This window comes from Furipterus horrens, unplaced genomic scaffold (genome assembly GCF_987537825.1).
Source record: "Furipterus horrens unplaced genomic scaffold, mFurHor1.1.pri manual_scaffold_17, whole genome shotgun sequence".
Lineage (NCBI taxonomy): Eukaryota > Metazoa > Chordata > Mammalia > Chiroptera > Furipteridae > Furipterus > Furipterus horrens.
In genome coordinates this window covers 47,379,836-47,451,924 of record NW_028327187.1, presented here as the reverse complement: position 1 = coordinate 47,451,924, position 72,089 = coordinate 47,379,836, and positions in this window count along the sequence as shown.

Sequence of the window (72,089 nt, the reverse complement as noted above, 5' to 3'; positions counted from 1 at the left end):
TCTCTCTCTTTTTTTCTTGATGAGCCTGGTTAAAAGCTTGTCAATTTTTTTTATCTTTTCAAAGAACCAGCTCCTAGTTTTGTTGATCTTTTCAATTGTTAGTTTAGACTCTATCTCATTTAATTCTGCCCTGATCTTGATGATTTCCTTTCTTCTATTTGATCTGGGCTTTGCTTGTTGTTCTTCCTCTAGTTCTTGTAGCTGTAGGGTTAAATTTTTTATTAGATATTCTTCTAGCTTTTTTAGGTAGGCTTGTATTGCTATGAACTTTCCTCTTAAGACTGCTTTCGCTGTATCCCATAGGTTTTGGGTTGTTGTGTGTTCATTATCATTAGTTTCCAGAAACTTTTTGATTTCTTCCTTGATGTCATTGTTAACCCATTCATTATTTAATAGCATGTTATTCATTCTCCATGAGTTTGAATGTTTTTGAGTTTTTTCTTTGAGGTTGATTTCCAATTTTAAGTCATTGTGATCTGAGAAGATGCTTGATATAATTTCAATTTTCTTGAAATTGTTAAGGCTTGTTTTGTGTCCTACCATGTGGTCTATCTTTGAAAATGTTCCATGTGCACTTGAGAAGTATGTATATTTTGCTTCTTTGGGATGGAAACTTCTATATATATCGACTAAGTCCATTTGATCTAGAGTGTTGTTCAGTGCCTCAATATCTTTGGTGTTTCCTTGCTTCGAAGATCTCTCCATTGTTGACAATGGGGTGTTAAAGTCCCCTACTATGAGTGTGTTGTTGTCTATATCTTTCTTGAAGTCTTTCAAAATTTTCCTTATATATTTGGGTGCTCCTAAGTTTGGTGCATATATATTTATAAGGGTTATATCTTCGTGATGGATTTTTCCCTTAAGTATTATGAAATGCCCTTCTTTGTCTCTTTTTATGGACTTTGCTGTGAAATCTGTTTTGTCTGATATAAGTATTGCTACCCCAGCTTTTTTTTCATGTCCATTTGCTTGAAATACTTTTTTCTATCCCTTTACTTTCAGTCTGTGTAGATCTTTTGTTCTAAGGTGGGTCTCTTGTAGACAGCATATATGTGGGTCATTCTTTCTAATCCATTCAGCTACCCTATGTCTTTTAATTGAAGTGTTTAATCCATTTACATTTAAGGTTATTACCGATAAGTACTTATTCATTGTCATTTTTCCCCTTTGTACTCATGTTCTTCTCTGTCTCTCTGTCTCTTTATCTTCTTAGAGCAGACCCTTTAGCATCTCTTGCATTGCTGGTTTGGTGGAGATGTATTCTTTTAGCCTTCTTTTGTCTTGGAAGCTCCTTATTTCACCCTCCATTTTGAATGAGAGCTTTGCTGCGTATAGTATCCTAGGTTGCAGGCCTTTGTTTTTCATTGCTTGGAATATTTTTTGCCATTCCCTTCTGGCTTGTAGTGTTTCTGCTGAGAAATCTGATGATAGCCTTATTGGAGCTCCCTTGTATGTTATTAGTTGTTTCTCTCTTGCTGCTTTTAGGATCCTCTCTTTGTCTTTGAATGTTGCCATTTTAATTATGATGTGTCTTTAGGTGGGCCTGTTGGGGTTCATCTTCATTGGGACCCTCTGTGCTTCCTGGACTTGCGTGACTCTTTCTCTCCTCATGTGAGGGAAGTTTTCTGTCATTAGTTTTTCAAAGAGTTTTTCTATCCCTTGCTCTTCTTCTTCTCCTTCTGGAATTCCTATGATACGGATATTATTACGTTTCATGTTGTCCTGTAGCTGTCTTAGAACCTCTTCAGTCTTGTTCAGTCTTTTTTCATTTTGTTGCATTGTCTGGGAGTTTTTATGTATGTTGTCCTCCAGCTCGCTGATCCGATCTTCTGTTTCCTCTAACCTGCTTTTAATTCCTTCTACTGTGTTCTCCAATTCAGAGATCGTATTGTTCATTTCCTCCTGGCTCTTATTGATAGCTTCCATGTCCTTTTTGATGGTGGTATAATTCTCAGTAAGTTCCTTATAGTTCTTCTGGAGTTCACTGTAGTTTTTCTGGAGTTCTTTGTAGTTTCCGCTGAGCTCATTGAGCTCCATAATCCATGTTTTGAATTCCATATCTGATAGTTCGCTCCCCTCTATTTCATTTAGCACTCTTTCTGGGGATTCTACCTTTCCTTTTGATGGGAGTTTGTTTCTCTGTCTCCCCATTTTTTTTGACTTCTATTTTTTGTTGGTGCTTCTTAGAATGATCTGCACTTCCTGGATCTGCCTCTGGTGGCGTCAGATCATGTACCAGTCTGGCCCTAGGCAGCGTGTTGAAGACTTCCAGGGATCTACTGCCTCTGTCTGGCTTCTTTAATTGTTAATCTATTCAATCTGTGATTAGCTGTCAGGCTTAAAGACTGTGGGTGTGGCAGCTTAATTCCTGTAGGCAGGGCTTTTGCTTCCCCTCAGGCTGATGCCACTTGGAGGGGAATGGTCTGCCTGCAGTACTGGGGATGAGTCAGCACTGGGACCCAGTCGGCTACTCCTCCAGTTCTCCCCTCAAAGCCACAGCGCCAAACTCTCCCCAAGTGTCTCCAGTCCTCTCTGCCTTCCCTCTGCTTGATCCCAGGGTAAGTGGTGGCCAAAATATTTTCGTATGTGATCCACTTAACAGTTATTTTTCTCCTGCTGTTTCTCTCCGGCTAGCAAGAAACCCTGTGGGTTTTCGCTTTTCACAGCTGATACTATTTTACTTTCCACTCTGTTGCTGTAGGCTGGGAAGCCCAGCTGGGGGTTTAGACCCTGCCTTTCTCAGGGGTAATCCCCGGCTGCTGAGCTGTTTCTCAGTCCCTTCAGCTGCCACCCGTGTGAGCCCAGCCAGCCCCTCCGCGTCTCTGCACTCCCTACCGTTCAAGGTGTGATGTAGTGGCCTTTTCTGTCTCTCCGTGGTTATAAGACTTCTTTCCAGCTAGTGTTCGGTTGGTTATTCCAGATGATTTCTCCAAAATTAAGTTGTAAATCCAGATTGGTCCTGGGAGGAGGTTAGTGTAGCTTTCACTTACTCCTCCGCCATCTTGGATCTCCCCGAATGAAGTCTTTTAACCCTTTTTGCCAAATGTGTTGCCCCCAGAACACAACAAGGATGCCAGGTTGTTAAATCAAGCACGCCGTTGACCAGAGACAGCCAACTGACCTGGAGTCTGCACGATCCTTCCCCATGTGGGAAGGCCACCCTCCCCTCCACACCCCCACTATTATTAGGGCTTTCTGTTCCAAGGGTAGGTAGGACGACGACCATGTCCATCTTGAAGCAGCTAGAGGAGTTTGAGACCGCCGCCCACTGTCCTTTACAAGATTACAAAGGGTCTTAATATCTGAGAGGGAGGGATAGTTATTTTTCACGAACCAGGCGTATGGACTTGGGGGAGGTATTGCTGGGGGAGGAAGATGTTGGGTGGAGTGGAGTAAAGGGGAGAAAATTGGAACTATTGTAACAATATAATCAATAAAATACATTTGAAAAAAAAAGTTTTCAATCAAAAAAACAAAAAAAAGAAGAAAGGAAATCATCAAGATCAAAGCAGAATTAAATGACATAGAGACCAAACAAACAATTCAAAAGATCAACAAAACTAGGAGCTGGTTCTTTGGAAAAATAAACAAAATCGACAATCCTCTAGCCAGGCTCATCAAGAAAAAAGAGAGAAGACCCAAATAAACAAAATCAGAAATGAAAAAGGAGAAATCACGACTGATACCACTGAAATACAAAAGATTGTAAGAAATTACTGCAAACAACTGTATGGCAAGCAATTTGACAACCTAGAAGAAATGTACAAATTTCTATAAACATATAACCTTCCAAAACTGAATCAGGAAGAAGTAGAAAGTATCAACAGACCAATAACAAAGAGTGAAATTGAAGCAGTACTCAAAAATCTCCCTGCACACAAAAGCCCTGGACCGGAAGGTTTCACAGGCAAATTTTACAAAACATTTAGGGAAGAACCAACACCTACCCTTCTCAAACTATCCCAAAAAATCCAAGAAGAGGGAAAAATCCCATACTCTTTGTATGAAGCTAGTATTACCCTAATTTCAAAACCAGGTCAAGACACAACAAAGAAAGAAAACTACATGCCAATATCACTGATGAACATAGATGCTAATATCCTCAAGAAAACATTGGCAAACAGGATCCAGCAACACATTAGAAAGTTCATACACCGCAATCAAATGGGATTCATCCCAGGGATGCAAGGATGGTTTAATATTCTCAAATCAATAAATGTAATACACCACCTGAACAAAATGAAAAATATAAATCACATGGTCATATTAATAGATGCAGAAAAAGCATTTGATATAGTACAACACCCATTTATGATGAAAACACTCAGCAAATGGAATAGAGGGAGCATACCTCAACATAATAAAGGCCATATACAAGAAACCTGAAGCCAACATCATACTCAATGGACAAAAACTGAGCATTACCCCTGAGATCAGGAACAAGACAAGGATGTCCACTCTCTCCACTCCCATTCAACAGAGTATTGGAAGTTCTAGCCACAGCAATCAGACAAGAAAGATAAATAAAAGGCATCCAAATTGGAACAGAAGAAGTAAAACTATCATTCTATGCAGATGACATGATAGTATACATAGAAAACCCTATAGACTCCACAAAAATCTACTCAACCTAATAAGTGAATTTGGCAAAATAGCAGGGTACAATGTCAATATTCATAAATGAAAGGCATTTATTTACACTAACAATAAAATATCAGAGGAAGAAACTTTAAGAAAATCCCATTTATCACAGGAACAAGAAAAATAAAATACCTAGGAATAAACTTAACCAAAGAAGTAAAAAACATATACTCAGAAAACTATATAACCCTATAGAAAGAAATTAGGGAAGATAAAAATAAATGGAAGGATATACCCTTTTCATGGATGGGAATAATCAATATCATTAAAATGTCCATACTACCCAAAGCAATTTACAGATTTAATGCAATCCCTATTAAAATATCAATGAGATATTTCACAAACTAAGGACAAATACTTCAAAAATTTATATGGAAGCAAAAAATAGCCTGAATACCCATAGCAATCTTGAGGAAGAAGAATACAGGAGGAGTAATCACAATACCTGATATCAAACTATACTACAAGGCCACGGTAATCAAAACAGCCTGGTACTGGAATAAAAACAGAGATATATATCAATGGAAAAGAATAGAGATCCCAGAAAGAAACCCAGGTTTATGTGGTCAACTAATATTTGACAAAGGAGGAAGGAACTTAAAATGGAGTGAAAAGGAACTCTTCAACAAATGGTGTTGGGAGAACTGGACAGGGACATGCAAAAAAATGAAACTAGACCACCAAGTTATGCCACACACCAGAATAAACTCAAAATGGATCAAAGACTTAAATGGAAGATGTGACACCATAAAAATCCTAGAGGAAAACATAGGCAGGAAAATTTCAGATATCCCAAGTAACAATATTTTCGCTGATACATCTAAGGCAAGAGAAATAAAGAAAAAAAATGAGTCAATTGGACTACATCAAACTAACGACTTTCTGCTCAGCAAAAGAAAACATCAGCATGATAAAAAGGGAGCCAACCATATGGGAAAGAATATTTGCTAATGATACATCAGATAAGGGATTGATCTCCAAAACATATAAAGAACTTACATATCTCAACACAAAGAAGTTGGACAGCCCAATTAAAAAATGGGCAAAGGTTCTGAACAAACACTTCTCCAAGGAGGATATACAGAGGGTCTATAGGCATATGAAGGAATGCTCTACATCACTAGTCATTTGAGAGATGCAAATAAAAACCACAATGAGATACTACTTTACATTAGTCAGAATGGCCATCATCAACAAATCAACAAACAAGTGCTGGCGAGGATGTGGCGGTACAGGAACCCTAGTGCACTGTTGGGAATGCAGACTGGTGCAGCCACTATGGAAAACAGTATGGAATTACCTCAAAAAACTAAAAATGGAACTACCTTTTGAACCAGTGATTCCACTGCTAGGATTATACCCCCAAAATCCTGAAACACCAATTTAAAAGAACCTATGCATCCCTATGTTCATAGCAGTGCTATCTACAATAGCCAAGTGCTGGAAACAGCCTATGTGCCCATCTATGGGTGAGTGGATTAAAAAACTGTGGTACATTTACACAATGGAATACTATGCAACAGAAAGAAAGAAGGAACTCCTGCCATTTGCGACAACATGGGTAGAACTATAGAGAATTATGCTTAGCGAAAGTAGCCAGGCAATTAAAGTACCATATGATATCACCTAATACAGGAGACTAATGAACAACACAAGCAAATGAACAAACTTGAACAAAGAACAGAGTAACAGTTATCCAGAGGGAGTGGGGAGGGATGGAAGGGGGTAAGTATGGGAAGGGTTTAGCAAAAGAACTAATATAAATAACACATGAACATGGACAATGGGATCGCGATGAACTCTGGGAGAAGGGATGGGCTGGTGGGGCTTAGCAATGAGGGAAAAAAATGGGACAATTGTAATAGAAAAACAGTAAAAGAAGGATGGCTAAAGTGGAAAATTCATGTACAATAGCACAGAAATGGGCTGGTTAGAAGAAGGTGATGTGTGTGCATGTGTGTTCATGTGCATGCATGCAAATGCATACATTTGGTGGGGTATTAATTTTGAGGACATTTTGGTTCCTTATCAGAGTATCACTCTGAGAACTTCCTAATTTTAGTGTAGTAACACTAATCTCTCCAAGAAATTTGCAGATCTTGAATCTCCCACAAAGGACTTCAAAGATCATCCTGCCCAATGAAGAAGTCCCCTCAACAATAACTTTGTTATGTGAAGGTTCAGTTAATGAGCATTTCCACTGATGATTGGAAACGTACCACTTTCTTATCTGCATGGTGAATACTGACTTTTAGCAAATGCTTCTCTAGGTTCAGCTGAAATCGCTTGTCTACAACTTCTGTTTCATGGCCCCAAGTCTGGTCTCTGGAATAGCACCAGGAAAAGCTCTCTTTTTTCCCACATGGCAACTCTTCAGATGTTTGATTTCAGCTCCCATGCCTCTCTCTGCCCTGAGTCTCCCCATCGCTAGAATGATGAGCATCATAGTAGTTCACATCTAGTTACACGATACTTTGTTTCTCTTAAAATAGGATGCTCAGAAATGATCCCAGTGCTATAGAATTTTCAGGCCAGCACAGATTATACTGTGGCTATTTTTTTCTTCTTTTATTCGTTTAGCAGTGCTTTGTTGAGGTCAAGATAACATAAAACACTGTTTCAGAATGCACTTTAAACTATGTTGCATAGTGGTGTGTTTGCAGTATTATGATTTTAATTTGTATAAATTTTATCAATTTATAAAAAAATAATAAATTAACATTAAGCACTTATCATGTGCCAGACATCTGTGTGCTAAAATCTTCACATACATTATTTAAATTATTCCCCACTTTTTGAAGACAGTTACCATTATTATCTCCCACTTCACAGATAAGGAACCTGAGGCACAGAGAAGTTAAGTAAATGGCTTAAGTTCACACAGCTAGCAAGTGCTGGAGATGAGTTGACAGCCAAGTTTCTGACTCCAGAGTCTACTTTCTTAAGTACTTCAATGAAGATAGATTCTTTTCTATGCTCCTTAATGCCTATAATAGTTCTAGGAACAGTAGATAGTTATGTTACAGTTGAATTAATACTTGTTATGCATCTACTATTTGTCAGGGCCAGAATACTTGGTAGTGGGGAATACAAATTTAAATGAGACATAGCCTTGGCCTTCAAGCAGCTCCACATCCAGAGGAAGATGCAAAAATAAAAATAAGTTAAATGTACTACTGTGTGATAAGAATTCTAATATATAGTAGGAACACAAAGGAGGAAGTGTTCAACTCTACCTGGGGAAGTAATAGAAGAGAATGTAATATTTGAGCTATGTATTGAAGGGTTGGTAGGAGTAGGGAACTTCAAACATCCATCTCTCCATGAATACAATGACTAACTTAGCGAACGTCATCAGAATCAACTTTTTCTGAACTCCAGCATCTAGTAAATATTTGCAACAACCAGAGTAGTGCTTAATTAAGAAAGAAGCTACTATATTTTGGTAAGAAGATTTTGTAGCACTTTTACTGAACTTTCAACCATCACCTACTCCTTAGCTTGGAGGCAGCCATGGAGACAGTGGTCTGCATTTCTCATGTGAGGGGAAATACAGATTTTGTTCTCAAAGAATTGTGATTGTATGTTTTGATTGGTCAGTACATATGTATTGAAATCCTGTATAAAAAAGAAGAATCAGCTGAGAGGATTGCCTTTTTTTAACCCCTCCTTGGAATTTTCCAAATTTGGAGCATCCTCCCCAGCAATATTTGCCAAATGCTGAACAGTAGATTTGAGCAGGTGTTAGAAAAAAGGTGAAGATATATGCATTGGAATAATCCAGTTTGAGGAGCAGAAAATAAAATGAGTGAAGAGAAGTAAATAGCACCAACAGATCCACAATAGGAGTTCCAGAAACAGAGGAGAAAGAGAAACTGGCAGAAAGTATATCTGAGAAAATAATGGCTAAAAACTTTCAAAGTTTTATGAAATACATGGATCTATTCAAAAAGGTCAACAAACTCAAAGAAGGCTAAACTCAAAGAGATTCCACACTGAAACACATTATAATCAAAATTAAAAAAACAAACAAACACAAAGAGACTTATGGCCACAATGGAGGTGTAGACAGACATGCTGCGTCTCCCTCCACAACTAAGAAGGAATACAACTACCTAAAAACTAGAAACAACCAGAAGTTCCGGAAAATCAAAGTGCATGGAAGTCCAGCAAACAAAGATATAAAGAAGAAATACTCATCCAGACAGGTAAGAGGAGCGGAGCCGAGGCGGAAAGGACTCAGTGTGGTGGCGGCAGCAGCAGGCCGGCAGAAAGCGTGGTCACATGTTTTAAAAAGTCAGGAGGGTCTCCTGGGGAGTGTTCCCAGCTCCTTGCTGGACCTCGAAACCCAAGGTCCAAGCACTGGGGAAAATCAAGTCTCATTGTCTCTGACTGTGTAAGCCAGTGGAGGTTGGGGTGGAGGCAGAAACTGCCGGTCTCAGCAGAGTCTGCTTGTTTAAAGGGTCCCCTTGGTCCTTAGAACGTCTGCAGAACCACCCACTTTGGGAACGATGGTCAGGGCAGCAGCTAGAGGGGTGCCAGTCTGGTGCACAAGTGGGAGAAGTTCCTGGAAAAGGGGCGAGTGATGGGAAGTTGGCATTGTTCCCTCTCGGACCTCTCCCCCAAATACAGTGCCACAACATGGTGAAAAAGGTCACCCTGTACTGACGAGTCCCTAAGGCTCTGCCCCTGACAACGTAACAGGAGTGACCGCTCTACCTGGGATGCAGAGGCAAACAAACACAGGAGCCTGTCAGAATGAGGGGACAGAGAAGTATGGCCCAAAGGGGGAATGGATCAAGGTTCCAGTGGGAGAACTAAGCTACGAGGAGATAGCCAACCTCACAGATGAGGAGATAGACAACCTAACAGATGCAGAATTCAAAACACTGGTGATAAAATGCTCACAGGCTTGACAGATATGGTTGAGTACTGCAAATGCATAGGAGAGGAAGTGAAGGCTATGCTAAGTGAAACGAAGGAAAATCCACACAAAACCAATGGTGAAGGGAAGGAAACCAGGGTTCAAATCAATGATTTGAAACATAAGGAAGAAAAAAGTCAACCAGTGCAGAATGAGGAAGAAAGAATTGAAAAAAATGAGGAAAACTTCCCAAATTTTGTGACAGAGATGGACATACAGGTCTGGGAAGCACGGAGGGTCCCGGGTGAGCTGGACCCAGAGGGGACCACACCAGGATGCATCATGACTGAGATGCCAAAGGTGAAAGATAAAGACAGAGTTCTGGAGTCAGCAAGAGAGAGGTGGAGAGTTGCCTACAGTGGAGTGCCTGTAGGACTATCAGCTGATTTCTCAGAGGACACTTTGCAGGCAGGAAGGGACTGACAAGAAGTATTCAATGTGATGAAAGGCAACCTGCAACCAGGATTACTCTATCCAGCAAGGCTATCATTTGGAATGGAAGGGCAGATGAAGTGCTTCTCAAAGTGAAGCTAAAGGAGTTCATCATCAATAAGCCATTATTATATAAAATGTCAAAGGGACTTATTAAGAAAAAGATCAAAATTATGAACACTAAAATAACAACAAACTCACAACTATCAAAAAGTGAATCTAAAAAAATAAAAACAAAATCCAACTAAGCAAACCAGAATAGGAACAGAATCATAGGTATGGGGATCATTTGGAAGGTTATCAGCTGGAAGGGTGGAGGGGGAGAAATGGGGAAATGGTGCAGGGACTAAGAAGCATAATCTGTTGGTACAAAATAGACAGGGGGATGTTAACAATAGTACAGGAAAGGTTGAAGCCAAAGAACTTATATGCAGGACCCATGGACATGAACTAAGTGGGGGGTGGGGTTGCTGAAGGGAAGGGGTGTACTGGACAGAGGGGAGCAAAGGGAAAAAAATTGTGACTACTGTAACAACATAATCAATAAAATATACTTAAAAAAAAAAAAAACAAAGACAAAGAGGGCATCTTGAAAGCAGCAAGATAAGTGCCTAGTCATATACAAGGGGTCCTCAATAAAATTGTTAGCCAATTTATCTTCAGAAACAATGGAGGCCACAATGCAGTCCACTGGTATATTTACAGTATTGAGGAAAGGAAAAATTATTTTAACCAAAATTTTATATCTTGCAAAACTATTCTTCAAAAAATGAAGGTAAAATAATAACACTCTGAGATAGACTAAAGTTGAGGGTGGAGGGAGAGGGCAGGGGGGAAAGGGAGGAAATAAGGGGAAGGGTTTAGTCAGAGAACTGTTACAAATGACCCATGGACATGGACAATGGGGTCGGGATTGACTGTGGGAGAAGTGGTGGGTGAGGTGGCGGGGAGCACTGGGGGAAAATGTAGGACATCTGTAATAGAAAAATAATAAATAAATTTTTAAAATGTTTAGGGAGTTCACTGCCCATAAACCTCCCCTACAAGAATGTCAATGGTGCATCTTCAGGCTAGTTAGGTATTAGTAACAAATTCTTTTTGTATTATTGAAGCTAAGTTATTAATTCTAACTAATTTGCTATAAATTAGAGATATTAATTGTAATTGTCATGGTGACCACTGAGACAATAACTAAAAGTGTATATAGAGTAGAAAATGAGAAGTGAATCAAAATAATAGACTACAATAATCAAATAAACACAAAAGAGGGCAATAATGAAATAATTGAGGAATAAAAATATTTAAGACATAAAGAAAACAAATAGCATAATAAGAAAAGTAAGTCCAGTAATTACAGTATGAAGGATTTGGGTGAGTGCAATATAAGATAATGATATCTCATTTGGATATGTTGTTTTTTGAGGGTTTTTGGAGACATTAGGAAGGAGAAATCCAGTTAGCATGTGGAGCACAGCATTGAGATCTGGTGATATAGAATTGGGAATCATCAGCATATTAATCAAAGCTTCTCAACCCTGGATGCACATTATAATAATCTGAGGAGCTTTTGTAAAATACCCATGCTTGGGTCACAGTACCGCCCCCATCCCCACCAGTCTTTTAGCAATGGCTTCCCAAGTTAATATAACATGCATCCAAGATTGAATGCCACCATTGGAAGTGGTAATTGGAGCTGTTGGGAGTGGATGTGATCATCAGGGAAAGTGCAAAGAGATCAGGGAAACTGGAGAGCAAATGTCTACTTAGAGTGGAGAACGGTCTACATCTCCACTATCCAGCACAGTAGCCACTAGCTACATGTGGCCATTTAAGTTTAAATGAATTAAAATGAAATAAAAACTTCAGTTCTGTATCTGCATCAGTCACATTTCAAACACTCAATAACCACAGGGGGCTTATGGCTACCATATTGGAGAGCACAGAGAACATTTTAATTATTACATAAAATTACATTGGATGGTGCTGGATGACCCAAATATCTCTTTTACCTCTCAACTGTCTATTATACAGAGGATTCTTCCAAATTTAGGGAAGAAATATACAGTATCTATGTTGAAATGTCGGTACTTTAATTTGCATAATGCATTTTCATGGCTATGGACATGTGGTATTTTAATTTTTGTAAGGTCTTACAGTCTTTATTCACTTCTCTTTGATGTCCAGAAAGGTTATGTAGAACTACTGGCAGCTAGATTAAATCAATGCTTTTCGATTTTCCTGGAGTACATAAATGAGTGAAAAATATACAGTATACCCTCACTTATTGTGGGTATTACGTTCTAGATCCCCCTGTGATAGGTGAAAATCCACGAAGTAGAAACCTTACATTTATTTTAGTATTTATATATATTTTAAGGCTTTATAAACCCTTCCCACACACTTATAAACCATTCCCAGTCCCTTATTAACCTTTTCCACTCCCTTTTTCTAAACTCTTATAAACACTACTTATGTTCTTAAACATATTCTACACTCTTAAACCTATGTAACTTTAACAACATATGTATACAGTACTGCAAAATTCTGCGATATAGCAAAAAATCAGCGATAAATAATTAAATATATTATTTTTAAAAATCCCGTGATACAGTGAGGCTGCGATAAATGAACCATGATATATAGAGAGACTACTTGTATATATTTGCCTCCCTCAAGTCACTCAGTTAGCTGCATGGAGTAGTTTAAATCTGTTGTTCAACACTCATCACTTTGTCTACATGATGTTTCTTGAAGTCATCAAGAGAAAGGCAGAATGAGATGACGCTAGTTACAACATATAGTAGGCAGTGTAACTGGTTAAGTCTTGCATGTGATTATTAGTCTTGGGACTGGCTTTCCTCTCAGATACCACAGTCCATGAGAAATGAGTGTCCGTCCCCTTTATGTTACCCCTTCACTTTAGAATCTAAAGTGGCAATGTTCATATAGGAGCTTATTGGATAAACCCTCCTTAAATGTAGGCAAAGATACTTTAAAAGTTTTTTAATGCCAAAAATGAGGTAATCTGGAAGAAGGGTACGTGGGAGTTCTTTATGATTTTCTTACAACTTTTCTGTGTCTGAAATTATTTTAAAATAAAAGTTACAAAAAGTTACTTAAACCAGCAAATCCTGCATTCTCATAAAAATAAAATGATGTGGCTTAAAATAAATATTTCCAGTCTTTCTCCCCATGTATTTTTATGAGTTCTTTTATATACATTTTCCTATTCAATTTTCTTCACTTAAAATTTTATAAAAAATTTCCTGCCATCTGTAATAACATTCTTTGAATCTCCTGCCTTGTCACCACCAATTTCTCCTGTGGGTAAGTGGCTCTTCTAGGTGAGATTTGAGAGAGCATGTTTCACACACCATAGGTTAAAACACCACATTAAAAGACTATATAATATTTTATTGGGTCAGATCAGGTTTACCATAATGTACTTAACTAGTCTCCAGTTGGGGGACATTTAGGGTCTATTACATTTATCTCCACTGTTGTAAATAAAGCTTTGAGAGATATTTTTATACATAAAGATTTTTATATAGTATATTCACATTATTTTCTCAGTATAACTTTCAAGAAGTCAAATTACTGGGTCAAAACTAGGACCATGGGACTTTTGCTATAAGAGAAAGGACTTAAATCTATAATGCTGGCAGTCAGAATGGAGAGGAAATAGAAGAATTTCAGAGTTATTTCAAAGGGAGAAAAAACAAGATTTTGTAAAGAACAAAAAACTAACAAACAGAAAAAAAATCCCAGAACTTGGTAATCAACAGACTATGGGGAATGAGGTATGGAGAGAACTCAAGGTGGTATCTAAGGTTTTAAATTATTTTATTATTTAAAATTTTATTATTTGTTAAAATATAACTGACATATATTAGTTTCAGCCGTACAGCAAAGTAATTTAGCATTTATATACCTTACAGTGTGACCACCACAGAGCCTAGTACCATCTGACACCACAAAAAGTTATGGAATTATTGACTTTTTTCTCTATGCTGCACATTGCATTTAAGCATGAGTAACTAGAAAGAAGGGTAGCAATGCTGCTCTCCATGTTATTGAGAAAGGTTCTTCACTAGGCTTGTTACTAAGGTCTTAAGAGTTTTAGTCAAACAGGCTCTATTTCTTCATGACTTCCATTTAACTTCAAAGATGCTATTTTCGCTTCTTCTTGGTCTTCCTTGGCAGTAGCTCTTAATATTTTGACTGTTTCTCTGTCCCTGTGAGTTCTGTCAAGTAATGAATGATCTTAAATGCTTAAATGCACTCAAGTTCTGCTGAGTATTCCTTTACAATGCAATCTCCTTCAGTGTGACTGTTTTGTAACCTTCTCATTTTGCATATTGGGATCTCTAAAACCAGGTCACTCTTTTATTCCTCAGAGTTTTATTTTTGTACAAAATATATTTCCTGCAAAGTTGGTTGGTTCTTCACCTCCCTGCCTGTTCTAACATTAAGATTAAGACTTGACTGACTTCCAGCCAAGATGGAGGCTTAGACTGACATGCTTGGTCTCCCTCCACAACTAAGTAGGAATACAACTACCTCAAAACAAAAGATAACCAGAAATTCCAGAAAATAAAACTACATGGAAGCCCAACATATGAAGTTATAAACCAGTGGTGCTCGTCCGGACGGGTAGGAGGGGCGAGAAACCGCGGTGCTGTTTGTGGTAGCAGTGGGGATAGCGGCAGGACTGAGAGAAATGCCAGGGGAGCAATTCCAGCTGCAGTCGAGACCCGGCAGCTCGCGATTCCAATGCTGGGGAAGGCAGACCCCCATTGCCTCAGAGAGTGAGGCCCAGAGGGGGGGGGATGGAGGAAGGGGATTCCAGTCTCTCAGCAGAGAGTAATGGCAGGAATCCATCTTGGACCCCTGCCCCCACACAAAGCGCCACAGTGCGGCGAAAAAGGTTGCCGATCGCTGCTGGTTGCTGGGTAGTGATGAGTACACAGGGCTCCGCTCCCTATAACCTACCCAGGAAGCAAAGCTAGACAGAAGACTGTCAAGATGAAGCAGACTACGATTGAAATCCCTGTGACACAGCTCACCAGGCAGCAGATATGGGACCTGACAGACGAACAAATAGGAAATCTTTCTGAGGCTGAGTTCAGAGCTATAGTCATAAGGTGGCTTACAGAATTAACAAAAAATTTGGAACAAGACAGGGAAGGAATGAAAGCTACTCATACTGAAATGAACGAAAACACATACGAGACAAGTGGTGAGGAAATAAAATCCAGAGATCAAATCAACAAATTGGAACATAGGGAAGGAACAGTCAACCAGTGCAGAAAGAGGAAACAAAAAGTAAGGAAAGTGACGAGAGGATCAGAAACCTCTGGGACAGCTGTAAGCGAATGAACATTCGAATAATAGGATTGCCAGAGGGTGAAGAAGAAGAACTAGAAATTGAAAACTTATGCAAAAAAATAATGAAGCAGAACTTCCTGAACTTGGGGTAGGAAATAGACTTATAGGTCCAGGAAGCACAGAGAGTTCCAGAAAAACTGGACCCAGGGAGAACCACTCCAAGACACATTATAATCAAATTGTCAAAAATTAAAGATAAAGAGAGAATCTTAAAAGCAGCAAGAGAGAAGAAAAGAATCATGTACAAAGGGGTCTCAATTAGACAATCAGCTGACTTCTCAAGGGAGACCCTGCAGGCAAGAATGAACTGGCAAGAAATATTCAAAGTAATGAAAATCCAAAACCTACAGCCACGAATAATCTATCCAGCAAAACTGTCATTCAGAATAGAAGGGCAGAGAAAGTCCTTCCAGGACAAAGAGAAACTGAAGGAGTTCATTAGATCCAAACCACTACTATATGAGATGTTAAAGGGACTGGTTTAGAAGAAGGAGGATCAAAACTATGAACATTAAAATGAAAACTGTATCACAAGAACCAACAACAGAAGCTAGGGAATCGAAACAAAGGCAAACTAAGTAGACAATGAGAGTCGAAAAAGAACTATGGGTATGGGGAATATATTGGGGGAAGGTCAGTGGGGAGGGGGAAGGGGGAAAGGGAGGGAGATGGTACAGGAATTAAGAAGCATAGTAGGAGGGAATGGAGTAGACAGGAAGAGGTTGAGAAGAACTATATACACAACCAATGGACATGGACTAAAAGTGGGGGATAACTGGAGGGAGGGGGGCCACCGGGTGGAGGGGAGCAGAGGGAAAAGAAATTGGGACAACTGTAACAGCATTATCAATAAAACATATTTTTTTTTAAAAAGATTAAGACTTGAGATATTACAATAGTACAGTTTTTTTTTTTTTTTTTTTTTTTTTTTTTTACAATAGTACAGTTTTAAAAGAAAAGATAAAAATTTGTCAGGGGACTTACTTAGAAATAATTGTACATATCTCTATGTGTAAAAATGGTGCAGTTTAAAGAATAATGTCCTGGGAATTACAAGACCTGGATTTTAGTCTCAACTCTACCATTAATTTGACATATGAACTTGAGCAAATCATATTACCTCTTTTTAAGTATCTGTTTTCTTTTCTATGAAATGAGGGGGATAAAAAGGTGATTGCTAAGTTCAATGCCAGCCCTAAAGTAAACTTTTTATTAAAAGCACAAATGCTTGTACAGGTTTAGCAACATTTATGATACTTAGAGTCCACTGGGTTAGATACAGTGTCAAGTTAGAGACACATTTATCAGTTAGCCATGTGTTTATTCCATAAAGACAGGCTAACAGGAATGATTCAGTTTGAAAAATAAAATTTGAGATTTACTTACTGGTTTGGGCTGTTTTTATAGGTGAAATAAACTAAATAATCCTCATCAAACCACCTTTCCCTTTGACACTGGGGCCAGTCCAATATTATATGCCTGTACTCCTAAAGTAGACTAGAACAGAACCCAAAGATGGAGTTGCTCTGATTTTCTGAGTCTAGTGTATACAGATTCTTGAGTGCCAATTCCCAGAAATAGCAGCCATACTGTTCAGAGCCATTTTAATGAATCCTAGTGATTTCCATCATAAGGGGAACCAGCCCAAGAGTTTTCCTCTAATAGAGACTCCAATGAGTATGTTGTTATAAGAGAGGTCTTTTTCTCCATTGTGCCCCTTCCAAGAATTAGGACTATTACCAGAGTATCTGTTGCCTGTTAATGATCCTCTATGGCTCTGTCATCCACGACTAAACTTTAATGCTTCTCAAATCTGGATAGCAGATCACCTAGAAGTCAGGATGCTATCCGTGGACCCCATAAAAAAATTGCTATAAATTTAATCCAAATTCTTTGAGCATTTGCATCCCTTACTTTAATATGTAATGAGTAATATGTAAATAGAGGGGCATACTAATACATACAAAAGCTCTACTCAGCAAAGTTTTCAACTCCTGAAGCAACTCAAACCCTGTTCTCTCATGTTGTCTATTCTCTCAGCTACGTATTCTATCCACATCTTGCCCTCCAGATTAAATGCTGATGTGAACTGTGTTCTTATTGGTCACAAACTTTGGCTTATTTTTAGAGTTTTATGCCTCCAAGACTGCCTCAGGTTACATTTGCCCTATTTTGCACATCTCCTGACCACCTCCTCCACCACCACCATTTTCCCTTGTAGGGAAGTGGCTTTTACAAATGATATTGAGATAGTATGTTTCTTTTCTTTTTCTTCTCCTTCTCCATCTTCTTCTTTTTGTAACCAGAGGATTGCGTTTGTTTTCTCTCTTATGACCCTCTTGGGACTGGGTAAGATCATTGTGTTTATTTCAACAAACATTCAGTGTTTTGGAAACTTTTCCAGGTATGATTTCAACTGTCCCTGATCAACAGATACAAACAAAAAGTGGGTGAACAAAATAAGTGATAGTGGGATAACAATTTTGCAAATTACTTCATCAATGGCAGTAAGTATGTTTTACATTTAAAATCAATGCAGACTTCTATCACTGCCACAAATTATAATTTAAAAATTTTTTCTTAAAGTTCTTTTTAGGCTGAAATATTTGGACTTGGTTTAAAATGAATATCTTTGAAGGAAATTAACAGGCATTATCTAAGAAGGTCATGAAAAAAAAGCACTTAAAGCTAAGCATATGGTTTGAGATTGAGGAGAGACAAAATTATTATCAGGGCACATAAATAAATACCAATTAAATTAAGGTTACCACCTTCTTAGTTTCTTTTTTTTTTTTAATCTTTTCTTTGAAGTTGTAAGAATGCATTTATTTATTTTAAAAATTATATTGAATTTATTGAGGTGACATTGGTTATAAATTTATATAGGTTTCAGGTGTACACTTCTATCATACATTACCTGTATATGGTATTGTGTGTTTACCACCCCAAGTCAAGTCTCCTTCCATCACCGTTTATCCCCCTTTTACCTTCTTCTACCTTCCCTCACCCCCTTTTCCTCTGGTAATTATCATACTGTTGTATGGTATGTTTTTCATACCATCATATGACTACAGGGAATTTTTACTAGCAGTTTATGTGCAGGCACAAGTATGTGTCCACAAATAAATAAAAGCCTGATATACTTTTATTTGGTGTTCTTTTGCCACAGGTTCATTTATTTGGCTGTGTGCCAATAGTCACTATGGGCTTTAAGAGGAATTTGTGACTGAAAACCATGAAATGAAGAAAATTCTCCTCACGGACTAAAAGTGTTTCTGCAATTCGAGAAATGACTGCCACAGATTGGTTTTGGTGGCAGAACACCTTAGTGCAACCTGAAGAACATCAATAATTTGTGGAACCATAATTTTATGAATGCTAGTTGACCAGAACGTTTTTTTTTTTAGTGTTATTTATACAATTAGTCATCCTGTACCACTGCTTATAGTAACCAGATCTAAAAGTTATGTTTACAATTTATTTAACCTCAAATTTCCTCCATACTAGTATGTTGGGATTTAGTACCTCCCATTAAAAATACCCTTCTTGGTTATTGTCTTTCCCAGGTGAAATGTATCTCAGGAGTCAGAAGGCTTCTAAGCTCTCTCTTTAGTTTAAATGTTTCTGATCTTTATCTAGAGCTTTATGATTGCAAAGTTCTTTTTCAAACACCATCCCACTTGCCTGCCTCAGAGAGTTGTTGTCATTTTCCTTTTTAATAGGTGAATATTTTCAGTATTACAGAAATTAATAATTTGTTCCCAAACCCAGGGACTAATAAACACCAGAATCAGGATTATAACCTTAGTCTTGTGACTTCTCCATGTTCTGAGCTTTCTTTACTTGTTGGTCCATTCAGTGTGAAATAGAAAAGTGAAGAAATACTCCATAAAATACATTTATTGAAGCAAAAGCCATTGTGTGAATTACTTCTGTAGCCTTCCCATGGCTGCCCTTCACATTATAGCTGAACTCTAGAGAGGATTCTGCCCTTGGGCCCTTTTCCAAGTTGGAGCATGCACAAAATCTTTTTAAGTGACAGAAACCTTCTCCATTGCTATAGACTGAATTGTCTTCCAAATTTGAATGTCGAAGCCCTGACCCCAAGTGTGACTGTATTTGGAGTAAGGAAATAATTAAGATTAAATAAAGTCATAATGGTGTGTGCCTTCTAGGATTAGTGCCCTTGTGAGAAGAGACCTCAGGGATCCCCCTCACTCTTTCTACCATGTCAGGACACAGAGAGAAGGTGCCACCTGCAAGCCAAAAAGAGAGTTCTAACTGAAAACCAAATCAATTGACACTTTGATCTTGGACTTCCTAGACTCCAGAACTGAGAAAAATACATTTCTGTTGTTTGAGCCACCCAGTCCCTAGTATTTTATTAGGGTAGCCCAGGTTAGCTCAGACATCCACTTTAGATTTCTTCTTACTTGGGAAAAGTTAAAAATCTGAAGAAGGTATCATTCACATTTCAACAGCTGCAAAGAATTCCACTATTTTTTCCTGGACTAACTCCTCAAATTACTAGACTCCACTCATCATAGGCAGTGAGAGGTTGCTTTGGGTCTGAGGTTAGGAGGAATTAGGGGCTTTACTAGGTGACTTGGGGGTGATACATGTTTTTGCGGGGCCAGGGTATCAGTAGTGTTTTGTCCCTTGAAATTTAGTGTAGCTGATTGGGAATTTACATTGTCTGTTTGGTGAATGGGCCTAACAGCTTTGTGCAGGAATTGCTGATTACACTTAGAGAGGTTTGCTGTGGCTCTTAATATTCTTCCTGAAAGCTGTTAAAAAGGTTGTATACATTCTGTATATTTATCAGTGGACTATTATTTATCACCTAGGTATAATTTCATTTTTAAATCCTGAGCAAAAATATTATTTTGAACTCAAGTAAAAAATGACAATTTCATGACAAACCTGGTTGTCTATATCAAATTCTTTTTTATTTTTCTCTGGTTTCTCATTTTAGTCTTCTCTTTCTCTTACATGAACTGCTGACCATTTCTAAGTTTTTATATTTTGGCATGGCCATTACCAAAAGGGTACTTTATTTTATTTTGTAAGGGTATTTTAATCCTTTGAAGTGTATGATATTATTGTTTTGTTCTTTTAATTTTTCCCCAATATAAAAATATTCTTAAGGGAATGGGCAAGATAGAATGGTAAGCAGCTCATGTGGTGTTTCCCTGCTAGTGGGTAGTCAGGCTAAAATGGAAGAAGATACTATTCATTTAGTATTTTAAAACCATGTCCCACATGTGGACATACTGGAACTGAACTTCTGAAAGACTATGAAAGAGTCAGTTTGGAGGCATATTTTTACTTTCCCATTTGATTGCTCTCCCACATCTACCACCACTGTCTCCACCAAACACAAAACCTATGGGCCAATGACACAAGGCCTTGTTCTTATTTAGCTGCCTAATATCCATAAAAGTATTAACCAATTAAAAAGCTGAAAATATTATTGCTCACAAGAAATGCCTTGCCATTTTAAAAAGGGATTCTTAGAAATCCAAGACTTCAAGATCTATAATAATAATTTTTAAAATCCTCATCTGAGGATAGTTTTTCATTGCTGTTCTTTTAGGGAGAGGAAGTGAGAAAGAAAAACATTGATGAGAGAGAAGCATCGGTCAGCTGCCTCCTGGACATGCCCACACCCAAATTGTACATGCCTGGCTCAGGGATCATACATGCCTAGACTGGGGATTGAACCAACAACCCAGGTATGTACCCTGAGTGGGAATTGAATTGCAACCTTTCAGTCATGGGAAGACACTACAATCAACTCAGCCATACTGGTCAGGGGTATAGTAATACATTTTTATGGTGGAGTTTTGAGGATAGCTTTCTGTTGTTCTGGAGAGAAAAAGGTAGTGAAATGCTTGCTTTGGGTACTTGATAACATCCTTAGTGAGCAAGGAACATGCACACATATCCCCAGGTGGATGAAATTTCTCCTTGTATACTGGTTTATAGTGATGCTTCCACAGTGATTCTAATCCCCAAACCTAGAGGAAGTAGTGTGCTAACAACAGCTCATACTATTTTATGTGAGCTGGTTATTAAAATTTCATGAATTTTGTAAGCTGGTTTTAAAATAGTTATTAAATAGAAATTATATCAACTTACAAGTTATGTTAAAAACAAAGTAATACTTAAAACATCACATCTTAATGATTTTACTACACTTTACTGTAATTTATGTTCTTGAGGTTATTTCCACCTATTGTATCCCTATAATGGAAATAATGCATATGTTGGTAGCTTGAAATTGGCCACAGTGGGAGTATTTACCCCACAAAAATTGGAAAAATGCTATAAACCAGGGCTGGATTCATTGTTTTGTTGATGGTCTAAATTTAAGAAAATAATGGAGAGTCAATAATATTTTTAAAAAAAAACACTGGACCCTGGTTGCTGTGGCTCAGTGGATTGAGCGTCGTCCTGTGAGCCAAGTATCACTGGTTCGATTTCTAGCCAGGGCACATGACTATGTTGCACGTCAGGTTCCCAGTTGAGGGCACGAGTGAGAGGCAACCACACAGTGATGTTTCTCTCCCTCTCTTTCTCCTTTCCCCTCTCTCTACAAATAAATAAATAAACAAACAAATAAAAAAAAAAAAACGCTGGAAAAAGGAAATAGTGGATAAAATGTTAATAACGCAGATTAAAGTTACAAGTATGTCACGTAAGGACTTCTGCTTCCAGCGAAAATGAAATAACAGAAACTTAATTTGACTTTCCAGTTGAAACAACTAAAAGTTGGGGCAAAACAAATCACAATTTCTTTCAAGACACTGGATACCAGCTAATGAAGGACAGTTTCTTCTGACAGATGGGAAACAAATAGGCAAATTCTCTGATTGTCCAAGCTTACTACTTTGAGGAAGTTTTCAGGCCATCGTATATAGGAAAAGAACTGAAGCAGACACTGGTGGACTTTTTGTGATAAGGAGATAGAGCTGAGTGTCCAAGGAAACCAGGCCAGCTAGAGGTGACAGGATAGAGTACTGGACAAGACAGAGTTCCACAGAGGGAACTCTAAATATCTTCATTAGTACATACATATGAGAAGGCAATACAAAGCTTGAGAAAGAACCACCTGCAGTGTTAGATGGAACATTATCTGGTTCTCACACAGAAGGGGAAATAGATTCTATTGCTACTAGCCAGACTGGAAATCTTTATGCATTATAGGACATTGGGGAGAAAGGTCTTACCTTGGTGGGGAGAAATGTCTTACTTTGGTTGTGAGAAATAATTAGCCCCAGATTAAACAAATTTCTAGTCCCATACAACAAGTTTTAAAAACAAGTCTGTAAAGAATCATTCTGTTTCCAAATATCTTACCTGTGTCTTTAACAAAGGTGGAGAATATTTATAGGAATGTAACAATATTCAGCATAGGATAGGAGCTCCTGGCATGGTGGAGTTAAGAATCTTTCATAAAATCAATGAGAACACTGGCAAAGAATTATTCAAAATGACATTTTCAGAGCTCTGGAAATTAAGGAAAGGCTTGCAACAGTCTGAGAATCATTTATTCCAGAAAACTAGTTAAATCTCAATAGAGAATTTTTACTTGCTCTAGTCTCACTGCCCACTCTCCAGGATTATAGTGGCCTTGAAAACCTGCAACCTCAGAACCACAGTAACTGAAAAAAAAGAAGTCATCAGCCTGGTAGCCATTGCAGATGACAGAATGGGTTTGGAATTTCCCAAAGGCCCATCCCCAGATAATTTTTACTATTTGAACTCTCTGGCAAACCTCTGGAAAAGCTCCATTTTCTGAGTTTGTCTTTATATAACCTTACCTCAGAGACTTCTTAGTGAGGAAAACCATATCCCCCAGGCTGTCCAAAAAATCAAATGAAAATTTTAACACAGTAGTTCCCTGAGGCAGTTCGGGCAAACAAGAGGCTGATCAAAAACTTAAAAGTAGAACACAGGGAATGAGATGTTCATAGAGTGCTTTGAAGAGCTCTGAAATTTTCCTCAGAATCAAAAGGCAAAGCACAAGTGCAGGACTGTGTGTATGACCAGAAAATAACTGAGAAGGGCCTTTATCTCATGTAAGACTAACCATGATACTCTGTACATTTAGTGATTGAGGTTAAGGAATAATTGTTAACTGTCTGACAGGGCATTGAGGACTTGCCCTAACACACAGAGAACCCCTTGGCAAAAGCTGGGAATATTAGCAGTTCAAGGAATTTAAGTAAATCTCTATCCAAGCTGATGGCTATTGGGGGTGGGAGCACTAATGGGGAGGAATTGAGCCAAAGGAAAAAAATAAAACAAAAAAAAGAAGAAGAAAAGAAAATAGAAATAAATAAATATATAAATATATTGAAACATGAAAAAAAAATACATCTCTGTCCAATCATTAACTGAACATTAAACTAGCTTGACAGAGACTTCAGTGGTTACATACAACATAGAACACAAACTTTATATATGTATTTCAGGAAATTCACTAAATAAATAAACAGCAGCACCTTGGTTGGTGTAGCTCAGTGGATTGAGAGCCAGTCTGCAAACCAAAGGGTTGCTGGTTCAATTCCCAATCAGGGTACATGCCTGGGTTGTGGGCCAGGTCCCCAGTTGGGGGGGTGCGTGAGAGGCAATCACACATTGATGTTTCTCTCCTTCTTTCTCCCTCTCTTCCCCTCACTCTAAAAATAAATAAATACATAAAATATTTTTAAAAAATATTTAAAAACAACAGTAATAAAACTGAAGAGGGAATGAATATGATTTCTATAGCTGCCATATCATATTATTTGAAATGTCCAGTTTTTATTTTAAAAATGTATTTATTGTATTTTTTTCTATTACAGTTGTCTCACTTTGAAATGTCTAGTTTTTAACAAAAATTTCTAGACACAAATAAACAAGATAGTATGACTTATACACAAGAAAAATAAACCAGTCAATAGAAAATATCTCAAAAGGCCTTGACCAGTGTGGTTCAGTTGGTTAGGTGTCATTCCACAGAGTGAAAGTTTTCAGGTATGATTCCCAGTCAGGGCGCGTGCCTGGGTTGTGGGTTTGGTCCTTGGCTGTTATGCCTATGAGAGGTAACCAATCAATGTTTCTCTCACATTGACGTATCTCTCCTTCTCTTTGTTCCTCCTTTCCCCTCTCTCTAAAAATAAATAAAATTAAAAAAAGAAACATATCCCAAAGGAAGCCCCAAAACTGAACTTGTAGACAAACTTTAAGTCAGCTATTATAAATATATTAAATGATCCTTTGAACCATGTCCAAAGGATCAGAAGTATGAGAACACTATCTTACCAAATAATATCAATAAAGACAAATTATTAAAAAACAACATATATTTTGAAGTTTGAGTGTACAATAACTAAAATAAAAAATACACTAGAGGGGTGTAACAGCAGATTTTGAGCTGACCAAAGAAATAGAAATAAATAAGAATGTGAAAAAGTGAACAGAGCCACAGAGACTTGTGGGACACAATCAAGTGCACCAACATACACATAATTGTAGTTTCAGAAAGAGAAGCAATAAAAAGGGGTAGAAAAATATTTAAAAGTAATGACCAAAACTTTTGCAGAAAATTTTACAGAAAATTTATCTGCATATAGAAGAAGCTCAGCAAATTTATATATAGTAAACTCAAAGAGATACACACTTAGACACACCATATTAAAAGTGTCACAGGTAAGAGAGAATTTTGAATGCTGCAAAAGAGAAACAATGCATTATGTAAAGTTTCCTCAATAAGCTTAACAACTCATTTTTCATCACATACAATTGAGGGCAGAAGGTGTTAGGAGACATATTCAGGCAGCTGAAAATAAAAGACTATCAATAAAGAATTCTATACCCAGCAAAGCTACTCTTCAAAAATAAAGGGGAATGAAGACATTCCCAGATAAACAAAATTTGATTAAACATGCCCTATAAGAAATTTTATAAAATGATTCCATTAGCCTGAAATAAAAGTGTACTACACAGTAATATCAATGTATATAAGAAAGAAAGAACACCAGTAAAGGAAATACATATATAAATTAAAATCATAGTATACACTGGTAATATCAGAGGAATGGTGGTATGAGGGATCCCCTTGGTCTCTCCCCTCAAAGTTTCAACAACTGGAACACCTATAACTAAACAAAGGATTTTCTACTCAATGCATAAACACATCTAAGAAATTCACGCACTGAAGCATAAATAGGTGGGCAAGAGGGAGTGAACCAGAGAGGTGAGGAGAAAGAAAGGCTGAGACAAGCCATGGATACAGCCTTACAGTTGGGACCTCATAGGGGGCCTTGGTCTGGAAAGAAGAAAAATCCTGTTGTGGCTGATGCTCCCTTCAGCAAGGAGGAGCAAAGAGATTTTGGTGGGGATATTTTGCAGGAGTGAGCAATATGAGCTGCAGCTAATCCCAGAGACCTGGGCAAGAACACATCATAGGGGTGTGACCACGATTGTTAGCTGTAGGGCAGTAAGCTTTCCAGTCTGAGAAACAAAGCCAAAGAGTACTGCAGCTTGTAGTCTCCCAGGCTTGCCTCCCTTTGCCCTTGGTTGCAAAACACAATATCTACAAACCCGAAAACTGGTATTACACAGTCACTTTTATTCCTGAGCAAGGGGGTCACTCTGTGACCAGTCCAAGGTTTAGGACAGAAGGGGGACCCCATAGAGGTCTGCGGTTGCCATTACCGGAACGGAGAACCAACAAAGAAGTTAGTTGGTTGCTCCAACCCGCTCCACCCCAACGCACTGCTGTTGTACTGATAGTGTCTTGCTGCAGAAGGCAGCACTGGGATTTCACAGAACAAAAAAACTTGTGATTCAGCGCCACCTACTGGAAAATAATAGAAAGACCTCTTGGTATTAATCTGCTAGAGAAGAGCCACTCATACATATAGATAGATGCCTAGACAGAAAAGAAACCCATCAAATATCATAAATAACCTCGGTAGAGAGTCAGCTCAGAAAAAAAATAAAAGAATGTTCAAAAAACAAACTCAAATACATGAAAATATGTTATATAAATGACGGAGAATTCAAGATTGCAGTACTGAAAATACCCAATGAGGTGTGAAAAATACAGATGGGCAATTTCGTATGCTCAAACAACAAATCAACAAAAAAAATGAGCAATTTCCCCAAAAGATTTAAATTTTAAAAAGAACCAAACCAAAATCCTGGAGGATAAGAATTTAATAGAGGATATCAAGAATGAGCTAATAAGCATAAGAAATAGAGCAGACCAGATGGAAGAAAGGATTAGTGATACTGAAGATAAAAATCTAGAAATCACAGAGGGAAGAAGAAAAACTTGAGCATTAAAAAAAATGAAAGAATTTAACGAGAAACATCTGACTCTATCAGAACCTACAATATAAGAATAATAGACATACCAGGAGAAAAGGAGAGCAGAAGAGAATGGAGAGCCTATTCAAACAAATAGTTTGTGAGAATTTCAAAAACCTATGGAAAGAGCTAGATCCTCAAATCCAAGAAGCAAACAGAACACCTAATTACCTCAATCCAAAGAAGCCTTCTCCAAAACTTTGTGTTAAAACTGTAAAAAATTAATGACAAAGAAAGAATTCTCAGAGTAACCAGGGAAAAGAAGAAAGTGACTTCTAAGAAAAGCTTATTAGGTTATCATAAGACTTCTCAGCAGACCCTCTACAAGCTAGAAGAGAGTGGAACCAAATATTCAAATTATTGAAAAGGAGAAATTACTAGCCAAGAATAATACATCCAGCAAAATTATTCTTTAACTATGAAGGAGAAATAGAGACTTTTCCAGACATACAGAGGCTGACAGAATTTATTACCAGAAGATCACCATTGCAAGAAACACTAAAGGGGGTTATTCTACTTGAAACAAAGCACAAAAAGTCACAATACTGTGAGTAAGATCACCAAAAACATTTTACAGCATAAACAAAGATAATTTGTCAAACAAAAACATAAAAGGGAAAGGGGTGAGGATCTGAATTTGCAAAGTAATATGAGGATTAGATGCATTCAAAAAGCAAGAGGACTACTGAATATATAAGACTTTCTTTCTCATAAAACTAATGGCAACTGCACGCACAAAAAAACTCAAAACTGAGACACATAGATTTAAAAAAGAAGAAACAAAAAAAAAAAGTAAAAAAACACCACCAAGCAAAAACGACAGAGAGAAATGCAAAGGAAAAGAACAAATGGGAGATCCAAGATGGCAGAGAAGTAAGTGGAAGCTACACTAACCTCCTCCCAGACCAGTCTAGATCTACAATTTAATTTTCGAGAAATCATCTGGATTAACCAACTGAACACTAGCTGGAGAGAAGTCTTATAACCACAGAGAGACAGAAAAGGCCACTACATCACAACGTGACCAGTAGGGAGTGCGGTGACACGAAATGGCTGGCTGGGCTCCCACGGGGGGCAGTTGAAGGGACTGAGAAACAACTCAGCAGCTGGGGGTTCCCCCTGAGAAGGGCAGGGTCTAAACCCCCAGCTGGGCTTCCCAGCCTACAGAAACAGAGTGGAAAGTAAAATAGTATCCAGCTGTGAAAAGTGAAAAGCCACAGGGTTTCTTGCTAGTTAGAGAGAAACAGTGGGAGAAAAAAAGCTCTAAAGCGGATCACGTACAAAAATATTTTGGCACCCACTTACACTGGGCTCAAGCAGAGGGAAGGCAGAGAGGACCAGAGACACTTGGGGAGAATTTGGTGCGGTGGCTTTGAGGGGAGAACTGGGGGAGCAGCCGACCAGCTCTCAGTGCTGACACATTCCCAATACTGCACGCAGATCATTCTCCTCTGAGTGGTGTCAGTATGAGGGAAAGCAAAAGCCCCAGCTACAGGAATTAAGCTGCCACACTCTCGGCCCTGAAGCCTGACGGCTAATCACAAATTGAATAGATTAACAACTAAAGGAGACAGACAAAGGCAGTAGATCTTTAGTAGTCCACAACAGACAGCCTAGGGCCAGATTGGTACACAATCTGATGACACCAGGGGCAGATCCAGGAAGTGCAGATTAATCTAATAAGCAGCAACAAACAATAAGAGTCACAAAAATGGGGAGACAGAGAAACAACCTCCCATCGAAAGAAAAGGAAGAATCCCCAGAAAGAGTGCTAAATGAAATAGAGGGAAGCAAACTATCAGGTATGCAATTCAAAACATGGATTATGGGTAAGATCAATGAGCCCTGTGAGCTCAAGGAAAACTACAAAGAATTCCAGGGAAACTACAAGGAACTCAAGGGAAACTACAAGGAACTTACTGAGAATTACACCAGCATGAAAAAAGACATAGAAACTATCAATAAGAGCCAGGAGGAAATGAAGAATACGATCTCTGAATTGAAGAACACAGTAGAAGGAATTAAAAGCAGGCTAGAGTAAGCAGAAGATAGGATCAGTGAACTGGAGGACAGCATAGATAAAAATCCCCAGACAGTGCAACAAAATGAAAAAAGACTAAACAAGAAAGAAGAGGTTTTAAGACAGCTGCAGGACAACATGAAACGTAATAATATCCATATCATAGAAATTCCAGAAGGAGAAGAAGAACAAGGGATAGAAAACCTGTTTGATAAACTAATGACAGAAAACTTCCCTAACATGACGAAAGAGTCACGTAAGTCCAGGAAGCACAGAGGGTAACAATGAAGATGAACCCCAACAGGCCCACTTCAAGACACATCATAATTAAAATGGCATCATTCAAAGACAAAGAGAGAATCCTAAAAGCAGCAAGAGAGAAACAACTAATAACATACAAAGGAGCTCCAATAAGGCTATCCTCAGATTTCTCAGCAGAAACACTACAAGCCAGAAGGGAATGGCAAAAAATATTCCAAGGAATGAAAAACAAAGACCTAAAACCAATAATACTCTACCCAGCAAGACTCCCATTCAAAATGGAAGGTGAGAGAGGAAGATGGCGGAGGAGTGAGGGGAGGCTGCGCTCTCAGGCTCCCGAGACCCATCTGTAGTTTGGACTTATTGCAGACAGATCATCTCAGTGAGCAGCTGGACACTGGCAGGAGTCGAGCCTTCGCATTGCTGGATTAGAGAAAAACCATCTGGGAAAAACCTGTTTAGTGAGGACAGCAGAAGAAAAAGGGACGAAACGGGATTCCTAACTGGGGTGGCTGCCTGGGCTGTGGCTGGAAGGTCACAAAGGCTTTTTGGCGACCATAGGCTTCCCTAGAGGGGAGTCAGGAGGAAAGCAGATCTCTGCCCGCTGGCAGAGACGGGACTTAACCAGGTGGCATTGACGCTGGAAGACGGGAGACAGCGTGCTGGTGTACAAGTGAAAATGTAATTTTTCCTTTGTATTTTTCTCTTGTGAACTGTGGAGAGGGGGGAAAAGTTGGGGGCTGATAGGACATTCTTAAGGAGTGCAGGCGCAGAAGTGTGCTTGCCCACTCCCCAACTCTCCCCTTGGGTCGCACCGGTGCGGATAGGGAAGGGCCCTCATTCACTGGCCCAGGTGCACAGGGCCACGGATTCAGGTGCCCCTTGGACACACCCCAACAGACATAAGATCAGTGCCCCAACGGGTGCAGGGAGGGCCCACTGGACACGCAGAAGACTGTGCACTGTTGCACCTGGCCAGCCTGGTGGGTGCCAGGCCGAAGTGCCAGGCCAGAGTGCAGAGCACTTGCTCAGGCTCTGCGTGTGCCCGCCCAGGCGGCGGCGTGGGAAAGGTGGACGGCTGTGGTGTGGGAACAGAAGGCAGCAGTGACTCACAAACACTCACTTGTACTGAGCACAAATGTTTGGGGCCCTGCCCTAAGAGGTGAGAGACCAACTCCAAGAACGCGGCGCTGCAGGCCTGAGGCTAGCTCCCCAGCCGCCTTGGGCGCGCACTGGCGCTCGAGCAAAAAAACACCTTGCCGGCTTCCCCGGAGCACGGCGCAGCCTACTTTCCCGGAGCACGGCGCGGCCTGCTTTCCCTGAGTGTGGCGCGGCAGGCCTGAGGTGGGCTCTCAGGCGCCTTGAATTTCACCGTGCCGGCCACCTTGCACACACCGCTGCTGCAAGGAATAGAAACCTCTGACCTGCCACATTAGACCAGCTGTGGATGCAGAAAAAGAAGATGACACACAAAGGCTGAACTGAGTAAAAACATTCCTTTTTTTTTTCTTTTTCTCTTTTTCCTTTTTCTTTTCTTCTTGAAAGAGGAGGGGAGGACGGAGGAGGGGAAGTAAGGGAAAAAAGAAAAAAAAACTATATCTCTAATTTGTTTTATATACTCTTTCCTTCTTAACCTTCTGCTTTAATTGTTTTTATTTGTTTGTGGGTCTAGTTTAGCCTCCCTTTCACTATAAATAAATAGAATATAACTACTATATAAATCCAATACTATACAATTCCACTTTCCTACTATATTCTGCACTCTTCCCTTTTTTTCTTCTATAATTATTAACATAAAATGTAAATATTACCTACTGTCTTGTGCAGTCTCAATTATTATTAATCTATTATACCTTCTCTCAAAAATCATTTTTTCTCCCCTAAAACAACTCTTATCTATTCTTCCTATAGTGTAAAAGCCCGAATCCTTCTACATTTATATTAATACTGGCTCATTGGCTGACGATAGCAGGATAGAGGGTGGGGGATATTTTTGAGGGTGCTGGTCTCCTGTCAGGGCTGTGTGTTTATGTTTTTAACAGCATCTCCACAAAAGAACTCAAGACAAAGTGGACAGAGTGACTCTCAATCAACTAGCCAGAAGGAAGATCCTACCGAAGAGCATCTGAAATATAACCGGACGGCATAAACAAACAACATAAAGGATAACCCAAGAACATCAGGCTCAGGAGATCAAAGAGACTGCACCACTGAAACCCCCAGATCTCCAATATAGAATCTCATACCACAAAGGTGGGAAGGCAGAGCAGATAAATTCAAATAACAAAAACAAACAAGAAGAATCCAACATGGTAAGATGCAGAAATAACCTCTCAATGAAAACAAAAGTGGAATCCGCAGAAAGAGAGGTAGATGGAATAGACATGGCCCAAATGTCAGACATGGACTTCAAAACAATGGTGGTGAAGAAGCTCAATATACTCGACAACTTTAAAAACAACTATGACAACCTACAAGGAAGCTACTAAAAGATCCAAGAAAATTACAGGGAACTTGTAGAGAACTACACCAGCATAATAAGAGACAAAGAAACTATCAACAAAAACCAGAAAGAAATAAAGAATGCAATTTCTGAACTGAACAATGCAGTAGAATCAGTCAAAAGCATACTAAACAAAGCAGAGGACCTGATTAGTGAGTTAGAAGATATTGTAGAAAAAAATTCTCAGATGATACAGCAAAATGAAAAAAGATTGAAAAAGTATGAAGAAGAGGTAAGGGAATTTCAGGATAGCATAAGGAAGAACAATATAAGAGTAACTGGAGTTAAAGAGGGATCAGAAGAACAAGGAATAGATAAACTGATAGGAGAAATAGTGACAGAAAATTTTCCCAACCTGATGAGAGAAAAAGTTATGCAAGTCCAGGAAGCACTGAGAGTTCCAATGAAGAGGAACCCCCAAAAACCCACTCCAAGGCACATCATAGTTAAAATGGCAACATTCCAAGTCAAAGAGAGAATCCTAAAAGCAGCAAGAGAAAAACAGCAAATAACTTACAAGGGAGCTCCAATAAGGCTATAGACCTATTTCTCAACAGAAACACTACAAGCAAGAAGGGAATGGTCAAACATATTTCAAGCAATGAAAAACAAAGGCCTACAACCAAGAATACTCTACCCAGCAAGGCTCTCATTCAGAATGGAAGGTGAAATAAGGAGTTTCTCAGACAAAGAAAGACTAAAAGAATACATCTCCACAAAACCAGCATTGCAAGAGATGCTAAAGGGAATATTCTAAGAAAAAGGAAGAGAAAAAAACAAACAAAAAAAAAAGAGTAGAGGAACAGAGATACAAAAGGGAAATGAATAAATACATGTCAATAATAACCTTAAATGTAAATGGATTAAATGCTCCAATTAAAAGACATAGGGTAATGGAATGGATAAGAAAACAGGACCCACATATTTGCTGTCTACAAGAAACATACCTCAAAACAAAAGACTAACATAGACTGAAAGTAAAAGGATATAAAAAAATACTCCAAGCAAACAGACATCAAAAAAAAGCTGGGGTAGCAGTCCTCATATCAGACAAAACGGATTTCAAAGCAAGGGCAATAAAAAGGGACAAAGAAGGACATTTCATAATACTTAAAGGAACAATCCATCAAGAAGATATAACACTGATAAACATTATACACCCAACATAGGAGCACCCAAATACATAAAGAAAATACTAGAAGACCACAAGAAGGATATCAACAACAACACACTCATAGTAGGGGACTTCAACACTCCATTATCAACAATAGACAGATCATCCAAGCAAACACCAAGGATATACAAGCATTGAATAACACATGAAACCACATGGACTTAACTGATATATATAAAACTTTTCACCCCAAAGAAGCAAAATATACATTTTTTCAAAGGCACATGGGACATTTTCAAAGATAGATCACATAATAGGACACAAAACAAGCCTCAACAAATTCAAAGAGATTGAAATGATATCAAACATCTTTTCAGACCACAATGCCTTGAAACTAAAAATCAATCTCACAGAAAAAAATCAAAGACACCCAAACTCATGGAGAATGAATAACACGCTTTTAAATAACGAATGGGTTAACAATGACATCAAAGAGGAAATCAAGAAATTTCTAGAAACGAATGACAATGAACACACTACAGCCCCAAACCTAGGGGACACAGCAAAAGCAGTCCTAAGAGGGAAGTTCATAGCAATACAGGAATATCTGAAAAGGAAAGAAGAAGCTCAAATAAAAAATCTAATCCTAAAGCTACAAGAACTAGAACAACAACAACAAACAAAGCCTAGGTCAAGAAGAAGAAAGGAAATAATCAAGATCAAAGGAGAATTTAACAACATAGAGACTAAACAAACAACTCAAAAGATCAACAAAAGTAGGAGCTGGTTCTTTGAGCAGACAAACGAAATTGAGAAGCCTTTAGCTAGGCTCATCAAGAAAAAGAGAGAGCGGACCCAAATAAATAAAATCAGAAATGAAAGAGGAGAAATCATAACAGATATCACAGAAATACAAAGAATTGTAAGAAATTATTATGAACAACTGTATGGCAAGAAATTTGACCACTTAGAGGAAATGGACAAATTTCTGGAAGCATATAATCTTCCAAAACTGAATGAATAAGAGGCTGAAAGCCTGGACAGAATAATAACAGCTAGTAAAACTGAAGCAGTAATAAAAAAACTCCGAGCACACAGAAGCTCTGGACAGGATGGCTTCACAAGTGAATTATACAAAATTTTAGAAAATAACTAACTTCTACCTTCTTCAGAATATTCCAAAAAATCCAAGAGGGAAGACTCCCAAACTCGTTCTATGAAGCCAGTATTACTCTAATTCCAAAACCAGGTCAAGACACAACAAAGAAAGAAAACTACAGGCCAATATTGCTGATGAACATAGATGCTAAAATCCTAAGCAAAAAATTGGCAAACCAGATTCAGCAACACATTAGAAAGATTATCCAGCGTGATCAAGTGAGATTCATCCCAGGAATAAAGGATGGTTCAATATACACTAATCAACAAATGTAATACACCATATAAACAAAAAGAAAGACAAAAACCACATGATTATATGAAAAAATGCATAAAAACATCTGATAAAGTACAACACCCGTTTATGATGAAAACTCTCAGCAAAATGAGAATAGAGGGGGCATACATCAACATAAGTCCCTGGCTGGTTTGGCTCAGTGGATTGAGCATCGGCCTGCGAGCTAAGTGTCGCTGGTTCGATCTTCCAGTCAGGGCACATCAGAGAAGGAAAACTCTGACTCCAAAAAACCTCCGCTGCCTTGCGGCATACCTCTTCAGGGGAAAGGCTAAGGAAGTAAACCCCGACAGAAAATCCGGAGCTGGAGTCCCTAAGGCGGTTTGACGTTGTAGTCAACACTGGCAACTCCTGCGGCGCACCTGAAGCCAAGCTGTATTGACTCCGTCTTTCCCTTGGATCCTTCAGCTGCGAAGAGAGGGGGGGTCTGCTGCATGGGCAACAGCAGACCCTCCATATCACCCTGCCCAGGCTCTGTAGCTTCAGCTTCACTGGAGAGGACACTCCAGCGTCATCGCAAGATGTCGATTCAACACGGGAGGAGACAGATACCGTGTCACTCCCGAGTCGGACTGCACAACCATTCTCGGCGGTGCAGATAGACTCTTAAGAAGCTACACCATCGTCTCTCGAGACGGACGGCTGCTGATACGATACATCAACATAAAAAGGCCATATACGGGAAACCTGAAGCCAACATCATACTCAATACGCAAAAACTGAGAGCATTCTCCCTGAGGTCAGGAACAAGACAAGGATGTCCACTCTCTCCACTCCTATTCAACATAGCCTTGGAATTTCTAGCCACAGAAACCAGACATAAAGAGAATTAAAAGGCATCCAAATTGGAAAAGAGGAAGTAAAACTGTCATTATTTGCTGGTGACATGATAGTGTACATAGAAAATCCTGTAGACACCACAAAAAACACTACTCAACCTAATGAGTGAATTCAGCAAAATAGCAGGGTACAAAGTCAACATTCACACATCTAAGGCCTTTCTGTACACCAGCAGCAAAATTTCAGAGATAGAAACTAAAAGAAAAATTACATGTACCACAGGAACAAGAAAAATAAAGTACCTAGGAATAAACTTAACCAAGGAGGTAAAAAACTTGTACTCAGAAAACTACATAACACTGAAGAAATGAATTAAGAAAGATACAAATAAATGGAAGCATATACCATGTTCATAGATGGGAAGAATCAACATCATTAAAATGTCCATACCACCCAAAGCAATTTATACGTTCAATGCAATCCCTATTAAAATAACAATGACATATCTCACAGACCTGGAACAAATACTTCAAAATTTTATATGGAAGCAAAAAAGAACTAGAATAGCCACAGCAATCTTGAGGAAGAAAAACACAGCAGGAGGAATCACAATACCTGATATTAAACTATACAAGGCCACAGTAATCAAAACAGCCTGGTACTGGCATAAAAACATATAGATCAATGGAAAAGAATAGAGATCCCAGAAATAAACCCAGGTCTATATGGTCAACTAATATTTGACAAAGGTGGAAGAAACTTAAAATGGAGTGAGAAGGGCCTCTTCAACAAATGGTGCTGGGAGAACTGGACAGGGTTGTACAAAAAGAATGAAACTAGACTACCAACTTACACCATACACCAGAATAAACTCAGGATGGATAAAAGATTCAAATGTAAGCCATGATACCATAAAAGTCCTAGAGGAAAACATAGGCAGGAAAATTTTAGATATCCCACATAGCAACATTTTCACTTATATATCTCCTAAGGCAAGGAAAATAAAGAAAAGAATAAACAAATGGGACTACATCAAACTAAAGAATCTGCTCAGCAAAAGAAAACACCAACAAGGTGAAAATGGAACCAACCATATGGGAAACTATATTTGCCAATGATACCTCAGACAAGGGATTGATCTCCAAAATATATAAAGAACTCATACGATTCAACACCACGAAGACAGGCAATCCAATTAAAAAATGGGCAAAGGACCTGAACAAACACTTCTCCAAAGAGGACATACATAGTGTCCATAGACATATGAAAGAATGTTCAAAATCACTAGCCATCAGAGAGATGCAAATAAAAACCATAATGAGATACCACCTCACACCAGTCAGAATTGCCGTCATCAACAAATCAATAAACAACTTGTGCTGGTGAGGATGCAGAGAAAAGGTCACCCTGGTGAACTGCTGCTGGGTACAGCCACTATGAAAAGCATTTTGGAATTTTTTCAAAAAACTAAAAATAGAACTGCCTTTTGAATCAGCAATTCCATTGCTAGGATTATATCTGAAAAATCCTGAAACACCAATTCAAAAGAACCTATTCACCCCTATATTCATAGCCGCACTATTTATGATAGCCAAGTGCTAGAAACAACCTAAGTCCCTGTCTGTAGATTAGTGCATGAAAATATTGTGGTACATTTACACAATGGAGTACTATGTAGCGGAAAGAAAGAAGGAACTTCTTCCATTTGCAACAACATGAATGAAACTAGAGAGAATTATGATTAGTGAAATAAGCCAGGCAACAAAAGAAAAATACCTTATGCTATCACCTATTACAGGAGGCTAATGAAGAACACAAACAAATGAGCAAAATTGAACCAGAGGTATGTAAACAAGTAATAGACTAACAGTAACAACGGGGGAGGGGAGAGGGAGAGAAGAGGGTGAGAATGGGAAGGGTCTAGTCAAAGAAAATGTATAAATGACCCATGGACATGGACAACTGAGTGAGGACTGACTGTGGGAGAAGGAATGAGCAGGGTGCGGGGAAGCAAGAGGGAAAAAAAGGTGGGACAACTGTAATGGAAAAATGAACAAAAAATTTTTACTGGGGGAAAAAAGAAAATATAAAGTATAAAAATGTAATTTTAGTGCATATTAGAAGGATAACGATTTTCCTTCACACTGTATATTTTTCTGCCTATCTGATCCCTCCAGAATTCGGCATTGTGAAGAAGTAAATAATGACATAAACTTGTTTGCATAAAACTAAAAAAACAGTTGTTAATAGAGGTTTTATTGACCAAGACTTTGACTGGAATGTCATACCTAAAGGAGACATGCTTGGGCGCTGGTTGTTATCAAAAAGCCCTGAGGGACTAGGATTGATTTTTGAAGGTAATAAAAGCCCACGAGAAAAAAGGCCTGGTACCTTGGTTGGTTGTGTGGTCCTCGGTAATCTTTCCAGGGAAGGAATGAAGGTTGTTTTCCTGAAAGATGGCTAGAAGGGACCTTAAGGCACAGTGAAAAACCTGAAGGAGTTGCAAAAGATAGGTGTTTACAGGCAAGGCTGAATGGCAGGTATGTGGTTCAGCTTCTGTGCCCTGAAGCACAAACTAAAGGTCACCCTAGAAGTTCCTTGTGTCAGATCCAGCGAAACAGAACCAAAGATCAAAAGTGAACATTTGCTGCTCTTGTTTTGTTCATGCAAATGAACAGGATAAAATAAAACTGGACATAATGCAGTCCCTTTAATGATAATGAGGGTAATATGAGGGAGAAAAATCATGATTCAAGGAAAATCACAATGCTCAGTGGTATACTATAAAGTAGTGCAGCTTACCATCTTTAAAGTTTCTTTTCATTTAAAATTTATTTTTATTTGAAAGTTGAACTATGTCTATGCTATCATCAAAGATGTTTAATTTACGGGCAAGAAGAATGTCAAATGCCTTGGAACTGGGTGTCTTTCCAATAAGACAGTCTTACAGATTTAGAAACTTGTTTGTGGGTTATGTTGCATAGATTAACACGTGTTTTCTATTTTCAAAGAACATAAGCCTATTATTTCATTACCTGAGTGATTGTCTGTACATATAGGCCTCACTTAATCCTATCTGCATTGCTGCCTTCTGAGACTCAATGGTTTGGTTGAACTAAGTGGCTGGGTTGGTGAAGAATGGGGTGGTCTGTGGGCTTCACTTTAAAACTGGTTTCTCTTTTCTATCCTAATGGCTTGGACAGAAAGGGCCCAGAGGTCTGAGAGGGGCGGAACCTAAAATATTTCCCTCATCCCAAACTAAATATAACGGGCAAAAGGGTTTTGGACAGGTGAGATGTGCCTGGCACACCTTCCTCCAAAGAAGCCCTTCTTTTCCCTAATGTGGGACATTGAAAAATTAATACCTGCCTTTTGTCATCTAGTGGTTATGTATTGAATGATGTTTTTTAACTCTGTTGCCAAATCTTTTGCCCCCAAAATACAACAAGGATGCCAGCCTGTTTAACCAAGCACACCATTGTCTGGGGACAGCTGACTGACCTGGAGTCTGCACGATCCTTCCTAAAGTGGGAAGGCCTCCCTCCCCTCCACACACCCACTCTTTTTACGGATTTCTGGACCCAAGGGTTACTAGGACGATGATCTTGTCCAGTTTGAAGTAGCTAAAGGAGCTTGAGACCTTCGCCCATTGTTGTTTATACAATTGTGGAGGGTCTTAAGTCTAAGAAGAAGGGATTGTTGTTTTTTATTGTTTAAAATAATAAATAATTAATTAATTATTTTTAAAAAAGTAATAATATAGGAAGGGGTGAAGCTCGAGGGCTTGTGTGTACTACCCGTGGGCATGGACTGGGGGTGTGGGATTGCTGGGGGAGGGTGGTGCAGAAAGGGAAAGATTGGAACTATTTTGACAATATCATCAATAAAATATACTTTAAAAAAAGAAAAAAGATCAAATGGAGGCACAGAGCTACCAGAAAACAAAAGATAAAATGACTATAGGAAATTCCCATACATCAGTAATTATTCTAACTGTAAATGAACTGCATTCACCAATAAAGAGGCACAGAGCCGCAGATTGGATCAAGAAACAAAACCCAACCATGTGCTGCATCCAGAAGACACATCTAAGCTGCAAAGAGGAAGTTAGACTCAAAGTGAAAGAGTGGAAAATTATTCTTCAAAAATTAACATCCACAGAAAAGCAAGTGTAGCCATATTTACATCTGACAAAAGAGATTTCAATATAACAAAGGTAACAAGAGACAAAAATGGACATTTTATAATGATAAAGGGGAAACTACATCAAGAAGACATAACACTGCTTAATAAATATACATCCAATCAGGGAGCACCAAAATATATAAATCAACTGCTAACAGAACAAAAGAGAGAAACAGACAAAAACACAATCATAGTTGAGGAGCATAATATTCCATTGACAGCTCTGGATAGAGCATCCAAATAGAAAATCAATAAAGAAATATTGATCTTACAGGACACATTAGACCAATGGACATAATTGACATTTATATAGTCTTTTATTCCAGAACATCAGATTATACATTCTTCTCCAGTGCATATGGAACATTCTTAAGGATAGATCATAGGTTGGGTTATAAAACTAGCCTCAACATAGATTAAGATTATACCAAGTATATTCTCTGATTTGAACTTAGAAATCAACAGTGAGAAGGAGGAAAAGAAATCCACAAGTATGTGGAGTTTAATACTATTACTAAAAAGAGAGGGGTCAAAAGATAAATAAATGACAATAAAACATAACAAAACTTCTGAGATGTAGCAAAAGCAGTAATAAGAGAGAAGTGCATATCATTATAAGTCTATCTCAAGAAATGAGAAATCTCAAATAAAAAACCTAACATTACATAAAAAAGAAAACAGAAAGAGAAGAACAAAAGTAACCCAAAGTCAACAGAAGAAACAAAATAGTAAAAATTATTGCAGAATTGAAAAGAGAAGAAAAGACTATAGAAAAATTAATACAACAAAGAGCTGGTTCTTTTAAAAAATGATTTAAAATTTATTTATAGAGAGAGGGGAAAGGAGGGAGAAAAAGAAGGAGAGAAACATTGATTGGTTTCCTTCCACATACCATCCCCCACTGGGGACCAAGCCCACAACCCAGGCATGTGCCCTAACCAGGAATCAAAATGGCAATCCCCTGGTTCATAAGCTGGCACTCAATCCTCTGAGCCACACCAGCTAGGGAAATAAAAGAGCTGGTTCTTCAAAAAAATTAATAAAATTGGCAAACCCCTGGCTATATTCACTAATAAAAAAGAGAAAGGCATATAAACAAAATCAGAAATGAAAGAAGAGAATTTACCAGAGACATTACATATACATGAAGGATCATACTAGAATACTATGAAAGACTATATGGCACCAAATTCAATAACCTAGAAGAAAAGAATAAGTTCCTCGAAATGTATAACCTTCCTATACTGAATCATGAAGAATTGGAAAATCTAATTAGACCAATAAACAGTGAAGAAATTGAAACAACCATCAAAAACTTGCCCCCAAATAAAATCCAGTACCAGATGGATTCATTAATGAGTTCTACCAAACATTCAAAAAATATTTGATATCTATATCTTTCTCAAAACCTTCCAAAAAATTAAAGAAGAGGCAATACTTCCTAATACATTTCATGAGGCAACATAAACCTGATATCAAAACCTGACAAGGATAACACACATGCAAAAAACTACAGACTAACATCTATGATGAATATGAATGCAAAAATCTTAACAAAATACTAGCAAATTGAATTCAATACATTAATAAAATAATGCAACATGACCAATTGAGTTTCATTACAGGGGCACAAGGATGGTTCAACATATACAAATTGATCAATGTAATACATCACATTAACAAAACAAAGGGTAAATTTATCAATAAGTGTATAAAAATATTTGATATGATACAACATCCATTTGTAATTAAAACACTCAATAAAATGGGTATAGAAGGAAAGTACCTCAATATAATAAAGGCCATATGTGACAAACCCTCAGCCAATGGGAAGAATATGAAAAAATTTCCCCTAAAATTAGGAACAAGACAAGGGTGCCCACTTTCACCACTTATTCAGCATAGTTCTAGAAATCCTAGCCAGAACAATAAGGCAAGAGAAAAAAATAAAAAGCATCTAAATTGATAAGGAAGAAGTAAAAGTGTTACTTTTTGCAGATTACCTGGTTCTGTATTTCAAATTATCTTACAGAGCTATGATAATCAAAACAGTATGGCAGTGGCAGAAAAACAGACGCAGACCAATGGAAGAGATTTGAGAACCCAGAAATAAAACACACATATATGGGCAAATAAATTTTGACAAAAGAACAAAAAACACACAATGGAAAAAGGCAAGTCTCTTCAATAAACGGTGCTGGGAAAATTGGAAAACCACATGCAAAAGAAACTAGATTACAGTTTGTTCCCATGTATAAAAATTAATTTAAAAATAGGTCAAAGACCCAAATATAAGATCTGAAACAATAAATTTCATATAAGAAAGCATAGATAATAAACTTATGGACTTTAGTCTTAGAGAACATTTTATCAATTAGACTCCAAAGGCAAGGAAGTAAAGGCAGAGATAAACTAAAAAGCTTCTGCACAGCAAAATTAACCAATAACAAAACAAAAAGGCATCCAACTGAACTGGAGATGATATTTGCAAACAATAGTTCCAACAAGGAGTTAATATCTAAAATATATAAAGAACTCATCTAACTTAACAACAAACAAGCAAACAATCCAATTACAAATGGGCAGAGGAGTTAACCAGATACTTGTCTCAAAAAGACGTACAAACAGCCAACAGATATATGAAAAGATGTTCAATGTCACTTGCTATTATAGAAATGCAAATTAAAACTACAATGAGATATCATTTTACATCTGTTAGAAAGGCCGTAATCAATAAGACAGGTAATAACAAGTGTTGGAGACATTGTGGGAGAAAAAGAAACACTAATTCACTGCTGGTAGGATTGTAAACTGGTACAGTCACCATGGAAAACAATCTGTTGGTTCCTCAAAAAATTAAGAATCGAGTGATCATTGTGGCTCAGTTGGTTGAGTGCCATTCCGCAAACAAAAATGTCACCAGTTTGATTCCTGGTCAGGGTACATGCCTGGATTGCAGGTTTGGTCCTCTAGTCAGGGGCCATATGAGATGAAACTGATTGATGTTTTGCTCTCTCATTGATTTTTCTCTCCCTTCCTTCCCCCCTCCCTTCCCATCTCTCTAAACATAAACAAATAAAAAATTTTAAAAAAGAGTAGAGTTACCATATGACCCAGAAATTCCTCTTCTGTCTACCTGAAAAACCCAAAAACATTTATTTGCAAAGTTATATGCACCCCTGTGTTCATTGCAGTGTTATTCACATTGGCCAAAACATGGAGATAGCCAAAGTGTTCTGGGATAGAGGATTGGCTAAAGATATGTGGTATATATATATACAATGGACTACTCAGCCACAAGAAAACATGAAATACTTCCATTTTTGACAACATGGGTGGATCTTGAGAATATTATGCTAAGTGAAGGAAGTCAGTCAGAAAAAGCTAAGAACCATGTGACTTCACTTATATATGGGATATAAAACTGAAACCCCTAAACACAGACAACAACAGTATGTTGGGTACCAGTGGGAAGAGGGTGGAGGGTAGTAAAAGGTAAAGGGGGTCAAATATATGTTGATTGAAGATGATTTGATTTTGGGTAGTGGGAACACAGTGTAGTATACAAATCATGTATCATAGAAATGTACAACTGAAACCAGACGATCCTATTAACCAATGTCACTCCAATAAATTTAATTGAAAAAAAAGATAGTGTAAAGGTATATTGGTTATAATACTTTTGTTCTCCTTTTTATTTAATACAGAATTTCATAAACTATTATTTATTAAACTGTGTTGGTAAGCTGATAATGTATACATATGTAATTTGTATGACAATAATAGCTGAAAGGAGAGTGGAGGGAACAAAATATATTGGAAAATGTTTGGTTTAATATTAAAATAAAATTAGAATTAATCAATGTTAATTTTTAAAAATTAAGTTGTAAACCCCTTAGAGTAGCCACCAATAAAATACTGAAATACATAGTAAAAGAAACAAAAGAGAATTAAAGTGATAAAGTGATATATTTAAAAAAATACTGGCAGTGGAGGAGATGGCGGAGGAGTGAGAGGAGGCTGAGCTTTTTGGCTCCCGAGACCCGTCTGTAGTTTGGGCTAATTGCACACAGAACATCTTGGTGAGCAGCTGGACACGGGCAGAAGTTGATCCTTGACAATGCTGGATTAGAGAAAACCATCTGGGAGTGACCTGCTTGGTGAGGATAGTGGAGGAAAAAGGAACGAGATGGGATTTCTGACTGGGATGGCTCCCTGAGCTGTGGCTGGAAGTACACAAAGACTTTTTAGTGACCACAGGCTTCCTCAGAGAGAAATAAAAAGGAGAGCAGATCTCTGCCCTCTGGCAGAGCCAGGACTCAACCATATGGAATTGGCGCTGAAAGACAAGAAACAGTGTGCTGCTGTGCATGTGAGAACGTGATTTTCTTTTCTTTTTTTTTTAAATGTGTTTTATTGATTATAATATTACATTTGTGCCAATTTCCCTTCCCTCTGCTCCCCTCCACCCGGTGGCCCCCCTCCCTCCAGTTGTCCCCCCCTTTTAGATCATGTCCATTAGTTGTGCATACAGTTCTTCTCAACCTCTCTCTGTCTATTCCATTCCCTCCTACCATGATCCTTAATTCCTATATCATCTCCCTCCCTCTCCCCATTCCCCCTCCCTGTTGACCTCCCCCCAATATGTTCCCCGTACCTATAGTTCTTTTTCCACTCTCGTTGCCTGTTTAGTTTGCCTTTGTTTCAATTCCCTAGCTTCTGTTGTTTCTTGTGATGCAGTTTTCATTTTATTTTTTTTTCAGATTTAATGTGTTTTATTGATTAAAATATTACATTTGTGCCAATTTCCCTTCCCTCTGCTCCCCTCCACCCAGTGGCCCCCCTCCCTCCAGTTGTCCCCCCCTTTTAGATTATGTCTATTAGTTGTGCATACAGTTCCTCCCAACCTCTCTCCGTCTATTCCATTCCTTCCTACCTTGATCCCCAATTCCTATATCATCTCCCTCCCTTTCCCCATCCCCGCTCCCTGTTGACCTCCCCCCAATATGCTTCCCGTACCCACAGTTCCTTTTCCACTCTCGTTGCCTATTTAGTTTGCCTTTGTTTCATCTCCCTAGCTTCTGTTTTTTTTAAACCAGTCCCTTTAACATCTCATATAACAGTGGTTTGGATCTAATGAACTCTTTCAGTTTTATTTTGTCCTGGAAACACTTTCTCTGTCCTTCTAATCTGAATGACAATTTCGCTGGATAGAGTATTCGTGGTTGTAGGTTTTGGATTTTCATTACTTTGAATATTTCTTGCCAGTCTCTTCTTGCCTGTAGGGTTTCCCCTGAGAAGTCAGCTGATAGTCTAATTGGGACCCCTTTGTACATAATTCTTTTCTTCTCTCTTGCTGCTTTTAAGATTCTCTCTTTATCTTTAATTTTTGACATTTTGATTATAATGTGTCTTGGAGTGGTTCTCCCTGGGTCCAGTCTCTTGGGAACTCTCCTTGCTTCCTGGACCTGCAAGTCTATTCCCTTCCCCAAGTCTGGGAAGTTCTCCTTTATTATATTTTCACTCAATTTTTCAAGTTCTAGTTCATCTTCCTCATTCTCTGGCAAACCAATGATTCTTATGTTGGGCCTTTTATAGCTGTCCCAGAGGTTTCTGATCCTCTCATTGTTGCTTCCCATTTACTCTCGCTGCATTGGTTGACTGCTTGTTCCTTCTCCATATTCCAGTTTGTTGAAATGAACTCTGGATTTTATTTCCTTTCCTTCTGTCTCGTATGCGGTTTTGTTCCTTTCGTTATGAAAGTTTTTCGCTTCTTTCATATCTTTTTCCTGCTCTTTTGTGAATTCTGTAAGCCACCTGATAACAATGGCCGAGAACTGAGCCTCTGACAGGTTTCTTATCTGTTCATCTGTCAGGTTCTCTATCTGCTGTCTGGTGAGCTGCGCCACCAGGATTTCTATAGTTGTCTGCCTCATTTTGACAGATGCGTTTTGTTTTCTTGGGCCGGCTGTCGGGGGCAGTGCCTGTGTACGCGTCACAAATCAGCGACCGGCCGGCGCCTGCCTGTCCGCGACCTATTTCGCAGCCCTGTGGTGCTTTCTTTGGGGGCGGGGGTCCAAGATGGATTCACACAGTTATTCAGCTAGGAGACCGGGATCCGTCCTCCCGCCCCCCTGGGCCTCACTGTTCAAGGCGATGCGGCGGCCGCTCTCCCCAGCGCCGGAGTCGCGCAACGGCAGGGGCTTCGCCGCAGCCGGGATTCCTCGCCGGGGTCTCGCACCGCCAGGGGCTTGATGGATCCGGGATTCCTCGCCGCCCCCAGGTGCGACCGCAAACAGCACTGCCCTCTTTAACTCTTACCTGCCCAAATGGCACCGCTGGTTTATAACTTCATATGTTGGACTTCCGTGTAGTTTTATTTTCTGGAATTTCTAGTTATCCTTTGTTTTGAAGTAGTTGTATTCCTCTCTAGTTGTAGAGGGAGACCTAGCGTGTCCGTCTAAGCCTCCATCTTGGCTGGAAGTCTCCCTGCAGTTTTCATTTTAGATTTCATTGTCTTGATCCTCCTTTTTCTAAACCAGTCCCTTTAACATCTCATATAACAGTGGTTTGGATCTAATGAACTCTTTCAGTTTTATTTTGTCCTGGAAACACTTTCTCTGTCCTTCTATTCTGAATGACAATTTCGCTGGATAGAGTATTCGTGGTTGTAGGTTTTGGATTTTCATTACTTTGAATATTTCTTGCCAGTCCCTTCTTGCCTGCAGGGTCTCCCTTGAGAAGTCAGCTGATAGTCTAATTGGGACCCCTTTGTACATAATTCTTTTCTTCTCTCTTGCTGCTTTTAAGATTCTCTCTTTATCTTTAATTTTTGACATTTTGATTATAATGTGTCTTGGAGTGGTTCTCCCTGGGTCCAGTTTTTTTGGAACTCTCTGTGCTTCCTGGACCTGTAAGTCTATTTCCTTCCCCAAGTCTGGGAAGTTCTCCTTTATTATATTTTCACTCAATTTTTAAAGTTCTAGTTCATCTTCCTCGCTCTCTGGCAAACCAATGATTCTTATGTTGGGCCTTTTATAGCTGTCCCAGAGGTTTCTGATCCTCTCATCGTTGCTTCCCATTTCCTCTCGCTGCATTGGTTGACTGCTTGTTCCTTCTCCATATTCCAGTTTGTTGAAATGAACTCTGGATTTTTTTTCCTCACCATCTGTCTCGTATGTGGTTTTGTTCCTTTCGTTATGAGTGTTTTTCGCTTCTTTCTCATCTTTTTCCAGATCCTTTGTGAATTCTGTAAGCCACCTGATAACAATGGCCCAGAACTGAGCATCTGACAGGTTTCTTATCTGTTCATCTGTCAGGTTCTCCATCTGTTGCCTGGTGAGCTGTGCCACCGAGATTTCTATAGTTGTCTGCCGCATTTTGACAGATGCGTTTTGTTTTCTTGGGCCGGCTGTAGGGGGCAGTGCCTGTGTACTCGTAATGACCCAGCGACCTGCCGCCATTCGGCAGCCTTTCTCGCTGCGCCGTGTTGCTTTGTCGTCACAATCCAGTGACCGGTGCCTGTCCGCGACCTATTTCGCAGCCCTGTGGCGCTTTCTTTGGGGGCGGGGGTCCAAGATGGATTCGCACAGTTATTCCACTAGGAGACCGGAATCCGTCCTCCCGCCCCCTTGGGCCTCACTGTTCAAGGCGATGTGGTGGCTGCTTTCCCCAGCGTTGGGGTCGCGAGCTGCCGGGGGTTCGACTGCATCCGGGGTTGTTCTCCCCGCCACTGTCCCAGGTGCGACCGCAAACAGCACTGCCCCCTTTCGTTCCCCTTACCTGCCCAAAGGGCGCCGCTGGTTTATAACTACATATGTTGGGCTTCCATGTAGTTTTATTTTCTGGAATTTCTAGTTATCCTTTGTTTTGAAGTAGTTGTATTCCTCTCTAGTTGTAGAGGGAGACCTAGCGCGTCCGTCTAAGCCTCCATCTTGGCCGGAAGTCCGAGAACGTGATGTTCTTTTTATTTTTTTCTCTTGTATACTGCAGAGAGGGGAGGAAAGGTTGGGGGTGATAGGACATTCTTGAGGAGTGCAGGCACAGAGGTGAGGTCACCCACTTCCCAACCCTCCTTCTGGGTAGCGCGGGTGTGCACAGGGAAGTGCCCTCATACACTGGCCCAGGCGCACAACTGGTTTGCCGGCCGCGTGTCTGGGTGCCCCTTGGACACACCCCAACCGGCCTAAGATCAGTGCCCCAATGGGTGCAAGGAGGGCCCGCTGGACACACAGAAGACCGTGTGCAGACACCCCTGGCCAGCACCAGTGGGCAACAGACTGGAGCGCAGACCACTTGCGTGGGCTCTGCTCATACGCGCACAGGCGGGTGCGGGAACTGTGGGAGGCTGCGGCGCGGGAACAGGGGGTGGTGGGGACTCTCAGACGCTGATTTACGCTGTGCACAAGTGTAAGGGGCCCCACCCAAGGGGCGAGAAACCAACTCCCGGGGGCTTGGCTTGGCAGGCCTGAAGCTAGCGTGTGCAAAAGCTCCCTAGCTGGCTCCAAACAGGCTCCAAACCTGCAAAGATCAGAAACCTATGGCCCACCTCTTTGACCAGTTGTGGATCCAGAAAAAGAAGACAACACACAATGGCTGAACTGAGTAAAAAACTTTCCTTTTGTATATATATATATATTTTAAATTTTTATTTCTATTTTAGTTTTTTTATTTGCATTTTCTTTTATTTTAATTTATTAATTTCTTAATTTTTATTTTAATTTTAATTTTTACTTTTACTTAAAATTTTTTTTCAAAACTATCTTTTTAATTTGTTTCATACCATCTCTCCATCGCATCTTTCCTCTTTAATTTTTGTTTGTTCATTTTTCTGTTTTGTTTAGCCTCCCCTTCATACTAAATAAATAGAATATAACTACTACATAAATCTAATACTGTACAATTCCACTTTCTTACTATATTATGCATTCTTCCCTCTTTTTTTTATTATTAGCTTACAATGTAAATATTACCTACTGTCTTGCATAGTCTCGACACTACTTGCAACTATTACTAATCTATCATCCCCTCTCTCAAAAAATCATATTACTTTTCTTTAAAAATAACTCTTATCTATACTTCCTTTAGTATAAAAGACCTAACCTCTCTACATTTATATTAATACTGTCTCATTTGCTGAGGATAGCGGGATAGAGGGTGGGAGATATTTTTGAGGATGTGGGTTTCCTGCCTGGGCTGTGTGTTTATGTTTTTAACAGCATATCCACAAAAGAACTCAAGACAAAGTGGACAGAGTTACTCTCAATCAACTAGCCAGAGAGAAGTCCAACCAAAGAGCATCTGAAATATAACCAGAGAGCATAAACAAATGACATAAAGGGTATCCCAAGAACATGAGGCTCAGGAGATTAAAGAGACTGCACCACTGAAACCCCCAAATCTCCTATAAAGAATCTCATACCACAAGGGTGGGAAGTCAGAGCAGACAAACCCAAAAAACAAAAACAAACAAGAAGAATTCAACATGGTAAGATGCAGAAAAACCTCTCAATGAAAAGAAAAGAGGAATCCCCAGAAAGAGAGGTAGATTGAATAGACATAGCCCCAATGTCAGACATGGAATTCAAAACAATGATGATGAAGAAGCTGAATATACTCGACAACCTCAAAAACAACTATGACAACCTCCAAGGAAGTTACCAACAGCTCCAAAAAAAAATTACAGGGAACTTACGGAGAACTACACCAGCATTAAAAAGGACATAGAAATTACTAACAAGAACAGGGGAAAATAAAGAATACAATCCCTGAGTTGAAAAACACAGTAGAATCAAACAAAAGCAGGCTAAAAGAAGCAGAGGATCAGATCACGGAGTTAGAGTACAATGTAGAAAAAAATTATCAGACAATACAACAAAATGAAAAAAGATTGAAAAAGTAAGAAGAAGGTCTAAGGGAATTACAAGATAACATGACAAAAATAATATCTGTATCATAGGAATACAAGAAGGAGAAGAAGAACAAGGGATAGAAAATCTGATAGGAAAAGTAATGTCAGAAAATTTTATTAACCTGATGAGAGGAAAAGTCATGCAAGTCCAAGAAGCACAGAGTGTCCCAATGAAGAGGACCCCAAAAGGGCCACTACAAGTCACATCATAATTAAAATGACAAAATTCAAAGACAAAGAAAGAATTCTAAAAGCAGAAAGAGAAAAACAACAAATAACATACAAGGGAGCTCCGATAAGGCTATCGACAGATTTCTCAACAGAAACACTACAAGCCAGAAGGGAATGGTCAAAAATATTTCAAGCAATGAAAAACAAGGGCCTACAACCAAGAATACTCTACCCAGCAAGGCTCTCATTCAGAATGGAAGGTGAAATAAGGAGTTTCTCAGACAAAGGAAGACTAAAAGAATACATCTCCACCAAAGCATCATTGCAAGAGATGCTAAAGGAAATGCTGTAAGAAAAAGAAGAAAAAAAAAGAAGAGAGGAGCACAGGTACAAAGGGAAATGAATAAATATCTTTCAATAATAACCTTAAATGTAAACAGATTAAATGCTCCAATTAAAAGACATAGGGTAATGGAATGGATAAGAAAACAGGACCCACATATTTGCTGTCTACAGGAAACACACCTCAAAACAAAGGATTTCCACAGACTGAAAGTGAAGGGATATAAAAAGTTATTCCAAGCAAACAAACATGAAAAAAAAGTTGGGGTCACAGTCCTCATATCAGACATAACAGATTTCAAAGCAAGAGCAATAAAAAGAGACAAAGAAGGCCACTTCATAATACTTAAGGGAACCATCCATCAAGAAGATATAACACTGATAAACATATATGTTCCCAAAATAGGAGCACCCAAATACATAAAGAAAATACTAGAAGACCACAAGAAGAATATTAACAGTAACACACGCATAGTAGGGGACTTTAACACTCCATTATCAACAATAGACAGATCATCAAAGCAAAGAAACACCAAGGATATGCAGGCATTGAACAACACACTAAAGCAAATGGACTTAATTGATATATATAGAACTTTTCACCCCAAAGAAGCAAAGTCTACATTTTTTTCAAATGCACATGGGACATTTTCAAAGATAGACCACATGATAGGACACAAAACAAGCCTCAACAAATTCAAGAAAATTGAAATCATATCAAGCATCTTTTCAGACCACAATAACTTGAAACTAAAAATCAACCTCAGAGAAAAAAAAATCAAAGACATGCAAACTCACGGAGAATGAATAACATGCTAATAAATAATCAATGGGTTAACAATGATATCAAAGAAGAAATCAAGAAATTTCTGGAAACTAATGAAAATGAACACACAACAGCCCAAATTCTATGGGACACAGCAAAAGCAGTCCTAAGAGGGAAGTTCATAGCAATACAGGCATATCTGAAAAAGATAGAAGAATCTCTAATAAAAAATATAACCCTAAAGCTACAAGAACTAGAACAACAACAACCAACAAAGCCTAGGGCAAGAAGAAGGAAGGAAATTATCAAGATCATAACAGAATTAAATGACATAGAGACCAAACAAACAATTCAAAAGATCAACGAAACTAGGAGCAGGTTCTTTGGAAAAATAAACAAAATCAACAAGCCAGGCTCACCAAGAAAAAGTGCGAGAAGACCCACATAAACAAAATCAGAAACAAAAAAGGAGAAATCACGACTGATACCACCGATATACAAAGGATTGTAAGAAATTACAACAAAGAACTGTATGGCAAGAAATTTGACAACCTAGAAGAAATAGACAAATTTCTAGAAACATATAACCTTCCAAAACTGAACCAAGAAGAAGTAGAAATCTCAATAGACCAATAATAAAGAAGGAAATTAAAACAGTACTCAAAAATCTCCCTGGACACAAAAGCCCTGGACCGGATCGCTTCACAGGCGAATTTTACGAACTATTTAGAGAAGAACGAACTCCTATTCATCCTCAAAGTATTCCAAAAAATCCAAGAAGTAGGAAAAGTTCCATACTCTTTTGATGAAGCCAGTATTATCCTGATTCCAAAACCAGGTCAAGAAACAACAAAGAAAGAAAACTACAGGCCAATATCACTGATGAACATAGATGCTAAAATCCTCAATAAAATATAGCCAAACAGGATCCAGCAATACATCAAAAAGATCATACAGCACGATCAAGTGGGATTCATCACAGGGATGCAAGGATAGTTTAATACACGCAAATCAATAAATATAATACATCATCCTAACAGAATGAAAGACAAAAATCACATGATCATATCAATGGATGCAGAAAAAAACATTTGATAAATTACAATACCTATTTATGATTAAAACACCTAGCAAAATTGGAATAGAGGGGCCATACCTTAACATAATTAAGGCTATATATGAGAAACCTGAAGCCAACATCATTCTCAATGGAGAAAAACTGAAAGTATTTCCCCTGAAATCAGCAACAAAACATGGCTTCCAACTCTCTCTACTCCTATTCAACACAGTGTTGGAAGACCTAGCCACAGCAATCAGACAAGAAAAAGAAATAAAAGGCAACCAAATTGAGAAAGAAGAAGTAAAACTATGATTATATGCAGATGACATGATAGTATACATAGAAAACTCTATCAACTCTACTAAAATACTACTCAATATAATAAGTGAATTTGCAAAATAGCAGGGTACAAATAATTATGCAGACATATAAGGCATTTCTGTACACCAACAATAAAATATCAGAGACAGAGACAAAAAAGAAAATACCATTTACTATAGCAACAAGAAAAATAAAGCACCTAGGAATAAACTTAACCAAAGACATAAAAGACCTATACTGTGAGAATTGCATAGCATTGAAGAAACAAATTAAGGAAGATACAAATAAATGGAAGCAAATACCATGTTCTTGGATGGGAAGAATCAACATCATCAAAATGGCCATACTACCCAATGTAATTTACAGATTCAATGCAATTCCAATGACATATTCACAGACTTAGAACAAATACACCAAAAATTCATATGGAACCAAAAAAGACCCCAAATAACAAAAGCAATCTTGAGACAGAAGAACACAGCAGGAGGAATAACAATACCAGACATCAAACAATACTACAAAGCCACTGTTATCAAAACAGTCTGGTACTGACATAAGAACAGACATATAGATCAGTGGAACAGAATAGAGAGCTCAGAAATAAATCCAGGAATTTATGATCAACTAATATTTGATAAAGCAGAAAGGAACATAAAATAGAGTGAGAAGAGCCTCTTTAACAAATGGTGCTTGTAAAACTGGACAAGGACGTGCAAAAAAATGAAACTAGACCACCAACTTACACCACACACGAGAATAAACTCAAGATGGATCAGAGACTTAAATGTAAGTCGTGACATCATAAAAGTCCTAGAGGAATACATAGGCAAGAAAATTTCAAATATCCCATGTAACAATATTTTCATGGATACATCTCCTAAGGCAAGAGAAATAAAAGAAAAAATAAACAATTCGGACTGCATAAAACTAAAGAGTTTCTGCTCATCAAAAGAAAACATTAGCAAGATGAAAAGGAAACCAACCATATTTGAAAACATATTTGCCAATGATATCTCAGACAGGGGACTGATCTCCAAAATATATGAAGAGCTTATACGACTCAACATCAAGAAAAGAAAAAACCCAATTAAAAAGTGGGCAACAGAACTGAACAAATACTTCAAAGAGGACATACATGTCCTCTTTGTCCATAGACACATGTCTTTGTCCTCATGTCCATAGACACATGAAAAAATGGTCAACATCACTAGCCATCAGAGAGATGCAAATAAATACCACAATGAGATACCACTTTACACCTGTCAGAATGGCTTTCATCAACAAATCAAGAAACAACAAGTGCTGGCGAGGATGTGGAGAAACAGGAACCTTACTGCACTGTTGGTGGGAATGCAGACTGGTGCAGCCACTGTGGGAAACAGTATGGAATTACCTCAAAAAACTAAAACTGGAACTGCCTTTTGAACCAGCAATTCCAATTCTAGGATTATACCTGAAACATCCTAAAACCCTAATTCAAAAGAACTTAGGCACCTCTATGTTCATAGCATCACTGTTTACCAATAGCTAAGTGCTGGAAACAGCCTAAGTTCCCATCTGTAGATGAGTCGATCAAAATGCTGTGGTACATTTACATAATGGAATACTATGCAGCAGAGAGAAAGAAGAAACTTCTGCCATTTGCGACAACATCGATGGAATCTAGAGAATTATGTTTAGTGAAATAAGCCAGGCAAAGAAAGAAAAATACCATATGATATCACCTAATACAGGAAACTAAAGAACAACGTAAAGAAATGAACTAAATAGGACAAAGAGCAGAATAACAGTCAATAATGGGGAGGGGAGATGGAGAGAAGGGGGATATGTAAGGGAAGAGTTTAGTCAAGGAACGTGTTGAATGACTCATGGACATGGACAACGTGGAGGGATATGATTGTGGGAGAATGGGTGGGCTGGGTCAGGGGGAGCAATGGGGGAAAAATGGGACAACTGTAATTGAAAAATCAAAAAATGAAATTAAAAACAATACCTGTTTAACACACAAAGGGCAATAGTGATGGAATAGAGAAATACAAACAATATGATTTATAGAAGAAATATAAAAATGACTGACATGAACTCTACATTATCAGTAACTACAATAAATTTAAATAAAATATTTTAAATAAAAGCAGTGATTAGTAGAATGGCATAAAATTCAACAAAATACTTATTATAAGAGACACGTTTTAGATTCATAGATAAGACTAGGTTTAAAGTAAAAATGTTAAAAGGATATACTATTGAAAATAATTGCGAAATAGGAGCTGGAATGACTAAACTAATATTACATAAGTTAGGCTTTAAAAAAAAGACATTACTACAGAGAAAGAAAAAAATTTTACAATTCAAAGGCCATGAAGATACAGCAATTATAAGCATATATGTGCTTAATAACAGAGCACAAAAATACATTAAGTAACAACTGCAAGAAATAGAGAAATAGAAAATTCAACAATAATAGTTATTTATATTATAGCTCACTTTCAAAAATAGGACAAAGGGGACAGAAAAGACGGCAGAAGATTGAGGGGTGGCTGTGCTTGTTTGCTCCTGAGACCTGTCTGTAGTTTAGGCTAATTGTGGACAGAGCGTCCCACTTAACATCTAGATACTGGCAGGAGTTGAGCCTTGGCGCTGCTGGAAGCAGAGGAGACTGTCTCAGAGCAACCTGTCTGTTGAGGATCATGGAGGGGAAAGGGGAGAGACACAAGGTCTTGCTGGCATGGCTCCCTGAGCTATGGCTGGCAGTGCACAAAGATTTTTTAGTGATCCCAGGTTTCCCCTGAGAGGAGTCAGGGGTGGAGAGCAAGGTTCCTCCCACTGGCAGAGCCAGGAGTGGGGCAGGGGGTGGGGGTCTGGTTCTGAGAGACAAGGAAGAGCATTGTGTGTGTATGTGTGTGTGTGTGTGTTTTATTGTTTTTTGTGCACCAGGTAAAAAAGGCTAGGGGCGGGGCAAGAATGTTGAGAATCGCACATGCAGTATCACACTCGCCCACTCCCCATACTTCACCCCATGCCACACGAGCGTGCACACATGAGTGCCCTGGTCTACCCACCCAGGTCTGCAAACAGCCCGCCAGCCACTGCGCAGAAGAGCCCACAACCTGCCTGCCTCAGCGCACAACCTGCTGCCCACCGTGGTACAAAAGCAGCCAGCCCATGGCCTTCTGACCCCCAGCCTGCATGAGGGAAGGCACTCACCCATGTCTGAGGTCAAAGGAGGGTGAAGTGAACTAGAGATGCTTTATAAAAGTTTTGGGTGCTTGCTCTGGAGAAACAGCTGGAAGAGCAGTGAACTAGATCCCAGTGTAGAATCATACCCAGTGCTTCAGGAGAAATCTCTTAAGCAGACTACTTCCCTCCAAGTTACATAAGCCAGAGGCAGTGGCTCAGCAACTGTATAAAAGAAGATTATACCACAAATGGAGGAGATAAAACCAGGTCAATCTAAGAACAGATACAACAAGAAGAGTTACTTAAAATGCAGAGAAGGAGAAAAAACATCCCATCAAAAGAAAAGGAGGGATTCATAGAAGGAAGTATAGATGAAATAGAGGCAAGCAAGCTATCAGACATGGAATTCAAAACAATGGTAATGAGGAACCTCAATGAACTCAACAAACTCAGAGAAAACTGCAATGAACACAAGGGGTACTATGAAGAACTCCAGGGAAACTACAAAGAACTCCAGCGAAGTTACAAGGAACTTACTGAGAACTACACCAGCATGAAAAAGAACACAGTAACTAACAATAAGAGGCAGGAAGAAATGAAGACTACAATTTCTGAACTGAAGAACACAATAGAAGCAATCAAAAGAAGGTTAAATGAAGCAGAGGACTGGATCAGTGAGATAGAGGACAATGTAGAAAAAATTCCCAGACAGTGCAACAAAATGAAAAAAGACTTAAAAAGAATGAAAAGGGTTTAAGACAGCTTCAGGGCAACATGAAACACAACAATATTGATATCAGGGATACCAGAAAGAGGAGAAGAGGAGCGAGGGATAGAAAACCTGATTGAAAAAGTAATGACAGGAAACTTCCTGAACATGATGAGGGAAAAAGTCTCATAAGTACATCCACAGAGAATCCCACTAAAGATGAATCCAAGGAGGCCCGCTCCAAGGCACATCATAATTAAAATGGCAACATTCAAAGAAAAAAAGAGAATCTTAAAGGCAGCAAGTGAAAAACAGTAAATAACATACAAGGAAGCTCTGATAAAGCTATCAACTGATTTCTCAACAGAAACATTACAATCCAGAATGGAATGACAAAAAATATTCCAAGCGATGAAAAACAAAGGCCTACAACCAAGACAACTTTACCCAGCAAGGCTCTCTTTCGAAAAGGAAAGTGAAATAAGGAGTTTCCCAGACAAAGGAAGACTAAAAGAATACATCTCCACCAAACCAGCATTGCAAGATATGCTAAAGGGGCTGTTTTAAGAAGATGAACAAGCCCTGGCTGCTGTGGCTCAGTGGATTAATCGTCAGCCTGTGAACCAAGTGTTGCTGGTTTGATTCCCAGTCAGGGCACATGACTAGGTTGCATGTCAGGTCCCAAGTTGGGGGCGTATGAGAGGCAACCACACAGTGATGTTTCTCTCCCTCTTTTTCTCCTTTCCCCTCTCTCTGAAAGTAAATAAACAAATAAATAATTAAAAAAAGAAGATGAAGAAACAGAGAGAGACAGTGGAAAACACAGGTACAAAGGGAAATAAACAAATACCAATCAATAATGACCTTAAATGTAAATGGATTAAATGCTCCAATCAAAAGACATAACATAGCAGAGTGGATAAGAAAACATGAGACACACAGGAGACTTACTGCAAAGATGGAAGCATAGACTGACATGCTCCATCTCCCTCCAAAACTAAGAAGGAATACAACTACCCCCAAACCAGAAATAACCAGAAGTACCAGGAAGTAAATAGAAGTCCATCATCTGAAGTTATAAAGAAGTAGTGCTCATCCAGATGGGTAGGAAGGGCAAAGCCAAGGCAGAGAGATCAAGTTGTGCTGGTGGTGGCACCAGCGGCAATGGCAATGGGACATCAGTAAGCACAGACACCTGTATTTAAGGGGAGGCAAGAAGTGCCTGTGGAGCACACACAGCTTCAGACCAGTCCCATCAGCTTGTGATTCCAATGCTGGGGAAGGCAGATCCACATTGCCTTTGATTGTGAGGCCCATAGCGGGTTGGGATGGAGTAGGAGTCTCCCAGTCTCTCAGAGAGAGTGAATGGCAGGAATTCATCTTGGACCCCCACCTCCACAGAAAATACCACAGCATGTTAAGAAGGGTCGCCCAGTTGTGATGAGGGCATGGGGCTTCACCCCCTATAGCATAGGAAGTATGACAGCCCAGCCCAGGAAGCAAAGGTAAACACAAAACTGTCAGGATGGCACAGATTATGATAGAGATCCCCATCATGCAGCTGACCATACAGTAAATATCTAATCTAATGAAGCAGCAGATAGGAAATCTTTCTGAGGCACAGCACAGAGCTCTGCTTATAAGAATGCTTACAGACCTAACAGCAGATCACAAACAAGATGGAAAAGAAATGAAGGCTACTCCTGTTGAAATGAACATAAACACATACGAAGATAGTGGTGAGGGCAGAAAAACCAAGGATCAAATCAACAAATCGGAACACAGGGATGGAACAAACAGTCAACCAGTGCAGAAAGAGGAAACAAAAAGTGAGGAAAATGAGGAGAGACTCAGAAACCTATGGGACAGCTATAAGCAGGCCAACATCCAAGTCATAGGGTTACCAGAAGGGGAAGAAGAAGAACTAGATATTGAAAAATTATGTAAAAATATAATGAAGCAGAACCTTCCTAACTTGGGGAAGGAAATAGACTTACAGGTCCAGGAAGCAAAGAGAGCTCCAAAAAAACTGGACCCAGGGGGAACCACACCAAGACACATTATAATCAAAATGTCAAAAATTAAATATAGAGGATGTTAAAAGCAGCAAGAGAGAAGAAGAGAATTACATTCAAAGGGGTCCCAATGAAACTATGAGCTGATTTCTCAAAGGAGACTGCAGGTAAGAATGAACTGGCAAGAAATAATCAAAGTAATGAAAAGCAAAATTCTATGACCATGATTACTCTACCCAGCGAAGCTGTCATTCAGAATAGAAGGGCAGAGAAAGTGATTCCAGGACAAAGTAAAACTGAAGGAATTCATCAGATCCAAACCACTGTTATATGAAATGTTAAAGGGACTTGTTTAGAAGAAGGAAGATCAAAACTATGAACATTAAAATGAAAACTGTATCACAACCAACAACAGAAGCCAGGGAACTGAAAAAAAAGCAAACTAAGAAGGCAACAAGAGTGGGAAAAGAATTATATGTAAGGGGAACATTATAAGAGGAGGTCAGCAAGGACGGGTAAGAAGGAAAGGGAGGGAGATGGTACAAAAATTAAGAAGCATAGCAGGAGAAAGTGGAGTAGACAAGAGGATGTTGAGAAGAACTATATGCACAACCAGTGGGCATGGACTAAGAGGGGGCAACTGGAGGGGGTCACTGGGTGGAGGGGAACAAGGGGAAAATTAAGTGGGACAACTGTAACAGCATAATCAATAAATCATATTTAAAAAAACACAATACATTACCCACATATATGCTGTCTACAAGAGACCCACCTCAAAACATAAGATCTACACAGACTGAAAGTCAAGGGATGGATAGAAGTATTCTAAGCAAATAGATGTGAAAAAAAAAGCTAGGGTAGCAATACTTATATCAGACAAAACAGATTTCACAGCAAGGCTATAAAAAGAGACAAAGAAAGACATTTCATAATACTTAAGGGAACAATCCATCAAGAAGATATAACCCTGGTAAACATATATGCACTCAACATAGGAGCACCCAAATATATAAAGAAAATCTTGGAAGACTACAAGAAGAAAATCAACAGCAACACACTTATAGTAGGGGACTTTAACACTCCATTGTCAACAATGCACAGATCTTTGAAGCAAAAGAATACCAAGGATATTGAGGCATTGAACAACACTCTTGATAAAATGGATTTAACTGAGATATATGGAATTTTCACCCCAAAGAAGCAAAATGTACATTCTTTCCAAGTGCACAAGGGACATTTTCAAAGATAGACCACATGATAGGACATGAAACAATTTTTAACAAATTCAAGAAAATTGAAATTATATCAAGCCTCTTTTCTCACCACAATGCCTTGAAACTAGAAATCAACCTCAGAGAAAAAAGTCAAAGACATCCAAACTCATTGAGAATGAAAAGCATGATATTAAATAATGAATGGGTTAACAATGACATCAAAGAAGAAATCAAAGGACTTCTGGCCAAGATGGAGGCATAGACCGACACACTCTGTCTCCCTTTACAACTAAGAAGGATTACAGCTAATGCAAAACTAAAAATAATAAGAAGTTCCTGAAAATAAAGCTACATGGAAGTTCAGCGTATGCAGTCATAAACAAGTGGTGCTCATCTGGACGAGTAGGAAGTGCAAGCCCACTGCTGAGAAAGATCAAACTGTGCTGGAGCCACAGCGGTGAACGGCAGAACCTGGTGGGCAGACGCCTGTGTTTGGGGGGAGGAGAGAAGTGCCTGGGGGCTGCCCCAGATGCAGACCAAATCCTTTGGCTCACAATTTCAATAGCAGAGAGGGTAGACCCTGTTGGGAGGTGGTTTTTTCGCCAGGGGAGAGTAACAGCGGGAATCCATCTTTGACCCCCTCCCCCAAGCAAAGCGTTACAGGGTGGTGAGAAAGGTCGCTAGGTTGTGACAAGCACACGGGGCTCCACCCAATACAGCATAGGAGGTGTGACAGTGCCCCGCCCAAGAGGGAAAGATAAACCAAATGGTCAGAATGGCAGAATTAATGATTGAAATACAAATCACACAGCTAATGAAAAAAACAAATAACAGCCTTGACCGAGGAACAAATAGTGACTCTTTCGGAAGCTCAGTTTAGAGCCATAGTTATAAGACAGCTTACAGACCTAACAGCAGGGTTGTATCAAGACTGGGGAGGAATAGAGGCTAGCCCTGCTGAAATGAACAAAAATACATACAAGACAAGTGATGAGGAAGGGAGAGTCATGGATCAAATCAACAAATTGGAACATAGGGAGGGAACAAACAGTCAACCAGTGTAGAAAGAGGAAACGAAGACTGAGGAATATGACGAGAGGCCCAGAAACCTCTAGGACAGCTATAAGAGAATGAACATTCAGGTTATCGGATTGCCAGAGGGTGAAGAAGAAGAATTAGAAATAGAAAAATTATGTGAAAAAATAATGAAGCAGAACTTCCCTAACTTGGGGAAGGAGGTGAACTTACAGATCCAAGAAGCACAGAGAGTTGCAGATAGACTGGACCCAGGGAGGATCACACTAAGACGCATTATCATCAAAATGTCAAAAATTAAAGATAAAGAGAGAATCTTAAAAGAAGCAAGAGAGAGGAGAAGAATCATGTACAAAGGGGTCCCAATTAGACTATCAGCAAATTTCTCAAAAGAGACTTTACTGGCAAAAAGAGACTGGCAAGAAATATTCGAAGTAATGAAAATCAAAAACCTACAACCATGATTACTCTATCCAGCGAAGTTCTCATTCAGGATAGAAGGGCAGAAAAAGTGTTCCCAGGACAAAGTAAGACTGAAGGAGTTTGTTAGGTAGAAACCACAGTTATATGAGATGTTAAAGGGACTTGTTTAGAAGAAAAAGGATCAGGACAATGAACATTAAAATGAAAAATGTATTGCAACAACCAACAGAAAAAGCTAAGGAACTGAGGCAAAGGCAAACTAAGTAGGAAACGAGAAGAAAAAAAGAATTATAGGTAAAGGGAGCATATTGAGGGAGGTCAGTGGGGAGGTGGTGGGGAAAGAGGGAGGGAGATGGTACAGAAATTTGGAAGCATATTGGGAGGAAGTGGAGTGCACAGGCAGATGTTGAAAAGAACTATATGCAGGGCCAATGGGCATGGACTAAGGGGGGAGACAACTGGAGGGAGGGGGAGCAGGGGGGAAGGAAATTGAGACAACTGTAACAGCATAATCAAAAATAAAAAAAAATTTTTAAAGAAGAAATCAAGAAATTTCTGGAAACCGATGATAATTATCACACAACAGCCCAAAACCTATGGAACACAGCAAAAGCAGTCCTGAGAGTAAAGTTCATAGCAATACAGGAATATCTGAAAAAAAATAGAGGAATCTCAAGTAAAAAATCTAACCCTACAGCAACAAGAACTAGAACAAAACAACAAACAAAGCTTAGGGCGAGAAGAAGGAAAAAAAATATCAAGATCAGAGCAGAATTATATGATGTAGAGACTAAACAAACAACAATTCAAAAGATCAATGAAACTGGGAGCTGGTTCTTTGAAAAAATAAACAAAATCGACAAGCCTTTAGCGAGACTCATCAAGAAAAAAAGAGAGAAGACCCAAATAAACAAAATCAGAAAAGAAAGAGGAGAAATTATGACTGATACCACAGAAATACAAAGGATTGTAAGAAATTACTATAAACAGCTGTATGGCAAGCAATTTGACAACTAGGAGAAATGGAGAAATTTCTAGGAAAATACAACCTTCCAAAACTGAATCAAGAAGAAGTAGAAAGTCTCAATAGACCAATGAGAAAGAAGGAAATTGAAACAGAAATAAAAAATCTCCCCGTCCTCAAAAGACCTGAACTGGATGGCATCACAGGTGAATTTTAAAAAACATTTAGGGAAGAACTAACTCCTACCCTCATCAAACTATTCCAAAAAATCCAAAAGGAGGGAAAAATTCCAAACTCTTTTTATGAAGCCAGTATTGCCCTAATTCCAAAACAAGGTCAAGAAACAACAAAGAAAGAAAACTACAGGCCAATATCTCTGATAGCATAGATGCTAACATCTTCAATAAAATTTTGGCAAACAGGATCCAGCAATACATTAAAAAGTCATGCACCACGATCAACTGGGATTCATCCCCGGGATGCAAGGATGGTTTAATATTTGCAAGTCAATAAATATAATATATCACCTAAACAAAATGAAAGACAAAAATCACATGATCACATTAATAGATGCAGAAAAAGCATTTGATAAAGTACAACACCCATTATGATGAAAACACTCAGCAAAATGTGAGTAGAGGGAGCAAATCTTAACATAATTAAGAAACCTGAAGCCAACCTCATATTCAATGGACAAAAACTGAAAGCATTACACCTGAGATCAGAAACAAGACAAGGATGTCCACTATCTACACACCTATTCAGCATAGTGCTGAAAGTTCTAGCCACAGCAATCAGACAAGAAAAAGAAATAAAAGGCATCCAAATTGGGAAAGAAGAAGTAAAACTATCATTATATGCAGAAGACATGATCGTCGTCGTCGTCGGCAGCCGTCCGTCTCGAGAGACGATGGCGTAGCTTCCTGAGAGTCTATCTGCACCACCGAGAATGGCTGTGCAGTCCGACTCGGGAGTGACAATCCCTGCCGCACTTGTTACAGGTGAAGGCAGATGGCTGTTGTTGCTGCTGTTGACGCTGCTTCCGCCTCGATCTTTTCTGGGCCGCCTCCTCGTTGCGCGCAGCCTCCGCGCGTGACGTACCTTGCCTGACCGCGAGCCTCCAGGCTAGGCGGTCGTCTGCTTGAACTTCCCATGTGTTGAGATTGATGGAGCATTGTGTCATGTCCTTTTTGCAGATGTCTTTGAACCGCAGTTTTGGGCGCCCTGTCATCCTCTTGCCTTCTGCTAGCTCGCCGTAGAGGAGGTCTTTGGGGATACGGCCTGCATCCATTCTTTTGACATGGCCGAGCCACCTGAGGCGTCTCTCACTAAGAACTGCATGCAAACTGCTCATATTGGCTCGCTTCAGCACCTCGGTGTTGGGAACCTTATCCTGCCAGGTGACATGCAGGACGCGTCGCAGGCACCTCATGTGGAAGCTGTTGAGTTTCCTTTCGTGCCTTGCGTAGGTGGTCCACGTCTCGCTGCCATAGAGGAGAGTGCTGAGTACGCAGGCTTGGTAGATGCGCAGTCTGGTTTTCTCAGTGAGGCTGGAATTGTTCCACGCTCGCCGGTTCAGTCTGGCCATAACTGTGGCTGCCCTGGCGATTCTCCGGTTGACCTCCAAGTCGACTGACAGAGAGCTCGAGATGGTGGACCCGAGGTAAGTGAAGTCGTTGAGAACCTCCAGGGTGTATCCATCGATGGTGATGCATGGGGGAGTCCCCGTGCCTTGAGCCATAACGTTCGTCTTCGTCAGGCTGATGGCTAGTCCGAACTCCTTGCATGCGTGGGAAAGGCAAGTGACTAGCTGCTGGAGTCCCTCTTCGGAGTGTGATGTCAAAGCTGCGTCATCGGCGAAGAGCATCTCACGGATGAGCACCTCTTTGACTTTGTTCTTGGCTCGTAGACGGGCCAGGTTGTAGAGCTTGCCATCGGATCTGGTGTGAATGAAGACACCCTCGCTGCAGTCCTTAAAGGCGTATTGGAGGAGCATGGAGAAGAAGATTCCGAACAGCGTAGGCGCGAGGACGCAGCCCTGCTTTACTCCGCTGCTGACTGGGAAGGCCTCAGAGGATGCGCTGTTGTAGGACACCATGCTGTGCATGTTGTCGTGAAAGGACATGACCACAGCAAGCAGATGTGGTGGACAGCCAATCTTCCGTAGCAAGCTGAAGAGTCCGCTCCGACTGACCAGATCAAACGCCTTCGTGAGGTCGATAAAGGCGAGGTAGAGTGGTTTATGCTGCTCGTGACACTTCTCCTGCAGCTGGCGTAGGGAGAAGATCATGTCCACTGTTGATCGGCCAGCTCTGAAGCCACACTGGGACTCTGGGTAGACGCAGGAAGCAAGGGACTGCAGGCGGGCAAGAGCGACCCGGGCGAATACTTTGCCGACGACGCTGAGGAGAGAGATGCCCCGGTAGTTGTTGCAGTCGCTGCGGTCTCCTTTGTTCTTGTACATGGTGATAATGTTGGCGTCTCTCATATCCTGGGGGATGTAACCCTCCTTCCAGCAGAGACAGAGTAGATGGTGGAGCGGCTGTAGCAGGACTGGTTTCCCGCTCTTTAGGATTTCTGGAAGACATGATAGTATACATAGAAAACCCTACAAACTCCACTAAAAAGCTACTCGATATAAGAAGCGAATTTGGCAAAATAGCAGGGTATAAAATAATTATGCAGACATCTAAGGCATTTCTGTACACCAAAAGTAAAATATCGGAGACAGAAACAAAAAAGAAAATACCATTTACTCTAGCAACAAGAAAAATAAAATACCTAGGAGTAAACTTAACCAAAGAGATAAAAGACCTATACTCTGAGAATTACATAACATTGAAGAAACAAATTAAGGAAGATACAAATAAATGAAAGCAAATACCATGTTCTTTGATGGGAAGAATCAATATCATCAATATGGCCACAGTACCCAAAGATATTTACAGATTCAATGAAATCCCTATTAAAATACCAATGACATATTTCACAGACCTAGAACAAATACTTCAAAAATTCATATGGAACCAAAAAAGAGCCCAAATAACAAAAGCAATCTTGAGACAGAAGAACACAGCCAGAGAAATAACAATATCAGACCTCAAACTATACGACAAAGCCACTGTGATCAAAACACTCAGGTACTTCATAAGAACAGACATATAGACCAATGGAACAGAGAGTCCAGAAATAAAACCAGGACTATATGTTCAACTAATATTTGATAAAGCAGGAAGGAACATAGAATGGAGTGAGAAGAGCCTCTTCAACAAATGGTTCTTAGAGAACTGGACAAATATGTGCAAAAAAATGAAACTAGATCACCAACTTACACCACACATGAGAATAAACTCGAGATGGATGAAAGACTTAAATGTAAGCCATGACACCATAAAAGCCCTAGAGGAAAACATAGGCAGTAAAATTTCAGATATCCCATGTAACAATATTTTCACAAATACATCTCCTAAGGCAAGAGAAATAAAGGAAAAAATAAACAATTCGGACTGCATAAAACTAAAGAGTTTCTGGTCAGCAAAAGAAAACATCAGCAAGATGAAAAGGAAACCAACAATATGGGGACGCATATTTGCCAATGATATCTCAGACAGGGGACTGATTTCCAAAATATATGAGGAGCTTATATGACTCAACATCAAGAAAACAAAAAACCCAATTAAAAAATGGGCAAAAGACCTGAACAAACACTTCTCTGAAGAGAACATACAGAAGGTCTATAGACATGAAAAGATGCTCAACATCACTAGCCATCAGAGAGATGCAAATAAATACCACAATGAGATACCACTTTACACCTGTCAGAATGGCCTTCATCAACAAATCAACAAACAACAAGTGCTGGCAAGGATGTGGAGAAACGGGAACCCTACTGCACTGTTGCTAGGAATGCAGACTGGTGAAGCCACTGTGGAAAACAGTATGGAATTAACTCAAAAAACTAAAACTGGAACTGCCTTTGAACCAGCAATTCCACTGCTAGGATTATACCCAAAACGTCATAAAACCCTAATTAAAAAGAACTTATGCACCGCTATGTTCATAGCAGCACTGCTTATAGCTAAGTGCTGGAAACAGCCTAAGTGCCCATCTGTAGATGAGTGGATTAAAAAACTGTGGTACAGCGACTTCCGGCCAAGATGGAGGCTTAGATGGACACGCTCTGTCTCCCTCTACAACTAGAGAGGAATACACCTACTTCAAAACAAAAGATAACTAGAAATTCCAGAAAATAAAACTACACGGAAGCCCAGTGTACAAAGTTATAAACCAGTGGCGCCATTTGGGCAGGTAAGAAGAGTGAAAGGGGGTGGAGCTGTTTGCAGTAGCACCAGGGACAGCGGCAGGGAGAGCAATCTCAGCTGTAGTCTAACACCAGCAGCTTGCGACCTCAACGCTGGGAAAAGCAACCACCACACCGCCCGGAACACTGAGGCTCAGAGGGTGGGAAGATGGATCCCAGTCTCCTAGCAGAATAACTGTGGGAATCCATCTTGGACTCCCACCCACACACAAAGCACCACAGCGCGGCGAAAAAGGTTGCGGATGGCCACCGGTTGCTGGGTTGTGACTAGTTCACAGGCACTGCCCCCTATAGCCGGCCCAAGAAAACAAAACGCATCTGTCAAAATGAGGCAGACAACTATAGAAATCCTGGTGGCACAGCTCACCAGGCAACAGATGAAGAACCTGACAGATGAACAAATAAGAAACCTGTCAGAGGCTCAGTTCAGGGCCATTGTTATCAGGTGGCTTACTGAATTAACAAAAGATCTGGAAAAAGATGAGAAAGAATTGAAAAACACTCATACTGAAAGGAACAAAACCTCATATGAGACAGATGTTGAGGAAATAAAATCCAGAGTTCAAATCAACAAACCAGAACACAGAGAAGGAACAAACAGTCAACCAGTGCAGAGAGAAAAAACGGGAAGCAAGGAAAATGACGAGAGGATCAGAAACCTCTGGGACAGCTATAAGAGATCGAATATACGAATTATCGGATTGCCAGAAGGCGAAGAAGAAGAGCTAGAAATTGAAAAATTAAGTGAAAATATAATAAAGCAGAATTTCCCAAACTTGGGGAAGGAAATAGACTTACAGGTCCAGGAAGCACAGAGAGTTCCAAAAAAACTGGACCCAGGGAGAACCACTCCAAGACACATTATAATCAAAATGTCAAAAGTTAAAGGAAAAGAGAGAATCTTAAAAGCAGCAAGTGAGAAGAAAAGAATCATGTACAAAGGGGTCCCAATTAGACTATCAGCTGACTTCTCAAGGGAGACCCTGCAGGCAAGACGGGACTGGAAAGAAATATTCAAAGCAATGAAAATCCAAAACCTACAACCACGAATACTTTATCCAGCGAAGCTGTCATTCAGAATAGAAGGGCAGAGAAAGTGTTTCCAGGACAAAATAAAACTGAAAGAGTTCATTAGATCCAAATCACTGTTATATGAGATGTTAAAATGACTGGTTTAGGAAAAGGAGGATCAAAACTATGAACACTAAAATGAAAACTGCATCACAAGAAACAACAACAGAAGCTAGGAAATTGAAGCAAAGGTAAACTAAATAGGCAATGAGAGTGGAAAAAAAACTATAGATATGGGGAGCATATTGGGGGGGAGGTCAGAAGGGAAGGGGAAGGGGGAGTGGGAGGGAGATGGTATAGGAATTAAGAAACATCATAGGAGGGAATGGAATAGACAGAGAGAGGTTGAGAAGAACTACATGTACAACCAATGGACATGGACTAAAAGGGGGGGACAAGGGGAGGGAGGGGGGCCACGGGGTGGAGGGGAGCAGAGGGAAGGGAAATTGGAACAAATGTAACACTAATCAATAAGACACATTAAAAAAAACTGTGGTACATTTACACAATGGAATACTATGTAGCAGAGAGAAAGAAGGAAACCCTGCCATTTGCGACAACATTGATGGAAGTAGAGAGAATTATGTTTAGTGAAATAAGCCAGGCAAAGAAAGAAAAATACCATATGATATCACCTAATACAGGAAACTAAAGAACAACATAAACAAATGAACTAAATAGGACAAGGAGGAGAATAACATTCAATAAGGGAGAGGGGGGAGGGAGTGAAGCGGGGATAAGTAAGGGAAGGATTTAGTCCAGGAATGTGTCAAAATGACTCATCGACATGGATAATGGAGAGGGATATGATTGTGGGAGAAGGGTTGGGCTGGGTTGGGGGAAACAATGGGGAAAAAATGGGACAACTGTAATTGAAAAACCAAAAAATAAAATTAAAAAAAAGAAAAAAATAAGATCATAGAAGAATTAAATCACATAGAGACTAAACAAACAATTCAAAAGATCAATAAAACGAGGAGCTGATTCTTTGATAAGATAAACAAAATGGACAAGCCTTTATTTAAACTCATCAAGAAAAAAAGAGAACCAGAATAAACAATATCAGAAATGAGAAAGGAGAAATCACAACCCATGGACAAGTACAACAGGGTGAGGGTTGGCTATGGGAGAAGGGGTGGGCTGGCGGGGAGCAATGGGAAAACATGGGACAACTGTAATAGAAAAATAATAAATAAATTAAAAAAAGAAAAAATAGAACAAAAAAGAAAAAGATAAATTGGAATTGTTCAATATCTATATTTCAATTAACAAAATATACTACATAAACAAAATGAAAGATAAAAATCATATAATCATATCACTAGACACAGAAAAACCTTCTGACAAAGTACAGCACCATTTTATGTATGATTAAAATCTTTCAGCAAAGTGAGAATAGAGGCAACGCACATCAACATAATATAAACCATATATAACAAACCCACAGTTATCATACTCAATGGGAAAACTAAAATCATTTTTCTTAAGATCAGAGCAAGACTGGGATGTCCACCTTCACCAGTCTTATTCAACATAGTAATGGGAAGCCTTGCTACAGGAAACAGTAAAGAAGAAATAAAAGATATTCCAATTGGATAAGAAGAGGTAAAACTGTCATTATTTTCAGATGGCATGACACTGTATAGAGAAAATCCTAAAGATTTGACCAAAAACCTACTAAGATTGATAAATGAATTCAATAAAGTAGCAGGATACAAAATAAATATTAAAAAGTCAGTTGCATTTTTAACACCAATAATGAAATATCAAAAATGGAACCTAAGAAAAAAATCCCTTTTACAGTAGCTTCAAAAATACCGAGGAATAAACTTAACCAAGGAGGTAAAATATCTGTACTTCAGAAAATTGTAAGCTACTGAAGAAAGAAACTGAGAAATACAAATAAATGAAAGCATATACAATGCTCATAAGTAAGAATTAACATTATTAAAATGTCCATACAAGCCGAAGCAATCTATAGATTTAAAGCAATTCTTATCAAAATGCCAATGGTGTATGTCACTGAATTAGAACAAATAATCCAAAAATTTATATGGAACCAGAAAAGATCCCAAATAGCTGCAGCCATCTTGAGAAAGAAGGACAAAGTTGGAGGAGTCATACTATCAGTATCAAACTATACTACAAGCTTATAACAATAAAAAAGTATGGTACTTCCATAAAAACAGACATATATATCAATGAAACAGAATAGAGCCCAGAAATAAATTCATGTTTTATGGGACAAAGCACAACCAACTGAACCACCTGAATCAGGGCCTGTATTGGCAATATTTGACAAAGGAGAAACATACAATGTGGTAAAAAGTCTATTCAATAAGTATTGTTGGTAAAATTGGACAGATACATGCAAAAAATCAAAAATCAAAAATCAAACTAGACTACTGTCTTACATCATATACAAGAATAAACTCAAAGTGAATTAAAGATTTAAACTTAAAAATTAAAACTATAAAATTCCTAGAAGAAAACAGAGACAGTAAAATCGTGAACATTTCTCTAGGCAATATGTTTTTCTGCTGTATATCCTCGAGCAAGGGAAAAAAACAAAAAATAAACACATGGGACTATATCAAACTAAAAGGTTTTTGCACAGCAAAGGAAATCATCAACAAAACAAAGACAACCTACTGAATGGAAGAACATATTTACCAATAATTCATCTGATAAGGGTTTAATATACAAAATTTATAAGGAACTTATACAACTTAATACTAGTAAAACAAAAAGAACCTAATTAAAAAGTGGAAAGAGGACATTCCTCCAAAGAGGACATACAGATGGCCTTTAGACATATTAAAAGATGCTCAATGTCACTAATCATCAGAGAAATGCAAATGAAAACCACAGTGAAAATCTCAGACCTCTCGGAATGGCTATCATCAATAAATCAACAAAAAACAAGAATTGATAAAAATCTGGAGAAAAGGGAACCCTTGTGAACTCTTGGTAGGGTTGCAAATTGGCACATTCATTACAGAAAATAGTATCGAGGTTCCATAACAAATTAAATACTGAAGGACATTATGAGTCAGTAATTCCACTTCTGGGTATTTATCCAAGGAAATCTAAAATACTAATTTGAATAGATATATGCACCCTTATGTTTATTTCAGCATTATTTACAATAACTAAGGTATGGAAGCAACCTAAGTGCCCATCAATAGATGACTGGGTAAAAAAAATGTGGTACATATAGACAATGGGATATTATTTAGCATAAAAATGAATGAAATCATACTATTTGTGACAGCATTGGTGGAGTGGGTATTATGATAAATAAAATAAACCAGACAGGTGAAGACAAATGCTGTGTGATATCACTCTTATATGGAACCTAAGAAACAAAATAAATGAACAAGCAAAATAGAAACAGAATTACAGATACAGATAATGATTGATGGATGCCAGAGGGGAGCTGTGTTGGAGAGCTGGGTGAAAAAAATGTGAAGGGATTAAGAAGTACCAATAGGCTATTAATTACAAAGTAAGCACCGGATTATAAGGTAAAGCATAGGGAATATAGTCAACAATATCACAATGACAGATCTGTCAGGTGGGCACTCGGATGATCACAGGGAACACTGTAACCTATATAAATGTCTATCCACAGTGCAGTAAACCTGAAAACTAATACAAAAGCGTTGAATGCAAAGTGAAATAAAAAAATAAAATAAAATAAAATGAAAAAGTTAAGAAAATATTAAATTTGAATAAGACTAAAAACACATTAGACCTAGCAGACATCTATAGAATATCCTACACACCTGAAGTGCACAATGAGCATTTTCCAGGACAGACCATATACTTAGCTACAAAACTAGAATTAATGAATTAAAAATGACTGAAATCATAAAAACTGTTCTCCAAACACAGTGAAATTAAATTAGAAATTAATAGAAAATTTAGAAAATTCACAAATATATCAATATTAAACAACACATTCTTAAGTAACAAGTGGGCCAAAGACTAAATCATGAGGAAAATAAAAAAAATATCTAGAAATGAATTAACATGAAATACAACACACTGAAACGCATGGAATTCAGATAATAAAAAACTCAAAGGAAATAATATAGCTATAAGCAACTATATTATCAAAGGAAAAATATCTCAAATCAATAACTAAACTTTCACTTTAGGAAACTAGAAATATAAGAAGAATCTAAACACAAGGGAGGTAGGAGGAAAAGAATAACGAATATTAAAGTTGATGTAAATAGAGATTAAAAAATAGAAAAACGAAAGTTGAATCTGTGAAGATTAACAAAATCGACAAATCTTTAGCTGGAGTAAGAAAAAGAGAGGACTTAAATTCTTTTCTTTTCTCATTCTTTTTTTTTACGGTTGTTCAATTACACTTGTCCCAATTTTTCCCCTGTTGCTCTCCCCTGCCCCGTCAATCCCCTCACAGAACCAATCCACACCCTGTTGGCCATGTCCATGGGTCCTTTATAGTTGTTCCTTGACTAGACCCTACCCCTTCTTTCCCCTGTTACTCCCCCCTCCCCTCTGGTCATTGTCATTTTGTTCCTTATTTCCATGTCTCTGGTCCTATTTTGCTAATTTGTTTGTTTTGTTCATTAGGTTCCACTTATAAGTGAGATCATATAGTATTTGTCTTTCACTGCCTGGCTTATTTCACTTAGCATAATATTCTCCAGTTGCATCCATGATGTCAAGAAAAGCAGGAGCTCTTTCTTTCTGTTGCCTAGTATTCCATTGTGTAAATGTACCACAGTTTTTTGATCCACTCATTTACTGATGGGCACTTAGGCTGTTTTCAGCACTTGGCTATTGTGAATAACACTGCTATGAACATTGGGGTACACGGGTTATTTTGAATTGGTGTTTCAGGAGTATAATTCCAACAGTGGGATCACTGGATCAAAAGGCAGTTCCATTTTTGGTTTTTTGAGGAAATTCCGTACTGTTTTCCACAGTGTTTTCACCAGTCTACATTCTCACCAACAATGCCCTAGGGTTCCCTTTTCTCTGCATCCTTGCCAGTACTTGTTGATTTGTTAATGATGGGCATTCTTTCAGGCATGAGGTGGTATCTCATTGTGGTTTTAATTTTCATCTCTCTGATGGTTAGTGATATTGAGCATCCTTTCATATGCCTATAGGCCTGCTATATGTCCTCCTTGAAGAAGTGTCTGTTCAGGTCCTTTGCCTATTTTTTAATTGCATTGTTTGTCCTTCTGGTGTTGAGTCATGTAAGTTATTTAAATGTTTTGGAGATAAAACCCTTGCCCAATGTATCATTGGCAGATATGTTTTGCCTTATGATTGGTTCCTTTTCATTTTGCTGACGTTTTCTTTAGCCATGAAGGTTTGAAAATTTTTTATAATTTCTTTTTTTATTTGTTGTTCTATTATAGTTGTCCCATTTTCCTCCATCGCTTTTCCCTGTCCCACCCCCCTTTCCCATGGTCAATCCCCTCCCTGTTGTCCATGCCCATGGGTCATTTATACTAGTTCCTTGACTAAACCCTTCC